This window comes from Anomaloglossus baeobatrachus, chromosome 4, assembly GCF_048569485.1.
Source record: "Anomaloglossus baeobatrachus isolate aAnoBae1 chromosome 4, aAnoBae1.hap1, whole genome shotgun sequence".
Lineage (NCBI taxonomy): Eukaryota > Metazoa > Chordata > Amphibia > Anura > Aromobatidae > Anomaloglossus > Anomaloglossus baeobatrachus.
The window spans coordinates 166169356-166241444 of NC_134356.1; the positions used below are offsets into that span (position 1 = coordinate 166169356).

The following is a 72089-nucleotide window of genomic DNA, read 5'->3' on the forward strand; positions in this document are numbered from 1 at the left end:
TTGTGTTTAATTTCAAATAAAGAATTTTTTCGGTGTTTGTGTTTATTCATTTTCACTTACAGATTAGTAAGAGGGGGTCTCATAGACACCTCCCATTACTAATACAGGACTTAGTGGCAGCTGTGGGTTGACAGTAACTCCTTATTACCCCGATTGCCACTGCACCAGCGGGCACATAACTCCAGCATATTTCAGTTGTACATAGTATGTTCAGACACACTTTCAGTTACATCTGGGTTATGTCCTTTCTTACTGGTCCTGTGAGTCCCAGCACAACTCAGCCCAGCTTTATAATCCAATTTATGATAGTCACTTTCCCTTTATACAGCTCCATGTCTAATCTCCGCATAGAGGAGGGGACAAAGGGTTTGCCAGTATGGCCAGAGTAGAGCCTTGCGCTCTCAGACACTCAGAGACTCTGCCCAGGAAACTCACAAATCAGTCCATCTCAGCCTGCTACAGTGCCTACAAGTAGTATTCAACCCCCTGCAGATTTAGCAGGTTTGATAAGATGCAAATAAGTTAGAGCCTGCAAACTTCAAACAAGAGCAGGATTTATTAACAGATGCATGAATCTTACACTTACAAACCAACAAGTTATGTTGCTCAGTTAAATTTTAATCAATTTTCAACATAAAAGTGTGGGTCAATTATTATTCAACCCCTAGGTTTAATATTTTGTGGAATAACCCTTGTTTGCAATTACAGCTAATAATCGTCTTTTATAAGACCTGATCAGGCCGGCACAGGTCTCTAGAGTTATCTTGGCCCACTCCTCCATGCAGATCTTCTCCAAGTTATCTAGGTTCTTTGGGTGTCTCATGTGGACTTTAATCTTGAGCTCCTTCCACAAGTTTTCAATTGGGTTAAGGTCAGGAGACTGACTAGGCCACTGCAACACCTTGATTTTTTCCCTCTTGAACCAGGCCTTGGTTTTCTTGGCTGTGTGCTTTGGGTCGTTGTCTTGTTGGAACATGAAATGACGACCCATCTTAAGATCCTTGATGGAGGAGCGGAGGTTCTTGGCCAAAATCTCCAGGTAGGCCGTGCTATCCATCTTCCCATGGATGCGGACCAGATGGCCAGGCCCCTTGGCTGAGAAACAGCCCCACAGCATGATGCTGCCACCACCATGCTTGACTGTAGGGATGGTATTCTTGGGGTCGTATGCAGTGCCATCCAGTCTCCAAACGTCACGTGTGTGGTTGGCACCAAAGATCTCGATCTTGGTTTCATCAGACCAGAGAACCTTGAACCAGTCTGTCTCAGAGTCCTCCAAGTGATCATGAGCAAACTGTAGACGAGCCTTGACATGACGCTTTGAAAGTAAAGGTACCTTACGGGCTCGTCTGGAACGGAGACCATTGCGGTGGAGTACGTTACTTATGGTATTGACTGAAACCAATGTCCCCACTGCCATGAGATCTTCCCGGAGCTCCTTCCTTGTTGTCCTTGGGTTAGCATTGACTCTTCGGACAAGCCTGGCCTCGGCACGGGTGGAAACTTTCAAAGGCTGTCCAGGCCGTGGAAGGCTAACAGTAGTTCCATAAGCCTTCCACTTCCGGATGGTGCTCCCAACAGTGGAGACAGGTAGGCCCAACTCCTTGGAAAGGGTTTTGTACCCCATGCCAGCCTTGTGACCCTCCACGATCTTGTCTCTGATGGCCTTGGAATGCTCCTTTGTCTTTCCCATGTTGACCAAGTATGAGTGCTGTTCACAAGTTTGGGGAGGGTCTTAATTAGTCAGAAAAGGCTGGAAAAAAAGATAATTAATCCAAACATGTGAAGCTCATTGTTCTTTGTGCCTGAAATACTTCTTAATACTTTAGGGGAACCAAACAGAATTCTTGTGGTTTGAGGGGTTGAATAATAAATGACCCTCTGAATAAACTTTTCACAATTTAAAAAAAAAAAAAGAAATAACATTCTTTTTTGCTGCAGTGAATTTCACACTTCCAGGCTGATCTACAGTCCAAATGTCACAATGCCAAGTTAATTCCGAATGTGTAAAACCTGCTAAATCTGCAGGGGGTTGAATACTACTTGTAGGCACTGTACCTTTAAGCTGTATGTAACTTGGGGCCTTGATGTTAGAGTCCTGTCATTCGGACCCTTCTGCCTGGGGGCCACTCTGTTGGATAGTCAGTCTCTACAGTGTTCCACGCGTTGTGTCACAGACACCACTTAAAATCACTCTCTCAGCTCTGATCTCCTTTCTCTCTCTTTTGCCACAAATCACCCACTACATGTGGCCTTAACAACCTTCAGAGAGTACGTCTCCTTTACTCACACACTGGGCCCTATCTCAACTTCTAACAGAAAATTGTCTCTTTCCCTATTTATTAACTCCTCCCCTATGGACTAGTCCCAACTGTTAACTCTAACTGTCCCAGTGTCATGACCTGACGGGGTTTAAGCAATGACTAGGAACACCCCCAGCAGGTGCCATGACACACAGGGAACACAGGAAAACAGTACAAGGATAGGTCCTGGCTCTAGTAAGAGGGGAGCAGGGACACCTCCTGACCTCACCTGAGGCTGATCCCTGCACTCCCTAATGTCCATATACAGGTTCTGTCAACCTATCATGAAGCAGGATACCTTGAACCCTAGCTAGCCATGTACTGACCCTTGCTAGTGAGCAGGCTGGCGAGAGCGCTAGTCACACTACTACAAATAATACAACATAGGGGTAAATAGACAAACAGTAGAACAATGACAAAAACACAGAATTGAATACTGCAACAACACAGCTTAAAAAAGGGCTGGATGATTTCCTCAGTACACAAAACATTGTTGGTTATAAATGTGACCAAATGTAGAACTGGTGGAGGAAGGTTGAACTAGATGGACCTAGGTCTTTTTTCAACCTAAGTAACTATGTAACAACTGGATACTGACAGCCGTAATCCAGCAGCTCCTAGAAACATGTGGCCTCCTGGCTGGTCAGAATAGAAAAAAAAATGTATTTCTGGCAAAACCAGAAAGATAGAGAGACTACTTAAAGGACAGGGGATGGGTCACAAACCGGCTGCACATGAGGTAATAGAGCTAGAAGTTGGTAGCAGGAAAAACTGACATTAACTCATACAGTGCTAACAGAAAGCAAATACAATTAATATGGTTAGCCACACAGGAATGTGTAAAGCTCAGATCAAAAAACCGTCATAAATTTTTCAACTGTGAGAGACACTCGTGACACCCTGTTGACTACATGAGGCTGGCAGAACACAGCTTCCTCACATGACAGTACAAGTTATACAGTAAACAGTATGATCCACATCACACATCATAATAACACAGGACATTTTACACATTACATCACAGTTCCTAATAATAAATATAATAATTCCTTAATATGATTGGTGTCTTCAGGGGAAATTGTGCACCACAAGTCCACCTCCTTACATTCCATCCTTCTTTTACCATGGTTGTCCTTGACTATTCGACGAACTTGAAGACACCAGTACACCACACATAACAGTAGTAACAAGTGTCCCTTTACTTCTCTTTTCTTCTCCTTCATAGGGATGATGTTTTCTTCCTTTCAGGACAGTACAGACACGGTTTTACTAGGTTAGGACCTGGAAGCAAAGAATTCAAGTTAATTTAAAGAAAAGCCCTTAGGCCAACATAACAGCAGCCTTTCATATTTAAAGGCGTAGCCCATTGTACAGGCACGGATGCAGTCCAAATCTCCCATCTGACCGTAAGATGGGCACATTTATTAAAGTAATATCCATAAAAATGGAGACACAGTCCTTCTATTTACACTTTCTCTTCAATCTCAAACAGAATATCAGGTCATCCATCCCCGTTTCCCCCAATATTAGTCCATAAGGCCAGAACACAGTCCTTAAGGGGCAAAGTCCATAGCAAGATTTGGCAAGTCCATGACCAGCCCTCTTGCAGCTCAAATTCGGTCAATCCTGCAGGGGGTGCATGCAGCCAACACCTCACAGTATTTGTAAGTAAACATCGCCATCGCTTTTTGGATAGATCATGCGAGAATTGAGGCAAGAGTTTGAAGGGGACACCAGTTCAGGTGACAGCTGTGGTGCAGTTACAAATTATGTAAGGCCGGGACGACAAAGGAAGGGAAGAGATGATTCTAAGACTTGGAAGGAAGCAGACATGTTAACAGCAAACCTGTCCAGGCAAGCTTTCCTCTGCTGCTGGTTATACCCAGCTCTTGCCTGGTCATGTCAGGGGTTAATTTCCCTTGCCTCGTTCTGGATCCCAGGACGCTATATATTGCCTCTCTACCTATGGCTCAGTGCCAGTGATATTTCTGCCTTGCAGCTTGTATACTGGTTCTGGTGAGTGTTCCCGACCTGTCTTGCCTCCCTGCTACGGTGTCCTGATTTGTACCCTCCCCCATTCTTCTGCCAGTTTCGGTCCCTGACTTCCCGCTCCTGTCTGCTGTTTGTGTTTCCCTCTACATACCTATTCTCCCGCCTTCCGACTCAGTTCTGTTTTCTGACTTGATATTGAGCCTCCCTTTGCAGTGACTCGACTTTCCTGGCTAGACCCTGACTGTTTGACTACTCTATTGCCCCCTGGTGGCTTGCCTGTTAACTGCTTGCTGAAGTTACTCTGCTGTACTTCAGCTGCTTTTCCATTACAGTGTTTCTTTGTCTCTCCTTCACTACTCTGCTGCCACCTAATGGAGAATACACTGTACTACGTCTTACTAGTCTTTGAACAGCGTGACAGAACCGAGGCTATAGTTGCCCTTGCCGTACAAGTACCCATGAGTGGTGAGATCTCCGAGAAGGCCTGTGTCATACTAGCCCCTGAACCTGAATACTGAAGGATGAATACATTGACTCCTAAAGGAAACCGACGATCGATCACTGAATATTGAATACCAACTCCAGAAAGAACCTGAACACTGAATAAAGCTACCAGAAGAAGATCCAAGTGAGCCAAGCCATGGTTTCCTATCCAGATGTACAGTACTCAGTAAGAGAAGTTACCTACTAAAATTGGACTTGCAGCCTAGTGTGGCGCCCTGGACTAGCCAGGTAGCCACAGACAAAACACACACACACACCCACCCCCCAGACAGTTACATTAGTCAGACAAAAGCCCTTGTTGCCTCCCTCCAGGGTCTGATGTCCACACCAGGTGGGGCGGAGCCAGGCGGTTGGCCCCACCCACTGAGGAGTTCACAGGCCTGGAGGCGGGAAAGGCAGTAGTTCAGGAGGTTACAGTGAGAGGTCACGTACTGCAGGTGTCTGGGTAGGAGCCCAGGCACTGACAGCAAGGTTGGCAGACGGTGGTGGCCGTCTGCAGGAGTTGTTGGAACTCCGCAGAGCCGTAAGGACTGGGGCTGGGCGGTGGCCCACCGGTACCGGACCAGGGAATGGAGTGAAGCTAAGCACACAGGCAGGGCCATCAGACCCCGACCAGGCTTGGAGCCGCCGTCAATAGTTAAACCCGAATGTGACAGGAACCCCCGGGGTTCCCTAACAACCAAGTCCCGACTGAAGGCAACCTCTCACACTGTGAGGATACACAGCCACCGCCACCGGCTAGAAATCCAAGGGCCAGCGCCTGCGGGCAAAACGGGCTCCTCCGTTATCTATACACCAGGGAGCGGACTACTGGTGGGAAGCCATTGGAGTCAACTCAGTACACAAAGGTGCAGGGAGAGACAGCCACCATCACCTGTCCGGGGAGAGACACTGCAGCCGGCTGCGGGACCCGTCCATCCAGCCGTTTGGTTTACCGGAGACTTTGTGCATCTTTTGCTGAGTGAGTACACCCGTGCCATCTGGCACCGCGCCGCACTGTCCCTGCAACCCTGCACCTTACCGACCCTGCCTCCCCGTCACACTACCGGGCCCCGGGACCACCAACCCCTACCCACGGAGGGGGAAAACAACATCCCAGCTGCTCCCTACCATCGCTCCCGGAATCCCCGTCACCAGCAGCGATGGTGCCCACCTTCACCACAACCCGTGGGTGGCGTCACGGACTAAATCCCCAAACAAACCACCCCCTTTTCACTCACGGGCGAGGAGCGCCGCTCGAGTCCCCGGACCCGGCCCACCGTTCGAGCCACCAAGCAGCCGCAGCAGCGCCGGACCCGAGCGTTAGCAAGCGCAGCGCCCCGCCGCCCGCGATACTTAGCAGGTTGTACTACAGTCCATTAAAGCCAATGTGTTGATAGATTGAATTAGTTAGACAAGTGGGATTGTGAAACTACATCAGATGAAATACATCACCTTCATCTATCCAATATCTTAGCCTCCTGATGAACCCACGAGGAGGAACTGCAATGGGGCTGAACGCAAAGATGTCTGCACTTACAAAGTGTTATGGTCAATGGGCGAGCAAGGATTTTAGCGCATCTACTGGGCCATAGGAAACAGAAAACCCAGAGGGGCTTAGGGTGGCATTGCACGTGCGATGTCGATGGGGTCAAATCAAAAGTGACGCACATCCGGCGTCGCAGTCGATATCGCAACGTGTAAAACCTTTTTGATACGATGAACGAGCGCAAAAGCGTCGTTATCGTATCATCGCTGCAGCCTCCGACATTTCCATAATGCCGATGCCGCGACAGGTACGATGCTGTTCCTCGTTACTGCGGCAGCACACATCGCTGTGTGTAAAGCCGCAGGCGTGAGGAACTTCACCTTACCTGCCGCCGGCTGCAATGAGAAGGACGGAGGTGGGCGGGATGTTTACATCCTGCTCATCTCCGCCCCTCCGCTTCAATTGGCCGCCTGCCGTGTGACGTCGCTGTGACGCCGCACGACCCGCCCCCTAAGGAAGGAGGCGGGTCGTCGGCCAGAGGGACGTCGCACGGCAGGTATGTGCGTGTAAAGCTGCCGTAGCGATAATAATCGCTACGGCAGCTTTCACTAGATATCGCACGTGCGACGGGGGCGGGATTATCGCTGCAGCATGTCGCAACGTGCAAAACCTGCCTAAGTTAAGGAACAACACCTGGTTTTCACCAGAAGCTCTGATGGTGAGGGTGTTACGCAGCAGGTGTGAGACCGGGTGCCACTCGGGAAGACTAGTGCTGTGATGGCTGACCCCAGTGGTACAGGAGTGATAGTTTCTGGGATAAACAACAGCAGCAGCAGGTGTCGAGGTCCAAATCAGGATGGATGGATACAGCAGGATCAGCTGGTGATCATACTTCATGGCAGCGGGTATCATGGTTGGTGGCCTGTGGCGTGCAGCAGCAGGTTAGGGATAACAGCAGCAGTATACTGAAATATAAACATATGTCAGCAACGGAACTAGCAGAATACAACAGAAGCAGCAGCACAGCGCTAGGGGACTTGAGAACTAGCAACGTATTAGACTTGTTACTCAAGCACTTTCTAAATTGAGAAAGTACCTTAAATAGCTGCAGGCTCTCATCTGACCTGAGAGGCACTTCCGGGTTAAGAGTACGCTGGACCTTTAAGAAAGGGGGCGTGGCCACATCCAAGTCCCTAAGGCAGAACCAAGAAGCCTGCTGTAAGTACACAGCCTCCAGGAAACAGCAGCAAGGAATGGGAACAGAGCTCCCACCGCAGGAAAGCCAGACAGGTGAGGGGCCAAACGTCCCTGCTTGGGGAGGGGGGCAGAACAATGCAGGGATGCTGGTGTGGGCGTTACACCAAGCTAAGTATCCTGTATTAGCCTATCTCGTATCTACCTGTCATATCAATGTGGCATCCCTGAGGCTTCAATCACCACAGGGTACAGCACCTCGGCTGAGGTGCGGTATTCATCCCAGGTACCTCCTCCGAGGTCATTGTCGGTAACCACCACAATCCACACAACACACAGTCAGTTGCCCTCCCACTGGGACTGGGTTAGGGTAGGGTGCTGGTTGTGGCAATCACAAGGTATGGGACCTCCTGCCCACTAGTTCACACTAGTTCACCCAGGGGGATGGAGCAAGGTGACAGACACAGGGGACGAGTGAGGAGTGGAGAGAAGACGGTCGCTGAGGAGAGAGCTGTGCCATAGATCCCTCAGGACCGAGCATAGAGATCAGGGTGTGGAGCCCTAGGCTGCATTGGTACTGCAAGTTCCACCAGCAGAATCTGCAGGGCAGGAGATTGCAAGCCTCCTGGCCCACACAGTGCATGGGACACAGCAGCATATTAGAGCCAGGAGCCATGACAAAAGATTGGCACCAGTAAAGGACTCGTGCTGCCTGCCATACGCGCAATAGCCGGAGCCAAACAAGACAGAGGGTCTCAGTGTAGCTTCAAGCCGCAGGGACCCACGCATCACAGCACACGTAGGAAGGACTCAACGAGAGACGCACCGGCTCTGACCTCCGAACTATCCGGGATCGGCTGGAGCCCATGATGGCAGGACCCGGCACTCCAGAGGCGGTGTGATACTTCAGTGAGTAAACAACTTTTACTGCAACCCCTGTGTCGTCTAATCCTTCCTGCGCACCTACCCTCGGCTTAGCTGCAAAGCAGCAGGAGACTACTACTCCTAGCATCCCTGGGGCCTGAGCTCTACCTGTGGAGAGCTGCACTAACTGAGCTTGGCTAAAATCTGCCCCAGAGGATACCTCCCGCAGCGGCAACTCCTATGTTAGCCACAAACCACAGGTGGCTTAACGAATTTGTGTTACAAGTGGGATTGCAACTAAAGCTGGGGTGACACTGACGCTTCCCTGACAGAGGGACTTTGACTAATTTAACCTTAGAATATTTAGTGTTATAAGAAACCAAATATTGCATTTAGAATGTGTATATCCTTTGCGGTGTATTAATCTGTCCCTTTGTAATTACATTTGCTGTTCCCTGATCATACCTTACCACCGCTATACCGTTGTTTCTGTTTAAGGCCTGAAACACACATCCGTGAAACACGTGCGTGTTTGGTCCGTTTCCGTGTATACTGGAGACACGGCCAAACGTGCACCAATGTTATTGTATGATAAAAGCTCCACGTGCGTTTTTGATGCATGTCCGTGTGTCCGTGTCCGTGATCCGTACCTGTGTGCGTTTTGCACGGCAGCATGTCCGTTTCCTGTACGCAACACGCAGCATGGACCCAATGAAAGTCAATGGGTCTGTGCGCACGTCCGAGTGACACGGATGCATCTCTGTTTGCTCCCTGTACGTTTTGTGCTTTTTTCATGTGATGTCGGTCTCTTTTCTTTTTCTGTTTCGTTCTCTCCCTCAGTCCGTCGGTCGGTCTCTATGTCTGTCGGTCGGTCTCTCTGTCTTATCTGTCCCTCTAGCTGTCTGTCGGTCAGTTCCCCCCCTCTCTCATACTTACCGTTCCCCGAACTCCGGCGCGGCGCTGCACTGCTGTTATAAAAACTTCGGCGGCTTTTACTATTTTGAAAAAGCCGGCCGCCCATTAATCAATCTCGTATTCCCTGCTTTACCCGCCCACCGGCGCCTGTGATTGGTTGCAGTCAGACACCCCCCCACGCTGAGTGACAGCTGTCTCACTGCACCCAATCACAGCAGCCGGTGGGCGTGTTTATACTGTGCAGTAAAATAAATAAATAAATAATTTAAAAAAACTTCGTGCGGTCCCCCCCAATTTTAATACCAGCCAGATAAAGCCATACGGCTGAAGGCTGGTATTCTCAGGATGGGGAGCTCTACGTTATGGGGAGCCCCCCAGCCTAACAATATCAGTCAGCAGCCGCCCAGAATTGCCGCATACATTATATGCGACAATTCTGGGACTGTACCCGGCTCTTCCCGATTTGCCCTGGTGCGTTGGCAATCGGGGTAATAAGGAGTTATTGGCAGCCCATAGCTGCCAATAAGTCCTAGATTAATCATGTCAGGCGTCTCCCGGAGATTCCTTCCATGATTAATCTGTAAGTGACATTTAAAAAACACACACACACCCGAAAAAATAATTTATTAGAAATAAAAAACACTAACAAAGTCCCTCATCACCAATTTATTAACCCCAACAAAGCCCTCCATGTCCGGCGTAATCCACGGACCTCCAGCGTCGCTTCCAGCTCTGCTACATGCAGGTGACAGGAGCTGCAGAATACACTGCCGCTCCTGTCAGCTTCACACAGCAACTGAAGACAGCCGCGCGATCAGCTGAGTTGTCACTGAGGTTACCTGGATCCAGCGGTGGATGCAGCGGTGGCCGCGGGTAACCTCAGTGACAGCTCAGCTGATCGCGCTACTCACCGCCGCTCCTGTCAGCTCCACGCAACAAATGAGGTGAGTACTGCGATCAGCTGCTGTCAGTCAGGTAACTCGCGGCCACCGCTGGCCGCGGGCAACCTCAGTGACAGCTCAGCTGATCGCGCTATTGCCTTCATTAGCTGCGTGGAGGTGACAGGAGCGGCGGTGTACTCTGCAGCTCCTGTCACCTGCATGTAGCAGAGATGGATGCGACGCTGGAGGTACGTGGATTACGCCGGACATGGAGGGCTTTGTCGGGGTTAATAAATTGGTGATGAGGGACTTTGTTAGTGTTTTTTTATTTCTAATAAAGGATTTTTCGGGTGTGTGTGTTTTTTAACTGTAATTTACAGATTAATCATGGAAGGTATCTCGGGGAGACGCCTGACATGATTAATCTAGGACTTATTGGCAGCTATGGGCTGCCAATAACTCCTTATTACCCCAATTTGCCAACGCACCAGGGCAAATCGGGAAGAGCCGAGTACTGTCCCAGAACAGTCGCATCTAATGTATGCGGCAATTCTGGGCGGCTGCTGACTGATATTGTTAGGCTGGGGGGCTCCCCATAACGTGGAGCTCCCCATCCTGAGAATACCAGCCTTCAGCCGTATGGCTTTATCTGGCTGGTATTAAAATTGGGGGGAACCGCACGCCGTTTTTTTAAATTATTTATTTATTTCTATACTCCATAGTGACACGCCCACCGGCTGCTGTGATTGGGTGCAGTGAGACACCTGTCACTCAGCGTGGGGGCGTGTCTCACTGCAACCAATGATAGGCACCAGTGGGTGGGGAAAGCAGGGAATACGAGATTGTTTAATGAGCGGCCGGCATATTCAAATTAGAAAAAGCCGCCGGAGCAGTGTGAACGCCGTGCAGCGCCGGTGATCGGGGATCGGTGAGTATGAGAGAGGGGGGGACACTTCAGTCACTCGGGGGATTAGCGGTCACCGGTGAATCCTTCACAGGTGACCGCTAATCAGTACACGGCACAGACAGAGCCGCGGCATGACAATGAAGTCGGGTGAAGTTCACCCGAGTTCATTCTCATCCCGCTACTCTGTCTGCTGTCTGCCGACATGTAGTAAACGACATTTTGCATCACACATGGATATTCCACACGGACAACACAAACACGTCAGTTAAGTTTCACACGCACACACGGACATTTCACACGCACATACGGCTAGCATACGGGATACATACGCAGGCCACACATACCATAAAAACGGACCTAAAAAACGGAAAACGGACCCGAAAAACGGCCCGTTTTACACGGACGTGGTTTTCACGGATGAGTGTTGGAGCCCTAATAAATGTTGTTGTGAGTCACCGCTGAGTCATTTTTACTGCATTGTTGCATCTTTGAGACATCTTCACTAGTGTTGAGCGAGTATGCTTGTCACTACTCGGTACTCGCACGAGTATCACTGTACTCGGGCTACTCGGCGGGGACCGAGTAATCTCGCGATACTCGTGCTGTACTCGTGGTCTTCAACCCAGCATGTTGGCGCTCTTTTGAAAGCCAGCCCTCATGCAGGGATTGGCTGGCAGACCACTGCAATGCCACAGCCCTGTTAGTTGTGGAATTGCAGTGATTGGCCGGCCTGCACAGCGTGACCGAGCCTTTATACCGGCGGGCGCGCTGTGCTCTGCACACAGCCATCCAGACAGTCAGTGCAGGGAGAGTGTTGCTGCTTCAGGGAAAGGTTTTCGGCCCTTCATAGTTATTTCCGTAGCAGGGCTGCAAACAGTGTGACCAGAAGTCCTTCTCAGGACTATTGTATTTGTATACAGGCAGGCAGGGTATAGCCAGGTCGGAGTACAGGAGCAGAGTCCTTCTCAGGACTATTGTTGCTGTATACAGGCAGGGCAGGCAGGGTATAGCCAGGTCGGAATACAGGCTAGTGACCAGAAGAGTCCTTCTCAGGACTATTGTAGCTGTATACAGGCAGGCAGGCAGGGTATATAGCCATTCCTAGTGGTGACCGTATACCAGCCTTCATTATATCTGGGGCTGGTGTACACAGTCTAAAACAGTCCTGATAGTGTCAGACTTCTCAGTAGTTGTCGCTCCTAAAAACCTGTTAGGTTCTTAGTGCGTCCGTGCTTGCATTTAAAAACCGCACGTGTGTGCCTGTCAGTGGCAGCGTACAGTTGCACTTGTGTGCGTTTTGCACAAACTTGGATATAACACACAAGTCTAGTGAATACACGTCAGCACAGCATTGCAAAATGCGCAAGGGTGTTGGCAACGAACAAGGAAGTGGACGTGATGGTGGTGCAGGCAGAGGCCGAGGTCGTGGGCAAGCTCTAATTTCGCCACAACAAAGGGCCACATCTACTCGCTCGCACGTCCTGTCCCAAATTCTTGGGGACCGCAGCAGTACACCGCTCTTGAACCAAGACCAGTGTCAACAGGTTGTTAGTTGGATAGCGGATAATGCTTCCAGTCAGATTGGCACCACCACAAACACTCTGTCTTCCACACGGTCAAGTGTCAGTAGCCGTGATACTGCACCGCACATTTCAGAACCTGATCCTCCTTCCTACCACAAGGCTGAGTACACGTCCACGGACATTACTGATCCCACACTTGGACACTCGGAAGAGCTGTTCACGTTTCCATTCACACATTCTGGCCTCTCGCAAGCTCCCGTTGAAGTGGGTCATGAGGAGATCGTATGTACAGATGCCCAAATATTTGAGCAGCCACGTTCTCACGAAGTTGGCAATGTGTCTCAACAAGGGGTGGACGATGATGAGACACAATTGTCAGGAAGTCAGGAGGAGGAGCAGGGTGCGGAAGAGGAAGACTACGTGGTGGATGATCCAGTAACTGACCCAACCTGGCAGGAGGATATGCAGAACGAGGACAGCAGTGCACAGGGGGAGGGAGGCGTAGCATCCCAACAGGCAGTAAGAAGCAGGGTGGTGGCCCCAGGCAGAAGTCAGGCAACCGTTCCCCAGAACAACAACACGACACAAGGTGCCTGTACAAATGTTAGGTCTTCCCGAGTCTGGCAGTTTTTTAAGTTGGCTCCAGATGATTCTAAAAAGGCCATTTGCAACACCTGCCGTGCCAGCATCAGCAGGGGTACCAAAACTAGCAGCCTGACCACCACCAGCATGATCAGGCACATGTCAGCCAAGCACCCGACTTTGTGGGAGGTACAACAGAGTCGAGGAGCAGTGCTTGCTGATGTCACTGCTACGTCTTCGCTTGTTGTGCATGCGAGCCAATCCCCTGTCCATGCTGCCTGCGAACAAGCCTCCTCCGGCCCTGCACCTGCAGTTGCCTACACAGAAATAACACCATCATCAAGCACGTCCTTGTCCCAGCGCAGCTTTCAGTTATCCATTCAGCAAACCTTTGAACGCAGGCGCAAATACACTGCCAACGCCCCACATGCCACAGTTCTAAATGCTAACATTTCACGACTGCTTGCGCTGGAAATGTTGCCTTTTAGGCTGGTGGAGACAGAAGCATTCCGCGACCTGATGGCGGCAGCTGTCCCACGTTACTCGGTCCCCAGCCACCACTATTTCTCCCGGTGTGCCGTCCCCGCATTGCATAACCACGTGTCACAAAACATCACACGTGCCCTGAACAACGCTGTTTCAGCCAAAGTCCACCTAACCACAGACACGTGGACAAGTGCTTGTTGGCAAGGCCGCTACATCTCGTTGACAGCACACTGGGTTTATATTGTGGAAGCTGGGACCCAGTCTGAGCGAGGGACGGAACACGTCTTTCCCACACCAAGGTTTGCAGGCCCTACCTCAGTCAGGGTTTCACCCACACTCTACAGCTCCGGAATGTCATGCTCCTCAGCCTCATCCTCCTCCTGCGCATCCTCATCCACTTTACCCTCCACACCAGTCCCAAGCTGGAAGCAGTGCAGCACTGCCTCGGCGAAGCGGCAACAGGCTGTGCTGAAGCTAATCTGCATAGGTGACAAACCCCACAATGCAGAAGAGGTGTGGACAGCTCTGAAACAGCAGGCAGATCACTGGCTCACACCTCTGAACCTAAAGCCAGGAAAGGTCGTGTGTGTCAATGGCCGGAACCTGGTGGCGGCTTTGAGGTGAGGCCAGCTGACACATGTTCCATGCGTGGCCCATGTGCTCAACCTCGTGGTTCAGCGGTTTCTAAAGTCATACCCAGAGCTGTCTGATCTGCTGGTAAAAGTTCGCCGCCTGTCTGCACATTTTCGAAAGTCACCTACTGCTTCAGCCGGCCTTGCCGGCTTTCAGCGCCGTTTGCATCTTCCGGCTCACAGACTGGTGTGTGATGTCCCCACGCGTTGGAATTCAACTCTGCACATGTTGGTCAGGATATGTGAGCAGAAGAGGGCAGTTGTTGAGTACCTGCATCACCTAAGCCGTCGGGAAATGGGTCAAACTCCACACATAACACCTGAGGAGTGGAGATGGATGTCCGACCTATGTACCATCCTCCAAAACTTTGAGGACTCCACCAAGATGGTGAGTGGTGATGACGCCATTATTAGCGTCACCATACCGCTTCTCTGCCTTCTAAAACGGTCTCTGCTCAAAAACAAACATGATGCATTGCAGGCGGAGCGCGATGAGTTGGAGCAAGAAACAGTAGTGGGTGTGGGTGATAACACACAGCCGAGCCTCGTCTCATCACAACATGCAGTGGAGGACTATGACGAGGAGGAGGATGAAGACATGGAGCAACTCTCCGGCCAAATTGAGGATATGACATGCACACCAGTCATATCCTTGGTTCAGCGTGGCTGGCCAGAGGACAGGGTAGATGAGGAAGAGGAGGAGTAGGACAGCATGTTCAGTCATCGTGTTGGTCAGGATACTGAAGTACTGGCTGTTAAGAGTCTGGCGCACATGGCTGACTTTATGGTAAGCTGCCTGTCTCGTGACCCTCGCGTTAAGAACATCTTGGCCGACAATCATTACTGGTTGGTAACACTGTTAGACCCACGCTACAAGGAGAACTTTATGTCTCTTATTCCCGAGGCGGAGAGGTCAGCCACAATGCAGCAGTTCCGGAAGGCCATAGTCACGGAAGTAGGCAAAGCATTCCCCTCACAAAATGCTAGCGGCATAGGTCAGGAATCAGTGGACAACCAAGGCGTACAGCCGAGAGGGGCACAAGTCCAATCCGCCAGAGGTAGGGGAACAGTCTTTAAGATGTGGGACAGTTTTCTCAGCCCCTCACGTACCACAGCCCCTGAGGTGCGGGGTAGTGCCACAAGAAATCCTAAGTTTGCCCAGATGCTCAAGGAGTACCTTGCAGATCGAACAACTCTACTCCGACATTCCTCTGTGCCTTACAATTATTGGGTATCCAAGGTGGACACGTGGCATGAATTGGCTCTCTACGCCTTGGAAGTCCTGGCCTGCCCTGCCGCTAGCGTTTTGTCAGAGCGTGTTTTTAGTGCCGCAGGTGGAATCATTACAGATAAACGCACCCGCCTGTCAACTGAAAATGCTGACAGGCTGACTCTGATCAAGATGAACAAGGGTTGGATTGGGCCAGACTTCACCACACCACCAGCAAATGAGAGCGGAATTTAAAGTTTGTAACGGGAATTTGCCATTTACCTCCACTCACCCATGGGTACACACTTCTGGACTTTGGATAATCGCTGGACTGCTCCTCCTTCTCCTCATGCGCCACCATGATGACCGTTACAATAGTTAGGCCGTTGTTTCAGGTATACCCCCAGTGGTAAATTTTTTCGCCCATTCTTTCAGAATGGACATTACAACGACAGGAGACCCGCTCCTTTGCAATGGGAACAATGTTTTGAGGCCCTCATGCACATCTCTATCCAGGGACAATATGGAGCCTCCCAATTTTTGGCTGTCCTGCCAAAGGGCTATACTACAATAGACCCACTTCCTTACAATGGGCACTTCTAGTTTACAGGCCATCATGCACGTCTCTATCCAGGGACAATGTGGAGCCTCCCAATTTTTGGCTGTATTGCCAAAGGGCTATACTACAATAGACCCACTTCCTTACAATGGGCACTTCTGGTTTACAGGCCATCATGCACGTCTCTATCCATTGGCAATGTGGAGCCTCCCAATTTTTGGCTGTATTGCCAAAGGGCTATACTACAATAGACCCACTTCCTTACAATGGGCACTTCTGGTTTACAGGCCATCATGCACGTCTCTATCCAGGGACAATGTGGAGCCTCCCAATTTTTGGCTGTCCTGCCAAAGGGCTATACTACAATAGACCCACTTCCTTACAATGGGCACTTCAGGTTTACAGGCCCTCATGCACGTCTCTATCCAGGGACAATGTGGAGCCTCCCAATTTTTAGCTGTATTGCCAAAGGGCTATACTACAATAGACCCACTTCCTTACAATGGGCACTTCTGGTTTACAGGCCATCATGCACGTCTCTATCCAGGGACAATGTGGAGCCTCCCAATTTTTGGCTGTCCTGCCAAAGGGCTATACTACAATAGACCCACTTCCTTACAATGGGCACTTCAGGTTTACAGGCCCTCATGCACGTCTCTATCCAGGGACAATGTGGAGCCTCCCAATTTTTGGCTGTATTGCCAAAGGGCTATACTACAATAGACCCACTTCCTTACAATGGGCACTTCAGGTTTACAGGCCCTCATGCACATCTGTATGCAGGGGCATTGGTGAACCTCACAATTTTGGACTGCCCTGGCAAAGGAAAATACTACAAAGACTCACTTCCTCAAAATGGGCACATTAGACTCAAGAGGCCTTCATGTACGTCTCTTCTCAGGGACATCGGAGTGCCACACAATGTTTTCACGTAAAATCTTTCATGTAATCTCCAAAAGTAACATACACCAGCTCTATCTCACTATTGCCCTTAACATTTCCGCCATGAAAATTCATTTTGGTGTCATTTTTGAAGGTTTTCTTGTGAGTCCGTAAAAATGGCGTAAAACGCGGACAAAATTGTTCACAGCTGTGACTTTTGAGTGATAAATGCTTCAAGGGGTCTTCCCCATGTCATTTGAGCACTCTTCTGAGACTTTTGTGACATTTTTAGGGTTTCTACATGCTGCCGGGGGGTCATTTCATAAAAATTCTCGGGTCTCCCATAGGATAACATTGGGCTCGGTGCTCGGGCCGAGTACACGAGTATCTTGGGATGCTCGGCCCGAGCCTCGAGCACCCGAGCTTTTTAGTACTCGCTCATCACTAATCTTCATGCTTGGCATGCTCGGCAGGATGCAACATTCCAGCGCAGCGATGGCAGACTAGTCAGGTACTGAATCCGCCAGGGTCAACCTCAGGGTGGATTTAATTTAAATCTAACTGATTTAAATCACGATTTAAATCACGATTTAAATCACTAGTCAGTAAGGCTTGATTTAAATCAGTGATTTAAATCAAAGTTTCTACCTAAACTAGTTCTTGCTACTTTAACATGCAAGTAGATGAAGATTTTTAGAATCACTTTTTATATTACTTTTTTCTCCCCAGTTTAATGGGTTAATCATTCATATTTGGACACCACTGTTCTGTTGTACTTAGGAAGGAGAAAAATAATCCTGACCTTAATAACAATTTAAATAGATTTATTCAACTCAAACACTAACAACATTACAGCATAAGTTATTTGCTTAAACAAACATCCATGTTTGTTAACTAATTTGGCTAAACAAAATATATATATATATTTTAAGAAACTTAGACTGTCAGCCCAGCCGACACATGAAAAACTTAAATACTACTGTCCCTGCTGTCCTGTGTAGCTCACTTGTCGTCATCTTCATCATCATCTTCTTCTTTGTTCCTATTCATAATCTGGAAAAGAAAAACAAGCTTTCCTGCTTTATTGGGTCCCAACCGATTTCTCAATTTAGAATGAATGAGTCCAAAGGAAGAGAATATTCTTTCAACGCCTGCAGAAGAAGCTACTGCTGTTAAAAGTGAAATCATTACTTGAACAGTCTCTAAATCCAAGCGCTTAAGTGACTTCCACCAGTTTACTGGTGTGACCTTCCTTAAAATATCTTCAGCAAACATATTTCTTGAATGGTTCCCCCCTTAGCTCTGAAGTTTATTATAGTTGGCATTAAAGATGGATGATTGCTGGATACCCATGCTAACTCCTCTTCCTCAGCACTTAGGTTTTGACCCTGATATTGGATATTGACAATATTTGCCAAAAAATGAGCTGGAGTCAGTGCTTGTCCCATTCGTTTGTTTACTGCTTGTAATTTAATTCTGTCCATGTGTAGTTCTGTTTTTAAGTGTTCACTCAGTTCCTTCCAAATTTCAACAGCATCTGCAATAAAACAGCTATTTTTCTGTATTTTGTTTAAAGCTTGAGAGATGGGTTTCAGGAAGCTCAGCATATGTTCAACATTTCTCTTAAGCCCAATGTTGAGGATTTTGGCCGTGACAGTGCCATCTATTTTATCTCAATTTTCTTCACAAAGTGTCATCAGTATAGGCCAGTTTTTGATATACTGCTCAAAACAGTCCACCACAGAGTTCCATCTAACATCTTGTGGGAGCGTTAGCTTGGTTCCACCCATCCTTTTCAGAGCTGCTGCAGCAAAATGATTATTACGGAAGTATTTAGCAATTTCAACAACATTAGCCTTTATTTCTGGAACACTTAAGTCTTTGGCTAAGAGGTGCAGCAAATGAGCACTGCAACCATATGTTATTAGCAGCTTTGTATTCCCTCCCTGCTCTTCTAAATCTCTTCTCATCTTGGATACGTTTGCAGCATTGTCAGTGACCAAACTGCGTACTAGACATTTGAATTTTTGTTCACATGTCGTTATAGCTTTTACTGCCACTTCTTGTAAGTATTCTGCTGTGTGTGCATTTCCTGTTGTATCAGTTGTTTGTGCAAGGAAGACTTTACCTTCTTCTGTTGTTATACAAGCACATACAATAGGATCATTGTGGACATTACTCCACCCATCAATACTTAGGTTAACAATTTTACCCTCCAGAGCTGTTGCACATTGCTCCATTTCTCTGTCATACACTTGATCCAGCAGTTTCCCTGAAACATCAGCTCTGCTGGGTGGACTGTATCCTGGTCTCAGTGACTGAACCATATTACTGAAAAGTGGGTTCTCAGTCAGACGGAAAGAAGAGTTCGTTGCATAAATAAACTGGGCAATTTTTTCATCAATCAACTCTTTTTCTAATCTGCTAGTTCTTATCACAAACCTATCTATGGTGGTTCCAGGAGGTAAAGGTTTTTTCCTCCTTTTGGGTGATGGTGATATGTGGCTGTGGGTGTCTGATGATGATGCTGCTGCTAATGAAGCACTATCCTGGATGGATAACTCTGAAACTGTAGAACAGGATGATGGTGATCTTGGAGGTGGATAGTTTCCAGAATCCATGAATTCCCCTAAACAAAAAAAGTCAATGCTGTTATTTTATTGTTTATTATACAATTTCTGCTTATTGTACACAACACATCACTGCCCCTGCCCCAAAAGGAATATTTGTTTTCTTCATAACTGTACCAAATGACAGTAACATGCAGTAATAATAAGAAATATAATTTTTCTCACACATGACAGTTCAGTCTTTAGAAATAGGATTCAATAAAAATGTTTACCAACCTGAAGATCCTGCCTGTTCAGAAGTGTTTCTTTGGTCATCTTCATCACCGCACTTCTCATGATGTTGCTTCATTCGCGCCACCAGGCCTTGCATCTCTTTGTTGCATCGTTTGCATTTTGCACGCATGCCTGCCTTACCGATAGGCGAAGGAGCTTCATTAAAATATTCCCAAACTGGGTCTCTTTTAGGGCCTGCTGCCATTATAAGGAAAGAATGTAATAAACCTCAGATCGTACACACAAACAGATCCAGACTTGTCTGTCTGTGGCTATGCTGCAGTATTGTGCTCAAAGTTTCACTTTCATTTTCTTGTCTGCTTGCCTTTCCTCCTCCTCACACTTAGATTCACATTCTTCTTGTGTTGTGCAGATCTATTCCACTCCAAACAATCAGAAACATATTGTCTAACTTCTTGGACTTGGCACTGAAGGGGTTGATTCTGTATTCATAGGTTTGTAGAACAATAGGATTAAGGTCTTTTTCTTAACTCTGTTCATGTTGTAATATTTTTGCCGTGAAGAAGAGGCTGCGACCTCTGCGGAGTCAAATTCAGTTTTGAGAACTGCGTAAGTAAAGCGAGCGTCTGTGATAATATAGGAGAGAAACTGCCCACTAATCCTACAGAAACCTCTGGAAGAGCATGGCATTGTGAATGTTACACATATACAGCCTTTATTCTACTGAGTTAAACAACTCAGCTTTATCTCATGATGGAAGAACCTTTGGATGGTAAAATATTTTCCTCAAAAAGCAGTTTATTGAAAAAAATCCGATTTAAATAAAAAAAATCCGATTTAAATAAAAAAAAATCCGATTTTTTTGATTTTTTAAAAAAAAACATTGATTTTTATCCACCCTGGTCAACCTTCCCTGAGGACCATGCTTAGCAACTTGCCAAAGTTTCTGGGGGACAATGTTTTGTTATGGAATAGGATAAAGAGTTGCACACAAGTCACAATGTATATGGGAATGATGAAAAGCAAAACTGCTATGGGAATACTAGACTGAAAAATACAATGAACTATCTGAAAAAGTGAAAAACATGAAAAATGAAATATGCATTGTATAGTTCATTGTATTTTTCAGTCTAGTATTCCCATAGCAGTTTTGCTTTTCATCATTCCCATATACATTGTGACTTGTGCGCAACTCTTTATCCTATTGTATAGTTATGTTTTTGAGTCTTGCACCATGTTCACACCATTGATGTTCCAGACATACATTCTTTAGTTAATGTTTTGTTATGGGACTGAGTAGAATGACTGAAAAGCATGTTATGCATGCACTCTATGACATCCACTTTACAGGCAGACATGGCCCTGCTAACTTTAGATGGAGAGAACCTACAGAGGATTATGCTCAAAGAAACACAAAACCATGATACAACAGATAAGTTAATTAAAATCTTAGAGGACATGCATGGCGATTCGATCAATTTGGGTAATTTGCACATCTGCTTATTCCGTCAGGTTCAGAGGGAAGGCGAAACAGTGGCCCAATACGTAAATACTCTGCAGGAGATTATGTCCCCCGTGATTAAGAAAACTGATGAAGAGGGTTTGGAACTGTTGAACAAAATGTTAAAGGACAAGCTAATTGCGGGTTTAAGGGATCCCTACCTGAGACAGGCTCTGAAGAAATATTTATGTTACAACCCCAATATGAGCTTTCTGGAGTTTGGAACAGAAGCTAGAGAATGAGAAAGAGGCACCAGCTATGATGTTGTAACCCAGACTAGGGACCAGACGGTGAAGTCAACAGCTAGGACTATCTGTCTGGAATTTATCCATGTGTATTGATGCCCAAAGAAGATCCCCTCTGACAAGGGAACCTGCATGCAGGGGAAAATTATGGAGGAATTGCATCAACTCTATGATATTGACAAATCTTAAATAATGCCTTACCAAGCTCAAGGGAATGGGGACTGTGATAACATCAATGGGACATTGTTGCAGATGCTAAGAACACTGGAGGAAGACTGGCAGATGAGGTGAGACGAATTTGTCTCAGAAATAGTGTGGTTGTACAACACCAAGTCCATGCCACCACCGGATTCACATTCTACATCAAAATTCTACATGTTGTTTGGTCAGAACGGCCGAAAAATCACTGAACTGGAACTTGACCCACAGCAGATGGCACTAAAATCATCTCAAGCACCTGAGTGCAGGAACATTGGCATTGGCTGCAGACTTTGAGATGTCTAGTAGAACAGAAATTTCTGGAGCTGTATCATCTAGATACAACTCCAATGTAAGAAGTGCCCCTCCAAATGGGAGTTCGGGTACTGGTAAGAGCTAAGCGTCGCAAGAACAAGTTGGATTATCAATGGGAGGTGATTCCCCACCGACTGATAAGAAGGCTTCTCCCTGATAACCTGGTGTATGAAGGCTGGCTGAAGGGAGCGGAAAACGCTCCCGGTAGGGTATTGCATCACAACATGCTCACCCCTTTTGTGTGTCTGAAGGAGAAAGCAAAAGACCAAACCCGAAAGGAACAATGACATACTGTGTTGGGAGGGATTGCTGATGATGAGGACAAATAGTTTTTGGTTCCTACTGAACCCCGAGAAGTGGTGCTACCATCTCCAGCTGACTCAGAAAATGGGCCTTTAACTGAATCCCTGCAGGAAATACCTGAAGTCCCTGTTGAACCACCTCAAAAGGAGCTTTGTAGAATTGAACACCCAACGCTGGTATTTCACCTATGAGGTATACACAGGATGAGTTCATATCATACAAAAGACTGAGGAGTTGGCTTAGTTCCTGGTGACGTTAGGATCACCACAGAAGAGCATCAAGGTGTGCAAAGACTCCTGTGAAACAAGTACTGGTGAGTTAAAAGAATGGAGCAATGTAAGGGAATTTGAAGGGAACGCCAGGTCAGGTGACAGCTGTGGCACAGTTACAAAATATTAAAGGCTGGGACGACAAAGGAAGTGGATGAGTTGTGACACCAAGACTTGGAAGGAAACAGACGTGAGAGCAGCGGAGCGAGCCTATAGCCGCCATTGCTCTAGAAGTACCCATGTACTCATGAGTGATCAGATCTTCCAATAGGCCTGAGTCATACTAGCCCTATAAGGAACCCGAAGACCGAATACTGAACACCAACAAATACCGAACACCGACTTCTAATGACCGAACAATACTGCCAGAAGAAGAACGGAGTGAACCAGGCAGTTGCTTCCCGTCCAGACCTACTGTGCTCAGAAAGGGGAGTTACCCACTAAAATTGGACTTCTGGCTTAGCGGGTTGTACTATAGTCCTGTTAGAGCCAGTGTATTTATAGATTTAATTATTTATATAAGTGGGATTGTGACTAAACCTATAGCTGGGGCTAAATTAAGCCTAGTAATATCAGTTATTTAGTATTATAAGAAAACAAGTATACTAATATTTCATTTAGAACTATATAACAAGTATATCTCTTCTTATGTATTAATCTGCCTTTTTGTAATCACTTTTGCTTTTACCTGATCATACCGTACCACCGCTACTCCTTTGTTTGTTCAAAATACATTTCTTCTGTGAGTCGCCTTTACTGCGCCATTTCATCCTCGAGACCTGTTCACACAAATATCATTAAATAGGGTGTTAGGCAGATAAGGTGTACCTTATATCTTTTAACAGTAAATCCTGCTGACAGGTTCTCTTTAAAAAGCTAATATCTAGGACTTATCATATTGATGGTTAACTCATTAATACATATCAATATGATATCAGCGGGGTCCAACACCTGGCACACCCACTGATCAGCCAATATCTGCTCCAGCAGCAATTGGGTATAAGCAATGCACCCCAGCTCCGTGCATTGTTCAGTGGCCACTACTGAATCCAGCAGTTTATCTTCCACGCACTTGAATGGCAGATGAAGCGCAGTACTCTTCTATCTGAGCAGATATCAGCTGATCAGTGGGGTGCTGGGTGTCAGACTATTTTATGGACATCACTATGTAAGGTATTTGCATATGTATTCAGCTAATTTAATAGGATTCTGTATTTTGACTTCTTTCAGGATGAGCACAATGAGGCATTATATAAAGAATTTCTGACCAAGCTGAACACTGCCCTTGTAAGTATTGCTATTTATACCATGTGGTATCATAGTTTTACTTTTTAGTTGTAGGTTTAAAACTAAGTTTCAGTATACTTTTCCTGACCTTAGAAACAAAATTCATTAAAAACTTGTTTCAAAAATTCTTTCATATGAAGAGCTATGTTGCATCTTATTTACTTATTTTTCCTTTTTTGGAGGGTGGTTTAGAGGATTGTAGTTAAAATGTGTCAGCAACATTTAAAGGAATTCTGTCGCCACTAGTGATGGGGAGACTCACAGAGAACCGGAACCAGGGCAAGTCTAACCGGGTTAAAAAAACACAACTTGTTTACAGCCCGGGATTGATTCCGGTTATTTAACCAGATGCATATAAGTCTGTTGGGACCAGAATCTGGCGATTAAAAATGGTGATAGAAGAGAGAGGGGATGGGAGCAAGCTCTTCATAATTACCAAGTCTCAAGCGCGGCTGTGACTGCTTTCAGTCCGCTCAGTCACCTCCAGGGCTGCTCATTTACCTTCATGCATATGCCTGCTTTCCCTGTCCACCAGCATCTGTGTTTAGCTGCAGTCAAAAGCGATCCCACCCTGAGTGTCGGCATGGCAGCTGACTGCTTCCAATCACAGATGCTATGTGTGTCTATCGTGGTATAAAAATAAATCAATAAAATAAAATATTTGGAGTAGGGTCCCCCCATATTATGATTTCCAGCACAGATAAAGCATATGGCTACAGGCTGCAGCCCCCCGTCGTGCGCTTATCTTGGCTATGTATCAAAATAAGAAGAACCACATTCGGCTTCTTTTTTTTTCTTTTTTTTTTTTTAATAATTATTTAAATAAATAATTTTAAAAAACCATCGTACACTCCCCCCATTCTAAGGCGGGCTTTGCACACTACGACATCGCAGCCCGATGCTGCGATGCCGAGTGCGATAGTGCCCGCCCCCGTCGCAGCAGCGATATGTGGTGATAGCTGGCGTAGCGAAAGTTATCGCTACGCCAGCTTCACACACACACTCACCTGCCGTGCGACGTCCCTGTGGCCGGCGACCCGCCTCCTTGTTAAGGGGGCGGGTCGTGCGGCGTCACTGCGACGTCACACGGCAGGCGGCCAATCAGAGCGGAGGGGCGGAGATGAGCAGGATGTAAACATCCTGCCCACCTCCTTCCTTCCGCATATCCTACGGAAGCCGCAGTGAGGCCGGTAGGAGACGTTCCTCGCTCCTGCGACTTCACACACAGCGATGTGTGCAGCCGCAGGAGCGAGGAACAACATCGGACCGTCGCGTCAGCGTAATCATGGATTACGCCGACGCTGCACCGATGATACGATAACGACGCTTTTGCGCTCGTTAATCGTATCATCCAGCCTTTACACACTGCGATGTCGCATGCGATGCCGGAAGTGCGTCATTTTCAATTTGACCCCACCGACATCGCACCTGCGATGTCGCAGTGTGCAAAGTGCCCCTTAGGCTGGGGAGGCCCATGCATTTTGGAGCCCCCCCCAGTCTAAGAAATAGCAGCCTGCAGCCACCTGTAATTGCTGCATTCACTAGATGTGAGAAGCCCAGTGCTTTACTCATTGGCCTGGTGCAGTGGAAATCGGGGTAATAAGGGGTTAATGTCAGCTCACAGTTGTCACCAAGCCCTAAATTAGTAATGAGAAGCATCTGAGAGACCTCCCCATTACTAATCTGTAAGTGAAAGTAAACACAAACACCAAAAAAATCCTTTATTTTAAATTAAATACAAAAAAGCACTATCTTGCAATAATGAGCGGCCCCGGAAGAAGAATAAGCAATTACAATTGCGCCGGAGGCTCGGTAGGTATGAAGTGCTTGCTTCATTCTTATTTTCTTTCTTTTTCCTTTATTTATTTTTTATTTCCCGAGTGCCAGATCCGGATCATTAGCCGGAATTCAGTGAGAATTCTGGACCTGGGCCTGGCACTTGGGTAATTTTGAAATTGTGTGGATCCAAACTTTTACAGTCCGGATCTGCCAATCACTAATCACCATGTTTTTGCCACTTCAACTGAGAACAGCATAATGTAGAGTCCTTGATTTCAACGGTAAGTCACTTACTGGGCTGCTTGCTGTAGTTATCTTTTGGAGGTAATCAGTAGAGGTCTAGTAAACCTGCTGCATGTAGTCCTCAATATTCATTAGCGCTGTATAACTTACCACCACTAATTGGCAGCTTTCTGCCTATGCACAGTGTATACAGAAAGCTGTCAGTCAGTAATCTGGGTGACATTATACAGACCCCAACATTCAAAAGTAGATCTGCAGCAGCTAGAACAGTGATTTAATCAAAACTGCAGGAAGTCCAGTATGTGATGATGCTCGCAGAGAGGGGAGCACATACGTGGTAACATGTTCCCTTTAATGTTATCACCGAACCAAAACCTGTGGAATAACTTTGTATCACTGGGAGTTCCAATTTTTGGACCACATTGTTACATAACTTTAAATGTTGAGAATGAAGGCCACTTTACACACTGCGATCTTACTAGCGAGCGTACCCGCCCCCGTCGTTTGTGCATCACGGGCAAATCGCTGCCAGTGGCGCACAATATTGTTAGGCCCCGTCACACATACTTCCCGTCCCTGCGACGTCGCTGTGGCCAGCGAACTGCCTCCTTTCTAAGGGGGCGGTTCGTTCGGTGTCACAGCGACGTCACTAAGCTGCCGCCCAATAGAAGCGGAGGGGCGGAGATGAGCGGGACGAACCTCCCGCCCACCTTCTTCCTTCCTCATTGCGGGCGGCCGCAGGTACGTTGATGTTCCTCGTTCCTGCGGTGTCTCACATAGCAACGTGTGCTACCGCAGGAACGACGAACAACCTGCGTCCTGCAACAGCAACGATAATTGGGAATAGAACGACTCGTCAACGATCAAAGGTAAGTAATTTTGATCGTTAACGGTCGTTCCTGTGTTTCACACGCAACAACGTCGCTAACGAGGCCGGATGTGCATCACGAATTCCGTGACCCCAACGACATCTCGTTAGGAATGTCGTTGCGTGTAAAGTGGCCTTAACTCTTTAATATTAAAGAAAAAATGTAGAAAGTCAGATTGCACTCACCATCCATAAAACACATCTTTATTCAGAGTACATTAAAAGTCCTGGCAGAACTGCATGGCAAGGACGCAGAGCGCACAGACACCAGCCTTTTCGCGTACGCGTATGAATATAGCCTAAGATGTGACATGTTTTCTTTTCAGCACCCCATTTCGCACTTTAAGGGGATATTTTGTGGCAGCAATTACATTTATATTTGTACTATTATAGCATGACATTATTTTACTTTAATATCTGTGTGAGCACTAAATGTCTATTGACAGCAGGTGGTGTAGGTCCTCAGTCTACAACATTGTTTTTTTTAGCATTGCTGAGGGGTATAGTCTGTTACTGCTGTATCTCAGCCCACTTTGTAGTTCATCCACAGCTCTACAGTCAGAACAGGAGTTTTCCAAAACCGCAGAAACCCTTTGCAGTCAGCATTCAGGACCTAGATATGACCTCAGGTCTGTCTGCTCAGTTATCTGGCTCTTAAGGCTGTTAAGTTATGTTATAACAGCAGCCTTTGACACAAGGTACATTGAAAAAAAAATCGACAAATTTACTTTCATTGTTATGTAACCCGAAAACAGATTTCACTCACATAACGCAAGTTCCCAGTCAGCGAAAAGCCATTCACATAAATGAAAACTAACAAATTTACGGGTGTTGAAATACAAGACATACCAGCAGCTCTGTAAATGAGTCGATAAGTCTTATTTGTTTTATTTGATTGTTTTTTATTTACTTATTTGATTGATTTTTAATCTTTCCAGAGAGATGTTGGCTGCTCACTCGATGAGGTTCTAGGAACAAAGAATATTCTGGTATGAGGTACACCTGATTATGTATTTTCTTTTGTGCAAGACTAATATTTGAAGTTTTCATATATTTTTGCTCAGCTCCAGTCATCCACTAAAAAGTCCTAGAAGTAATTTTTGGCAAATGTGAAATTAGAGCATGTGAATTTTTTTTTGCCAAGGACAATTAATTACAGATTGACAGCTACACAAGTACATACACTGTCTAATAACACTTAGCCTGCACCAGGAGCGGGCACAGATGGAAGAACAAAATAATTGCCTTTTGCAGTCCAATTTTCTTCCTAATGCACAATTCCACCTGCTTTGGAAATGTAAGTGAGCCTCCTTACCTCATGGTCAACTAAGCAGCTGCACAGGTTGTGCCAATGGTATCTCTGTTCCTGGCATGAACCAGGGACCCCCATCTAAGTTTTGAACACAAATGCTAGGGACTGGCATGTTATAACTTATATAGGACAGGTGATAACTGGAAGGCAGTTAAACTTAAAAAATGTAGCCTTATCCAAGATACAAGAAACAGACTTCTCATGCATTGTTATTAGTACACTAAGAATCTTATGCACATGGATAATAAACATTTTAATAAAAAATTGTTAGCAGATTAATACTGTAAATCAACAATAAAATAAAATGACCAATGAAAAATTAAAAAGGAAAAATGGCAACTGTCTCGATGATTGAGGAGAGCAGGGGACAGTTGCTCCTAGACTGACCCTCAGTCTAGAGGACCGTAGCTATCCCTTATCTCAGACTTACCTCTCAAGGTGAGCATGTCTAAGCTGCCTTCCTGGCCCTGCTCCTGACCAGCCCTGATCTTATTCCCCCAACCCCTGGGGAGGGCCTGGGCAGGAGTGATACAGCCAACAAAAATAGATAAACAGGGGAACCAAAACTAATTCTCAGCACACATATTACACAGAGAGGCAATCAGAGCTTAGGAGGAAAAGAAGAGCAGGGGAAACAACAAGACAACGGGAGAACGCCATAACAATTCCAAGCATAAAGTAATACAATCACCAGCAGGACTGGGACACAACAGACACAGCAATAAACTATAGTCGGCATGGGAAGACAGATACCCCCATCTTAAAAAGGAGGGGAGTAAATGTCATAGGTTTCTAACAACATATGATACTACAGGTAACCAACAGGCTAGCAGAGGTTAACTCTTGCTAGCCTGACCATTAATGAGTACACAGCTGGTCAACCCCCAAGCCTGCATGTGTAAACAGAAACACCAGTGAAACCACAGTGTGGGGTGTTAAAATCTGTTGTGTGAACAGAATGTATAGCACCATGACACAGCGTGATTTGAGCAAAACTCTGTGTGACAGTGTAGCGCCACTTGGGGCAGGTGTTTTAACCTACTCGTTGCCGGGTCGGGGATGCAGATACTCTGTGTTGTCACGGCGTGGCCTGGCCTGCTTCCTTTGCCCCGAAGGGTACAGGAAGGAGGGTTGGAGGGTGGTAGGGAGGCAGGATGGGTGATGGGGGTGGTAGTGATGGTTAGGAAAGTCTATTAGATCATGATGCCACCTGTGGTACGCGGCCAGGGATGGGAGCCGCCGCTGTGGGTGCTGATCTCTGGGGATGGTGGTGAGGGTCGCAGCTGGGATGGTGTCGCTCCCAACAGGCGGAGTGGGATTACCCGGGGAGGATGATGGAGGACGGGGGTGGTGGTAGTCCCCGTTGGTGCCACAGCCCTGGGCGACAGCGATGGTAAAGGAGAGGCAGAGGCAGGGGTTGTGGTTCCTGCTCTTATTCACAAGTAGTTCAGGGGCTGCCCCAGAGTACCGATCTCTTCCACGATGGGCTCCTGCCGATCCAGGATAGTCGGCGGTCACTGCCGATACCCGTGAAAGTCTTTTAGTGAAGTGTCCCTCGGTTGCTATCCGAAGAGAGAGAAACACTAAAGGGTGCTTTACATGCTGCGACATCGCTAGCGATTGCTTGCGATGTCAAGCACGATACCACCCTCCCCGTCGTACGTGCGACATGTGGTGATCGCTGCCGTATCGAACATTGTCGCTACGGCAGCGTCACACGCACATACCTATCACAGCGGTGTCACTAAGCGGCTGACCAATAGAAGTGGAGGGGCGGAGATGAGCGGGACGTAACATCCCGCCCACCTTCTTCCTTCCTCATTGCCGGTGGATGCAGGTAAGGAGATGTTCGTCGCTCCTGCGGTGTCACACATAGCGATGTGTGCTGCCGCAGGAACGACGAACAACATCGCTACTCACCAGGCAATGATATTTGGTGTTTGGACAACCTCTCCAACACCAACGATTTTTACCACTTTTGCGGTGGCTGAAGGTCGCTCGTATCTGTTACACGCTGCGATGTCGCTAACGACGCCGGATGTGCGTCACAAACACCGTGACCCCGACGATAAATCGTTAGTGATATTGCAGCGTGTAAAGCACCCTTAACTCCAGTTGTCAGTGCTAGATGTTATCCCAAGCTGTGTCTGGGAAGGTCTGCTGTAAGTGTGTTGCTTACGCCTACTTCTATGCCATGTGGTGCCTGCCCCCAGTGGTTGTCCTAGTGACTGGGACTGGGAAAGTCTCATGCTTCGCGATGGCTAACTATCCTGTTTGCCCTAGTTAAACCCCCTGTGGGAAGGCACCTTACTGTTGTATGTGTGTGTTTTGTGAAGGCACAGGCAGGTTAACCACCGTGCTGACCCGGGATAGATATTACCCCTGAAAAGTGGTGTAACGGTATGACCGCACTTTGCGTTTCCACCTGTGTATCAGCTGCTTTTTAGGTCCGTTTTGAACTGCACCTTTTCATGCCAAAAGGCATGCGTTTTGATTATCCAGCAAAGTCTATGGAAAATGGAGATTTCCTGTCCGCACTTTGCGTTTCTAAACGCTGCGTTTAATTTGTGTGGCGCAGTAAGTTCAACATCCAACGCAGTTTCTCCCTCAGGCCAGCATCGGGAGTTCTGAACCTGGAGTTCCAGGGAGCATTCCTTAAGTCTGACCTGAGTTAGTGTTCAGTCTGGGGAGAGAAAGCAGAGAGAGCAGACGCAGAGTAGTGCTGTCCTGCGGACTGGGGCCTGGAGCTGGAGTAGCTTGGCCCAGTGAAGCAGGAGGAGCAGAGAGGCACAGAAGAGACTCGGACATCGGAGTCTGTGGTTGCCAGGGTGTAAAATCCTTCCCTGGTAGCCGAATCCGGAGGGCAGGAGAGCTGCAAGCCCCCTGGCCCAGAAGCAATCTGAAGGTACAGCTGCTTCCCAAGGGCCCGGTGTCGACTCCAGCAGAGAAGCACCAGAGAGGGCCTGCGCAGCCTACCACACAGAAAAAGGGACGAACCACCAGTCCAAGCAGCAAGAGGGCCATTGCCTATCCAGAGAGCAGGGTCCTATAACAGTAAGCAAAGAACAGGAGTAGGCCTCATACTCATCTGGCCAAAAAGATACCTCAGTTACTTCCAGGCCGGCCGGAGCCCTCTACCACCTGTAACGGTCTCCCAGGACTAACCGTTTGCAAAGTAAAAGAGGAGACGGTAAAGAGACTGTTGTTTGTGTCCGGTCCTTTCACCGCCTGTCGGCCCTGCACTACACCTTACACCATAGACTCTCACGAGCACCAACAGTGTCCCCGGGGCACCGCTCCACCTGTGGGGAGCAGTACCACCATTGCTGCCATTCCATCACCCCGGAGGCCTCATACAGAAGCGGAGGCTTAATAGCCGCAAACCACAGGTGGCGTCACGACAAATATAAACTTTATTCACCCCAAGTCACCAGCCATATTAATTGACCCCACCAGGGCCAAGGAGCCGGGCCCCGCCACCACTGACGACCCCCGGACTAGTCCGGTCCGGCACCGGGTGTCCCATAGCCCTGGGGTGGGTGAGTCAACTTTGGCGTCACGAACAGGATTTCGTGCCCGGTCCCACCGGGTACTGTGCGCCTGCAGAAACTGTGCTTAAAAGACTGTGTTACTGTTCGAAAACTGCCGCCGCCATTAGCCTCGCTGAGCGCAGGAAGAAGGGGGGCGTGCCCGAAAAAGAGCGCGAAGGGAGCGCGCCATCAGAGCAGAGAGCCGTTAACCTCGCGCGACCCAGAAGGGAATTTGAAAAGAAAGCGGAGCCTGGTAAGGTCCACTAAGGGGGAGGAAGATGTCCGATTCAGAGGGAGAACAGGTGGCTGTGATAGCTCAAGACGCAGCAGCACCGGCCGATGTAATCCCAGTCGCCGTCGCCCCAGCCCCCGCTGTAGCGCCGGTAATGCCGATCACAATGCCGTACGTCCCGGGAGCAGAATGGCTGCCGCAGTACTCCGGGGAGTCACATACCCTGAGCGACTTCAGAGAAAGGCTGCACAGCTTGTTTAGAGTGTATCCTCTGACTGAGAGCCAGAAGGTGGGCATATTAATGGGGCAGCTAGCCGGCGCGGACCAGCGTGAAGTGAAGTCCTGGCCTGATACAGATAAAGGGACAGCAACCCAGATACTGGCCAAGTTAAAGAGTACTTTTGACAGCCGCACCGCAGCAGAAATAAAAATGAGATTCTTCGGGTGCAAACAATGGGCCACAGACAGCATACGGGACTATGCCTTAAACCTGCAAGAGGCCCTGAGAGCAATTAAACAGGTGGACCCAGAGAGTGTACGTGAAGAAGACAAACTCCTAACTGAGCAGTTCATAGAAGGGCTCCTGTCAGATGCCCACAGGACACAGCTGCGTATCATGGTCCTGCAGAACCCTGCTCTGGACTTTGCAAAGTTTAAGGACCAGGCCATCCGGGTACTGAGAGAATCTACACCGAATGACCCAGTACCCCTCCGGCCTCTTGCTATTACGTACCATGGGGTGGTGCCTGCAACACGAGCCGCTGCGGGGGCTGAGGAGCAGTTCCTGGATAAGGATCCCACTGCAGAGCTCAGACAGCAGGTCCAGGAGCTGACCAAGACTGTAGCTGCCCTTGCCAAGACCGTGCAGTCTCTACGAATGACCCCATCGCCTGCGAGAATCGAGTTAGCCTCCAGCCCAGATGACGTCCCATGGATGCGACAGAGGAGGATTCCGCCGACCCGAGGAAAAGACACAGACCGGTATGATTCTGCTGGACAACCGATCTGCCGCCGCTGCAGCCAGGCGGGCCATATTGCAAGACACTGTCCTTTAAATGGGCCGAACCTGGGGCCAGGAGCCAACCCCCAGGTGTAAGGAAGCCCGGCTCAACCCCCAGTCGCAGCAAGTATGTGGGAGGACGCCCGGTCCTTCCTATTGTGCTGGATGGGATCCCTTTGAATGCCCTCCTGGATACGGGGTCCCAGGTAACAACCATCCCTTATAAACTGTACAAAAGATATTGGGCTGATTCAGACATTGACCATGGCCCAGATGATGATTTAACAATTGTGGCCAGTATTGGTCAGCCCTTGCCTCAAATTGGGTATAAGAAAGTAACCATTAAAGTGGGGCGGGTAGAATTGCCATGTCAGGGGATGATAATTGTAGATATTGATCGCAAAGAATCTAACCCACTGCTAACCATTGGTACAAATGTGATGGAAAATTGTATTGCCGAAGTGATAATTTTGTTGCAGCAGGCGTCTGAAACTGCCAGCTCCGGGCAGCAGCGTGCCCTACAGAGGGAAATCCGAGCCCTGATGAGGAGGCAGCAGGTAGAGCTGGCCGGAGGAGAAATTGGCAGTGTGAGGGTAAGTGACCCCCTCCCCATTGCAATACCCCCAAGAAGTGAAATGTTGATATGGTGTTGGGCAGCAATAGGCCTCAAGGGTCAAGATTACCAGGCCTTGGTAGAACCGGTGTATTCAGACAGCAGGCCTGGAGTCCTGATAGCCAGAGGGGTAGCAGACGTCCGCAAGGGAACGTCCGTGTCCTGAATTGTGGGGAGGAGGAAGCCAAATTGCCCCGGTACGCCACCGTAGCAAAACTGTACACTGTCAGTAACAATACCATCAAAGCAGTGGAACCCTTGATCCCGTCCGACCAGGCGGAAGATAATGGCTCCAAGGGACAGCTGGAGGACTGGTGCCAAAAATTACATGTGGGCACCGACTCCACCCCCTCACACCAAAAGCATGATGTTTACCGGGTGGTACAGGAATACGAGCGGGTCTTCAGCAAACACCCCCTAGATTTTGGGCAGGTAAAAGGGGTTAAACATCAAATCCCCACGGGTGACCATCATCCCATTAAAGAGAGATACCGCCCTGTACCCCCAGCACAGTATCAGCGTGCCAAAGAAATGTTACGGGAAATGAAGGAGGCTGGGGTTATCAGAGATAGTTGTAGCCCCTGGGCAGCTCCACTAGTGCTCGTAAAGAAGAAAGATGGTACAATGAGAATGTGCGTAGACTACAGACAAATTAACCGCATTACACATAAAGATGCTTATTCACTACCCAGAATAGAAGAGTCACTAACAGCCTTAAAATCAGCTAACTATTTCTCCACCCTGGATCTCACCAGTGGGTATTGGCAGGTTCCCGTGGCAGAGGCGGACAAGGAGAAGACTGCCTTCACGACACCAATGGGCCTCTGCGAGTTCAATTGTATGCCGTTCGGGCTCTGCAACGCCCCAGGGACATTTCAGAGATTGATGGAGTGCTGCTTGGGCCATCACAACTTTGAAACCGTGCTATTGTACCTGGATGACGTCATAGTCTACTCCAAGACCTACGAAGACCACCTGAGGCACTTAGCAGAAGTGTTTGAGTCCTTGTCGGAGTATGGCCTGAAGATAAAGCCATCCAAATGTCACCTCTTGAAGCCAAAGGTACAGTACTTGGGTCATATGGTCAGCGCAGAAGGTGTGGCACCTGATCCGGAGAAAGTCACAGTAATCAAGGACTGGCCAAGACCCACCACGGTAAAGGAGGTGCGGCAGTTCCTTGGGCTGGTGGGCTACTACCGAAGGTTCATTGATGGTTTCAAAAAGATAGCAGCGCCTCTTCAAGATCTCCTGGTGGGCCAGCCAAAGAAGGCTAAGAAGCAAAGCCCTCCATTTGAATGGAACAGCCAAATAGAAACATCTTTTGTCCAGCTGAAAGGGGCTCTCACGGGAGAAGAAATTCTGGCCTACCCTGACTACAGCCAGCCGTTTGTACTGTATACAGACGCCAGCAACGTGGGACTGGGAGCAGTTCTGTCCCAGGTGCAGGGAGGCAGAGAGAAGGTGATAGCTTACGCCAGTAGGAAGCTTCGTCCCACAGAAAGGAATCCAGAAAACTACAGTTCCTTCAAGCTGGAGTTCCTCGCTATTGTTTGGGCAGTGACTGAACGCTTCAAGCACTATCTGGCGTCGGCCAAGTTCACCATCTTCACGGACAACAATCCGTTGACACATCTGGCAACAGCCAAGCTAGGTGCGTTGGAGCAGCGATGGATGGCCCGACTGTCTAACTTTGACTTTACCATCAAGTACCGGGCTGGCAAGAAGAATAACAATGCTGATGCACTGTCCAGAATGTCTCACTTACCCGAGTCTGGAGAAGACCTGGATGAACTCGAAAAGATAGAGTTACCGGCTATCCATCACCAAGGTGTTTCCTAGTGTGAGCATGCTGTAGGAGAGAAGCACTCGAGCCAGCACGAGGTCTCGGTCAACCCATTACTCCACCATAATTGGGAAGAGACACAGAACGGTGACCCGGCCGTGCGATTGGTCAAAGAGAAGCTAGCACAAGCTGAGACCCATCTCGGTCCAGACGTTCCACAAGAAGCCCAGCAGCTGTGGAAGGAGAGGGGACGGCTGTTCACCTACCAAGGCAAGCTATGCAAGAGATATGTCAACTGGCGAACGAATGAACTCGTCTGGCAGATAGTGGTCCCACAGAGGGATGCTCCAATGGTCCTAGCAGCTTACCATGATAAAGCAGGACACTTCGGGTGGAAGAAGTTGGAGACCCTACTCCGTGATCGGTTTTACTGGATGCACATGAGAAAGACAGTCTAGAAGTGGTGCCGAGACTGTGGTCCGTGTAACCTGAGGCGGAAGGATGATGCCAGCCAGAGGTCTCCCCTACAGCCAATTGTCACGAAGCAGCCCCTAGAGTTGGTGGCCCTGGACCACGTGAAGTTAACACCGAGCCGGTCAGGCTACGTTTACGCCCTCACCATTGTGGACCATTACTCTCGTTTCCTGGTAGTAGTGCCTGTGAAAGACCAGACAGCCAGAACAGCAGCTAGAGCATTTCAGGCATACTTTTGTCGACCTCACGGTTACCCTGAAAGGGCACTGACTGATCAAGGTCCTGCATTCGAGGCAGAAGTGTTTCAAGAGTTCTGTAACATGTACGGCTGTAAGAAAATTAGAACAACACCGTACCACCCCCAAACCAATGGATTCCACCAATGGAACTGTCCTCCCCAACAGAAGATGACACATCAGCACTGGAATAGGAGGATCAACCCCCTGTCAGTGGTGAACCTGTCGCACCCTTGGCGACTCTCAGACCACGTAGGCAATCATCACGCATACTTATCAGGGTTAGGCCTACCCATAGCACTGAGGTAAGCAGACAGTCCAAGTAGTCAGGGACAAACACCAGGGCTACGCAGGTCCCAACGTAGCACTCGGGGACAGCCCCCTCCAAGGTATAGAGAGTAAAAAGAAAGAGTACCTATTAGAATGTAAATAGTTATTTAAAATGTCTGTAATGTTGTGTATAAAATGTTTCTTTTATTTAAATGATTGAGTAAATGGACAATTGGGCCACTGGACTATGGGTGGCCAACACTCTAATTGTACATAGTTAGCACCAGTGTGCTCAACACCCCTGAAGAAAAACCCGTCCGGCGTGCATAGAGTGGGGTCACCAATGCTCTGACGCACGCCCTGAGCATACGTTGGGGGTTTTATCGCAGCGGGTCCCCCATGGAGCCGTGCAATGGACACCCGGGAGGGAGCCACACTGGACTCTTATAGTTGTTTAAGGTTGTAACATGTTATGTCTTGTTTTGTTTTCTTCAGTCCGGGAGAACTGAGTTTAACTAAGGGGGAGTGTGGCGCCCCAGGACCTGGTCGCCACAACAGCATTGCCCCTCCAAGGGTGATGCTGAGCCTGGAGGTAATTGGGAGGTCTATTGGTCAGTAAGTTCAACATCCGACGCAGTTTCTCCCTCAGGCCAGAAGGGAGAGCTCTGAACCTGGAGTTCCAGGGAGCATTCCTTAAGTCTGACCTGAGGGAGGAGTTAGTGTTCAGTCTGGGGAGAGAAAGCAGAGAGAGCAGACGCAGAGTAGTGCTGTCCTGCGGACTGGGGCCTGGAGCTGGAGTAGCTTGGCCCAGTGAAGCAGGAGGAGCAGAGAGGCACAGAAGAGACTCGGACATCGGAGTCTGTGGTTGCCAGGGTGTAAAATCCTTCCCTGGTAGCCGAATCCGGAGGGCAGGAGAGCTGCAAGCCCCCTGGCCCAGAAGCAATCTGAAGGTACAGCTGCATCCCAAGGGCCCGGTGTCGACTCCAGCAGAGAAGCACCAGAGAGGGCCTGCGCAGCCTACCACACAGAAAAAGGGACGAACCACCGGTCCCAGCAGCAAGAGGGCCATTGCCTATCCAGAGAGCAGTTTCCTATAACAGTAAGCAAAGAACAGGAGTAGGCCTCATACTCATCTGGCCAAAAAGATACCTCAGTTACTTCCAGGCCGGCCGGAGCCCTCTACCACCTGTAACAGTCTCCCAGGACTAACCGTTTGCAAAGTAAAAGAGGAGACGGTAAAGAGACTGTTGTTTGTGTCCGGTCCTTTCACCGCCTGTCGGCCCTGCACTACACCTTACACCATAGACTCTCACGAGCACCAACAGTGTCCCTGGGGCACCGCTCCATCTGTGGGGAGCAGTACCACCATTGCTGCCATTCCATCACCCCGGAGGCCTCATACAGCAGCGGCGGCTTAATAGCCGCAAACCACAGGTGGCGTCACGACAAATATAAACTTTATTCACCCCAAGTCACCAGCCATATTAATTAACCCCACCAGGGCCACGGAGCCGGGCCCCGCCACCACTGACGACCCCCGTACTAGTCCGGTCCGGCACCGGGTGTCCCATAGCCCTGGGGTGGGCGAGTCATTTGCATATTTTGTGGCAAAAACCATGCTTTCAAAGAAGTAGCATGTCAATTGTTTTTGCTATTTGGGCTGCGTTTTGCTAACATTGAAGTCAATGAGAAGTAGCTAAAAGCAAGAAACATCAAAATTCCAGCGTTTTACCTTTTTAGCTGCAGAAACAATGCGTTTTGGACTATCAAAACGCAAGCTTTTCTGACATTAAATGAATGGAATAATATGTCAGTTTACACACACACATAGTCCGACAATTAAAAGAATTAAAAATATAATTTTAATGCTTTTTTACCGCTAAATAGTATAAAACTGCTATAATTATGAGAAATATAACTTTATTCTTTATAATTTCAATAATTATGTGTCCCTTTTTTTTCCCCTTTTTTCATTGTGTTTGACTGTTTAAACTTTATTTAGCAGTGTCTTTATGTTCAAAACGCATCTTTCCAAACGCAATGGAAAAACATGTAAAAAGCGCTAAAAACGCGGCTGATACGCGGTAAATACGCATGCGTTTTTAGCGCTATTTTGTGGTCAAAAGCAACTTTGGCAAAATCAATTACTGTCAGAGGGTGAGTTTCGAACTGCGTTTTGGATGACGCAAAGTGCGGTCATACCCTTATACTCTGTGGCGCCTGAAGCCCAGGGGCGCCATAACAGCAACTGCCAAAGTAGTAATAAACTGAGTGTGCATAATAAAAGGAGCAGAGATTAACTTTCTTACTGTAAAAACACTTACCTTGTCAGATGCCTAAATTAATTTAGAGTATATTTATTAAGATCCCTCATCACCCGGTTTTTTCACATAGCAGATTATATTAATTTGGTTAATTAATCCGACTTCAATCAGATCCACATGCTTAAAGGACACTTTGCTCTGCTCTACTGTTGACAGAGCATAAAGCATCACTGCGCAATCGTCAAGTGACATAATTCCTGTAATTTCAGGTGGCAGAGTACAATAGAGGTGGAATCATATTGCTCAATGCTAGTGCAGTGATGTTTTATACTCTGCCATCTGCAAGTGTGCCGCCTCCGTGCCAGCAGCCGGCGCTGCTCGGATCCGGGCATTCAGGGGTGGTGGCTCGAGGGTCTCCGGACCCGGGGGTCTCGCGGACACGCCGAATAAAAGGGGGGGCGTAGATGTACGGGCTAGGCCGTATTAAGTTTGTGACACCACCCATGGTGTGTGGGGAGGTGGGACACCACCGCTGCAGTTGTGGGGCACCCGGGGGAGATGTTGTGGCAGCTAGTTGTTAACTCCTCCGTGGGTTGGGATGGGGGCCTCGGGACCCGGTGTCTCAGTGCAGGGTATAGCGACCGCAGGAAGTGGTTGTGTACTCACTGTTAACAAACCACACAAGTCTCTGGTAAACCAAGGTGATGGTGGCCGGTGCCGCGGCCGGTTGCGTTCGGGTCCCCCACCCGGCTGGTGGTCTCTATCCTTTTCTCTGCACTGTTTTGTGTAAGGTGGACTTCCTAGCGTGAAACTCAGGAGTCCGCTCCCAGCTGGTTGTGGCCTAAGGAGCCGTGCCCGCAGACGCTGGCCCGTGGGATCTATGGGCCCTGGCGGTGACCTCTTATCCCTATTGGTGGGCTGTTGTGTTCTATGAGGGACTTTGGGTGGGACAGGACCGCTAGTCCTGGCCTCAATCGGTGAATTGACCAGTCCGCTTGGTTCCGGTTCTGGCTTCAGGGTCCGAGTACCCCCCTTTGTGCTACGGTTTCCGGGTCGGTTCCCCGTGTCGGTACCGGTGGGCTACAACCCTGTTCTGGTCCACCTTGGTTCTGCCGAGCCGTCTTCCCATCTCCTGCTGACGGAGACCACCGTCTGCTTCCTAGCCAGTGGCACCAGGGCTCCTACCCTGGTACCGTTCAACTTGACCTTTCCTGCTGGAGCTACACTTAGGGTCTTCACGTGCTGGAAATCTTCCGGCAACAGGTATGTCAGGTTAACGTCAATAGGAATCGTGATGCCACTCTCGGTAATTGTGGTCAGGGGGTGACCGCCACTGCAGTTTAACGAGCGTCTGGGGCTGATGGTAAATGCAGTCTGGTGTTATGGCCTCCCGAGAGTGAGGCTGGCCCCAGGGGCTCAGGTGTAAGTGTGTGAAACCACAGGTCATAGAATAACTCAAACACAGTCCGGAAAGTCTTTTAACTTGTTTACTCACTTTTAGTTGGTTGGTGAGATACCCGGGTGATGCTGAGATTATACCAGGTGGAACCAGGAATTCTTGCAGGCCGTTCTGAGGGTAGCTATTAACTCGCCTTCCTTGCACTTCTTTTGTTTCGGATAACCCCTGACTTGCAGTATCGTGGGATTCATCCAGGGAAAGTTGCTACTGCCTCTCCTTCCCTTTCTGGCACGTTTGCCGGCAGCGTGGACCAGGTGAGATGGCTTCTGGCCCTATCTCCTTATGGGTCCCCCTGTTGCTGCTGAGGCTCGAGCTCTGTGTCTTTGGGGAGGGACCTCTAGTCCCCTCCACCTGCAGGTTTAGCAGATCAGTAAATGGATGTCTGCTCTAGGGACCTGTTCCCTGTGCGTGCTTAGTCACCAGCAATCCCCGCACTCGACTGCCTCTCTTCAGATGTCTTTCAGGCTGACTTTCTGGTCACTGTACTCCCCTGCTAACAGCTACCACACCTGCAGGGTCTGGCTAGCGTGGCTGTACATCTGCTTCCTTCAGCAACTTCTGTACACTCCGCTGCAGACTGGCTTGCTCCTCCTCCTTTTTTACTGCCACTGCAACCTAGCTTCCAGTCCCTCCACTGCACCCCTTTCTGAGAATTGAAAGCTAACCTCTTCAGAGGCTTCCCAAGGGTCCCCTCTAAAGGTGTGGGAGACCTGGTTGCTATGCGTCTGTGTGTACACACCTCATTCTGGCCTTTGGAATTTCCTGGAAGCACTGTCCCAGCATGGGTGCAGTACTCTATGGTGCCTGACCAGGTCAGGGGCGCCACATCCCCCTTAGTTCTCATTCGCATGTCCTCGGGCTGCAAAGACAAGAACAAAAAGGTAAATACAACTTTTCCCACACAGGGGACATATTTACATTTACAACATACTGGGTACCATTCTTCACCACCCACCACCCACAAGTCCGTAACCCACCCAAAAACCTCCAGGAGTTAGGTCACTGGTCCCTTTGGTGACCAGGTCTGGGCCAGCTCTATCCCAGACCTTTCCCCCAATCTTCCTCTCCTGAGGAGGGTGATGTAGGGTAGGCCCCATAAACAGGCGTACCAGCTTCCGTGTGTTGAAGAGCAGGCCCCATAAACAGGCATGCTCCCTGGTGGTGCAGAGTCAGGCCCCATAAACAGGTGTGCTCTGAGGTTGGTACCAATGAGGTAACTTTTTACAATGCGAGAGTTTGTGGTTGTAGCCAGTTCATAAACTGTGGTCCATTTTTAAAGTGCACTTAACCAGGTGCAACACATTTTAGCAGGAAAGTTCTCGCAACAGTCCTTGCGAGCACAAGTTCTTAAACGTTAGTAAACTTTCAGAAAACATTTTCAAACACTTTAACGCCTTCACGACTGCGGGCAGTAAAATTACGTCCTATTTTAACGTGACTTAACGACCAGGGACGTAATTTTACTGCCTAAACTTCATTTGATTGCCGTGGCCATAGCAACGGCTTTCAAATTATGTCCCCTGCTGTTTCTTACAGCAGGGGACCTTTGCTTGACCCCAGGGGGGGCGGCATCGCCACCCCCTATCGACGATCGATGTGATTGGCTGTTCAAATCTGAACCGCCAACCACATCGATCGCACTAATTTCCGCAAAAATAATGCCCGAATTAGTGCGATCCTGTGAGATCCAGCTATGAGATGCCGCAGCTGCTGCAGCATATCATAGGTGGACCTCAAACATGCCGCCCCCAGCCCCTGCAGCACTGATTGGAGCGATCGTGCTATGACACGCAATCGCTCCAATCAGTGTGCAGTGGGGCGGTCTGATCTGCCGGTGGCCGCCGTCCCCAGGCCTGTGCTGGCCTGCGAGCCCTCCCCCAACATGTCTGCAGCGTGCAGTGGCTGGTACTTGTGGTACCACGCCACCGCCGCTGCTACTGCCGCCGCCGTAGCTCAGGTCACCACTGCTGCTGCACGTGAGTACTGTGCTCACTTTGCAGCCCGTGCGCGCTCCCGTGGTGCCCCTGCGCGCTGCCGTGATAGCCCCTGCCGTGCCCCCCCCGCGATCTGCCCCCCCCGACATCCCGATCTGCTCCCCCCAACCCCCCCCCGACATCCCGATCTGCTCCCCCCGCGATCTGACTGCCTCCCCCATTATCTCTATTCTGCTTCTGCAGCTCCCTCTCCAGTCTCCCCCTCTGCTCTCCCCCCTCCCCCTCTGCTCTCAACCCCCCCTCTGCTCTCACCCCCCCCTCTCCCCCTCTGCTCTCCCCCGACGTCCTCTTACCTGTCTTCACCGGCCTGATCACATCTGCGTCCATCGCTGGGTCCTTCCTGGGCATTCTGCTGATCTGCCTGCTGCTCCTGTAAAGCTGTCCATCTCTCTGCCATCTGTTCCTCTACAGCTCTTCTGGTCAGTGATCCTCCTGCTAGTCCTCTGGGTACTGTGAGTATAACCTTTTTTTTTTTTCCGTATCCCCTGTCCATTTTTACACCTCATACGTCCGTGCGTCCTGCCAAGCGCTGATCAGGGATGCAGATAACGGATCGGCATCCCTGCTCAATTTTTGGCGTGACTTTTTTTTCCGTATCCCCGACGCTTTTTGTATCGCATCCGTCCGTGCGTCCCGCCAAGCGCTGATCAGGGATGCAGATAACGGATCGGCATCCATGGTCAATTTTTGGCGTGACTTTTTTCCGTATTCACGACGCTTTTTGTATCGCATCCGTCCGTGCGTCCCGCCGAGCGCTGATTAGGGATGCAGATAACGGATCGGCATCCCTGCTCAATTTTTGGCGTGACGTTTTTCCGTATTTGCGACGCTTTTTGTATCGCATCCGTCCGTGCATCCCGCCAAGCGCTGATCAGGGATGCACATAACGTATCTGCATCCATGGTCAATTTTTGGCGTGACTTTTTTTTTTACGTATCCCCGACGCTTTTTTTATCGCATCTGACCGTGCGTCCTGCAGCGGCCGATCAGTGCACTGCGTCTGTGCGCTTCAAAAGTCAAATGGCGTTCCTTCTCTTCTGAGCCCCGCCATGCGCCCAAACAATTACTTTCCACCACATATGAGGTATCTGCGTACTCAGGAGAAAATGCACAATACATTTTATGGTGCATTTTTTCCTGATAGCCTTGTGAAAAAAAAAGCTACCTAGTTGAAGCAACCGTTTTGTGGTAAAAAAAATTTTTTTTCTTTTCACGGCTCAACGCTATAAACTTCTGTGAAGCCCCCAGGTGTTCAAAGTGCTCACCAAACATCTAGAAAAATTATTTGAGGGCTCTAGTTTCCAAAATGGGGTGACTTGTGGGGGAGCTCCATTGTTTAGGCACCTCAGGGGGTCTTCATACCCCACATGGCGTCCGCTAATGAGTGCAGCTAATTTTGCACTCAAAAATTCAAATGGCGCTCCTTGCCTTCCGAGCACTGCCGTGTGTCCAAAGATTTGATTTCCACCACATATGAGGTATCTGCGTATTCAGGAGAAAATGCACAATACATTTTATGGTGCATTTTTTCCTGTTACCCTTGTGAAAAAAAAGCTACCTAGTTGAAGCAACCGTTTTGTTGTAAAAAACAATTTTTTTTCTTTTCACGGCTCAACGCTATAAACTTCTGTGAAGCCCCCAGGTGTTCAAAGTGCTCACCAAACATCTAGAACAATTATTTGAGGGCTCTAGTTTCCAAAATGGGGTCACTTGTGGGGGAGCTCCATTGTTTAGGCACCTCAGGGGGTCTTCAAACCCGACATGGCGTCCGCTAACAGGTGCAGCTAATTTTGCACTCAAAAATTCAAATGGCGCTCCTTGCCTTCCGAGCACTGCTGTGTGTCCAAACATTTGATTTCCACCACATATGAGGTATCTGCGTACTCAGGAGAAAATGCACAATACATTTTATGGTGCATTTTTTCCTGTTACCCTTGTGAAAAAAAAAGCTACCTAGTTGAAGCAACCATTTTGTGGTAAAAAAAAATTTTTTTTCTTTTCACGGCTCAACGCTATAAACTTCTGTGAAGCCCCCAGGGGTTCACAGTGCTCACCAAACATCTAGAAAAATTATTTGAGGGCTCTAGTTTCCAAAATGGGGTCACTTGTGGGGGAGCTCCATTGGTTAGGCACCTCAGGGGGTCTTCAAACCCGACATGGCGTCCGCTAATGAGTGCAGCTAATTTTGCGTTCAAAAATTCAAATGGCGCTCCTTCCCTTCCGAGCTCTGCCGTGCGCCCAAACAATTGATTTTTACCACATATGGGGTATCAGCGTACTCAGGAGAACATGCACAATAAATTGTATTGTGTACTTTCTCTTTTCTCCCTTGTAAAAATGAAAATTTTTTGGCTAAAGTAACATTTTTGTGTTAAAAAGTAAAATTTTCATTTTTTCCTTCCACATTGCTTTGGTTCCTGTGAAGCACCTAAAGGGTTAATAAACTTATTTGATGTGGTTTTGAGCAGTGTGAGGGGTGTAGTTTTTAGAATGGGGTCACTTTTGGGTATTTTCTGTCACCTAGGCCTCTCAAAGTCACCTCAAATGTAATGTGGTCCCTAAAAAAAATTATTTTGTAAATTTTGTTGGAAAAATGAGAAATTGCTGATGACCTTTGACCCCTTCTAACTTCCTAACAGAAAAAAAAATTGTTTCGAAAATTGCGCTGATGTAAAGTACACAAGTGGGAAATGTTATTTAGTAACTATTTTGTGTGACATATCTCTCAGATTTATGGGCATAAATTTTCAAAGTTTGAAAATTGCGAAATTTTCAAAATTTTCGCCAAATTTCCTAAATTTTCACAAATAAACGCAAAAAATATCGGCCTAAATTTACCACTGACATGAAGTACAATATGTCACAAAAAAACAATCTCAGAATCGCCAGGATCTGTTGAAGCGTTCCAGAGTTATAACCTGTCAAAGTGACACTGGTCAGAATTGCAAAAAATGGCCCGGTCATTAGGGTGTTTTAGTGGCCGGGGGTGAAGGGGTTAAACTTAAATAAATTTACTATAAAGACATTTTAGACTGAACTTTCTCTGTACCGTAATGGGGGCTGACCAAAGTTGCTGTGGGTTGATTTTCGCAGTACTATGCTGTCATCTGTCCGATGTTGCGTCCTCCCACCCAGTGTATGTGTCTCAATGTGAATGATGGGTGTACTGAGTGCTGATACCAGTGCATGGTCTTCTGATTAAGCTATACTCGGCTCTTCTAGATTCTGAACAGGTTCTTCTGGTCCTTTAACTTCTTCTCTGGGTTGAGGGAAGGTGATTACTGGAATTACAACGGCTCCATTGTATTGACGCCAACTTGCAGGAAAATCTCCAAGCACGGTATGGATCATCTTTTCTCTTGGTTCTTCGACTGGCGAAGGGTTGGGGACTTCTTCAGGGATTCTTAGCTGTTCAGGCATCTCTTAAGGTGGTCTCTGGAAACCACAGCTGTTGTCTTTCCTCCATCTTTGCTGATGAGGCATGTCTTCTCACGGCTAGGTGTTAATGGTAACATGTTGTAGGGTTCTGCTTCCCAGTGATTGTCGAGTTTGTGATTTCTTCTCTTTCTCTTGAGAACCACTTCTCCAGGCATCAAAGGATCAACAGATGCATTTTGATTGTAGGCTTTATCTTGCCTCTCCCGCTGCTGGGTCAAGCTTCGCTCCACAGACTCTTGTACTCTCTTGTACTGGGCCTGGCGGGTGGAATCCCAATCAGCACCTTGTAGAGGGTCTTCAGGGGTCTCGATTCCCATTTCCAGATCCACTGGCAGTCTTCCAGGTCTGGCCTTCATCAGGTATGCCGGTGTGCAGTTCGTGGAACTCATGGGGACGTTGTTATACATACCCACCAGGTCAGGCAGTTTCTCTGGCCACAGGTATCTTTCTTCCAGTGGTAGAGTTTTCAGGAGGTCAAGAACAATGTGATTCATCTTCTCGCACATGCCATTGGTCTGAGGATGGTAAGGTGTGGTACGGATCTTCTTGCAGCCATAAAGGTTACAAAACTCCTTGAACTCCTCAGCTTCAAAGGCCGAGCCTTGGTCAGTGAGCACTTGGTCTGGGTAGCCATGTGTGCTACAGAAATGGGCTTGGAAAGCTCTGGCTGCAGTCTGGCCTGTCTCTGTCTTAGTCCTCGTACTAGGAACCTGGAGTAATGGTCAACCATGGTGAGAGCATAGTTGTAGCCAGCTGGGCGCCAACTTTACATGGTCCAGGGCCACTATTTCCAGGGGTCGTTTGGTTTGGATCGGCTGGAGCGGTGCTCTCTGGCTGCGATGGTCTTTTCTTCTGAGATTGCAGGGCCCGCAGTCTCAACACCACTTCTCCAGGGCACACCTCATGCCCACCCAGTAGAATCTTTCTTTAAGGAGTGCCTCGAGTTTCTTCCAACCAAAGTGACCTGCACCATTGTGATAGGCTTCCAGCACCATCCGTGTATCCTTCTGTGGAACAATTACCTGCCATACCTTCTCATGCGTCTTCGGGTCAATGATGCTCCTGTACAGTTTGTCTTGGTAGATGAATAATAGACCCCTCTCTCTCCATAGGTACTGTGCTTCAGGCGGGGCTTTGGAATCAAGGCTGGTGCCAGGTTGAGTGATCAGCTTCTTTACCAAGCTAACCGCTGGATCATTCTCCTGAGTCTCCTTCCAGTTGTAGTGAGGTAGCGGATTCAGGGTCACTTCTCGGTGGTTGGTGTGTGACTGCTGACACTGGTTGGCTCCATGGCGGTGGAACGCTGGCAGCTCAATCTCTTCAAGGTCATGTACATCTTCACCTTCGTCTGCTAGGTGAGGCATCCTTGACAGAGCATCTGCGTTGCCATTCTTGCGATCAGCTCGATACTTGACAGTAAAATCATAAATTGCTAGTCGGGCTACCCAACGTTGCGCCATGGCACCCAATTTAGCAGTATCCAAGTGGGTTAGGGGGTTGTTGTCCGTGAAGACGGTGAATTTGGTGGCTGCCAGGTAGTGCTTGAATCGCTCTTTGATAGCCCAGACTATGGCCAGGAACTCTAGCTTGAATGAACTATAGTTTTCTGGGTTTCTTTCAGTAGGCCTGAGCTTCCTGCTGGCGTAAGCGATCACACATTCCTTGTCTTTCTGTACCTGTGAAAGCACCGCTCCCAGCCCCACATTACTGGCATCTGTGTACAGTATAAAGGGTAGACTGTAATCAGGGTAGGCTAGAATTTTTTCACTTTCATTTGTCTTAAGGAGTGTTCTTCTGCTTCTCCCCAGTGAAATGGTGGGCCGGAGGTCTTTCCCTTCTTTGCTTGGCCTACCAGGAGCTCTTGCAAAGGCGCCACCATCTTCGTATAGCCCTTGATGAACCTTCTGTAGTAGCCTACCAAGCCAAGGAACTGACGTACCTCCCAGATGGTAGTGGGTGTGGGCCATTCCTGAATGACTGTGACCTTCTCTGGGTCTGGTGCTACTCCTTCTGCACTGACCATATGACATAAATATTGGACCTTCGGCTTTAGTAAATGGCACTTAGATGGCTTCAGTTTCATCCCATATCGAGAGTGCTTCAAAGACTTCAGCCAGGTGTTTCAAGTGGTCCTCATAGGTCTTAGGGGCACTTTGCACGCTGCGACATCGCAGGCCGATGCTGCGATGCCAAGCGCGATAGTCCCTGCCCCCGTCGCAGCGGCGATATCCTTGTGATAACTGCCGTAGCGAACATTATCTCTACGGCAGCTTCACATGGACTCACCTGTCCTGCGACCGTCGCTCTGGCCGGCGACCTGCCTCCTTATTAAGGGGGCGGGTCGTACGGCGTCACTGCGACGTCACACGGCAGGCGGCCAATAGGAGCGGAGGGGCGGAGATGAGCAGGATGTAAACATCCCGCCCACCTCCTTCCTTCCGCATATCCTATGGAAGCCGGGTGACGCCGGTAGGAGAGGTTCCTCGCTCCTGCGACTTCACACATAGCGATGTGTGCTGCCGCAGGAGCGAGGAACACCATCGGACCGTCGCGTCAGCGTAATCATGGATTATGCCGACGCTGCACCGATGATACGATTACGACGCATTTGCGCTCGTTAATCGTATCATCGAGCCTTTACACACTACGATGTCGCATGCGATGCCGGAAGTACGTCATTTTCAATTTGACCCCACCGACATCGCACCTGCGATGTCGTAGTGTGCAAAGCCCGCCTTCGAGTACACGATTACGTCATCTGTCGCGGGCGAGGAGGACGCCGCCGCTGCTGCGCTCTCGCTAATACTCGGGTCCGGCGCTGCTGCTCGTTGGCTCGAGCGGTGGGCCGGATCCGGGGACTCGAGCGGCGCTCCTCGCCCGTGAGTGAAAGGGGTGGTTGGTTTGGGGGATTTAGTCCGTGACACCACCCACGGGTCGTGGTGAAGATGGGCACCACCGCTGCTGGTGACGGGGATCCCGGGAGCGATGGTAGGGAGCAGCTGGGATGTTGTTTTCCCCATCCGTGGGTAGGGATCGGTGGTCCCGGGGCCCGATGATGAGACGGGGAGGCAGGGTTGGTGAGGTGCAGGGTTGCAGGGACAGCGCGGCGCGGTGCCGGATGGCACGGGTGTACTCACTCAGCAAGAGATGCACAAAGTCCTCGGTAAACCAAACGACTGGATGGACGGGTCCCACAGCCAGCTACAGTGTCTCTCCCTGGACAGGTGATGGCGGCTGTCTTTCCCTGCACCTTGATGTACTTTGTTGACTACTATGGATCCCCAACGGTAGTCCGCTCCCTGGCGTATGGGTACCGGAGGAGCCCCCTTTTGCCCGCAGGCGCTGGCCCTTGGGTCTATAGCCTTAGGCGGTAGCTGTATACCCTCACGGTGTGGGCGGTTGCCTTCAATCGGGTCTTTGGCTGTTAGGAAACCCCTGGGGTTCCCGTCACACTCGGATTTGACTATTGTCGGCGGCTCCAAGCCTGGTCGGGGTCCGATGGCCCTGCCTGTGTGTGCTGGCTTCACTTCGCTCCCCGGTCGGTACCGGCGGGCCAACGCCCGACCCCGGTCCTACGGTTCCGCGTTGCTTCACCACTCCTGCAGACGGCCACCACCGTCTGCCAACCTTGCTGTCAGTGCCTGGGCCACAAACCCAGACACCCAAGTGTTTACTCCTCACACTTCAACCTCCAAACTCTATCTCACTTTTCCCGCCTCCAGGCCTGTTAACTCCTCGGTGGGTGGAGCCAACCGCTTGGCTCTGCCCCACCTGGTGTGGACATCAGACACTGGAGGGAGGCAACAAGGGTTTTGTGTTTGGCTGGTGTCCCTGTATAATGGGGGTGGGGTGTTTGTGTGTTATCTGTGACGACCTGGCTAGGCCAGGGCGCCACACATCCAGGTAGAGCAGGATGGTTTCAAAGTTGAGGTGCCCCAGGCAGCACTCCATCAACCTCTGGAAGGTCCCGGGGGCGTTGCAAAGTCCAAATGGCATGCTGTTGAACTCACAAAGGCCCATGGGGGTGGTGAAGGCCGTCTTCTCCCGATCTGCCTCTGCTAGAGATACTTGCCAGTAGCCACTAGTGAGATCTAGGGTAGAAAAGTAGTTAGAAGCTGTTAAAGCAACGAGGGATTCCTCTATCCGTGGCAAAGGGTAGGCATCCTTGTGTGTTATCTGATTTATCCGTCTGTAGTCTACACACATCCTCATTGTGCCATCCTTCTTTTTCACCATGAGCAGGGGAACTGCCCAAGGGCTGCAACTGTGCCTGATGACTCCTGCCTCTTTCATGTCCTTCAGCATGTCCTTTGTGCGCTGGTAATGGGCTGGTGGTATAGGCCTATGTCTTTCCTTAATGGGAGGATGACTGCCTGTGGGTATGTGATGTTTCACCCCTCTGATTCTACCAAAGTCTAGTGGGTTCTTACTAAAAACCTGCTCGTATTCCTGCACGACCCGGTGAACACCGTGTTTCTGGTATGTGGATGTAGAGTCAGTCCCCACATGGAGTTTTTGGCACCAGTCCTCTAACTGCTTTTGGGAGGTCTCGTTCTCTTTTGAGTCAGCTTGTCTCAGGGGACCTACAGGTGTTATAGCGTCATTTGGGCAAGTAAACAGTTTGGCTATGGTAGCATACCTTGGTAGTCTGGCTTCCTCCTCCCCACAGTTCAGCACTCGTACAGGTACTTGTCCCTTGTGTATGTCAACTACCCCTCTGGCTGTCAGAATCATGGGCCAGTGTTCTGAATGAGTGGGCTCTACTACAGCCTGGTAATCCCGTCCTCTGAGACCTACCGCTGCTCTACACCACATCATCATTTCACTCCGTGGGGGTATCACAATGGGGTTAGCATCCATCACCCGTACATTACCAATTTAACCACCAATCTGGTTTACCTGTTGCTTCCTCAGAATGACTCGGATCTCTTTTTGCAAAGCTCTCCGTTGTCCACCATCAACACCTGCAGCAATCTGGTGAAGCAACAACAACACTTCCCCTAGGCAATTTTCTATGACATTAGTGCCTAAAATCATTTGTGGATTCCTTTCCCTTGCATCATTATCTACAACAATCAGTCCTTGTCCCTTCATTTCCTGCCTTCCCCTCTTTATGGTTACCTCTTTGACCCCAATCTGGTCTATAGGTTGTCCATTGGCTGTATAGATGATAAGGTCAGGGTCCGGTTGTCGGAGATCGTCGTCCGATCAAAACCTGCGATATACGGGATTGTCGTTACCTGGGAATCAGTGTCCAATAATGCTGGGGTTGGGATCCCGTCCATGATGATGGACAGGACCGGTCGTCCAACCACATACTGATCACGGCAGTCAGCTGGGCCTGGTTTCCTTAATCCTGGGGACTGGCCCTTGGCCCCAGGTTTGACCCGTTTAAAGGACAGGCCCGTTTGTAACAGGGGCAGGGGGCGCCTCAGGGGTTGTAGTCGCGGTCTCCAGCCCAGGGGGCGGCAGGCTGACCCCCGGCCCGGCCGTCACTGTTGAAACAGGTGTGTTGTTTGTGGGGCAGAGTGTAGGTGGCAGGAACGCTTCCATGTGGGCCATTTGCTTCTTGGTAACACCCTTTCCTCTCGGCTCACAGGCCTCTTCACCACTCCTAGTAAAGAGCCACAGACAGGCAGTTGGTGAACTAAGAAACATTTTATTGATCACAACTTCCGCTCTTCTTTACACCCTTCAGCATCAAGTCACTTCGGATTACAGCTTACACTTCTTGCTGACGGTTTCCTCTTTCCCCGGTAACTTTCCCTTGCCTGCAGGGGACATGCGTTAACCCCCTAGTAGCTGCACACTGAACCCGGATTTACTATAGGGCAGATCTAGCACAGACTACCGGCTCCGGATAAGTTCTCACCTCTCCACTTCTTTGCCGGGGAACTACTTCACTTGTTTTCTACGGGCGTTCCCATTTACCTTCACTTCTTTGTTAGGGCACTACCCTTCGCCTGCAGGGGCCACTTATTATCCCCCTGATAGCTGCACTGCACTGTAGTACACACTACCGGCTTTGGGACTAGTCTTGACTCTTCCACTTCTTCTGCCACTGCACCACCTCCACACTCTGCCCCGTCACCTCAGACTTCTTTCTCCAGTCACATCTCACTGCACACTGGACTCTGCATTCAGAACCCTTCCTTCCCCACCTAGGCTGCCCTGCCCCTTCCTTCCCTGCCACTGTTACCAGGGGAACCACTGCGCTACACTGGCACCTAGTGGGGAAACAGTTTATGACAGGTAACATTTTACCATCAACATTTACAATTTGCCACCATACTACTGTGGCGTCTTCAGGGGGGGAAAAACCGCTCCTTCACTACCAGGGGTCCGACTACCCCTTACACTTGCATAGTGGCCTGCCTCCTGGCAACGGCGGCAGATGGGTTATCCAGACAAGTCATAGCGATCGCTGCTCTTCCCTCGGAATGTGGGACCTCTTCTCCCTTGCATCCAGGGGATGTCCTCTGGGCTGTCAGCTAGCAGGATCTTATGAGGGGCTTTGGATTCTGATGGGAGTTGCATTGCTTTAAGGATCCGGGTGACGTCCTTGCTGAGCTGTTGCACTTGGGAGGATAGGGTATCTATGGCTCCGGCCGAGGTGATGAGTCCTTTTGCAGCTATCAGGGCCTGCGAGGAGTATTCCGCGCCGGCAGTCGGGGTGCTGGTAGGCCATGCTGGTGAGATGGGGTCTGTGTCCATAGGGGGTTGAAGTGCTTTCATTGCCTTGTCTTTCTACAGCCTCATCTGTTTTCTATGCTCAGGGGAGTGCAGACCCTGCAAGAATTGTTCTGTCATCATCCGGTTTCCTTCCTGATCACTGACAGGATCCACAAGCTTGAGAGCCCGTAGTGCGGCTTGCAACCTGAGGGCTTATGCTATCTTGTGGCTTCTGGTGACAGTTATAGAAGCCCTTTCTCAGCTCTGCCTCAGTGCAGTTTTTAAAAGCAGCTTTTAGTTTGGCAAAAATGGCTTCTACGAGCACCGGTCATCACTGGTCCAGGCCTCAGCCTCTAGTTCTGCTGCTCCAGTCAGTTGCCCCAGCACCACTGCAGCCCTCTGCTTACCGGTCATTGTGTACATGTCCAGCAGGGTGCTGATCTTCTTCTTGAACCCGGTCAAAGTGTCTGCTTTGCCAGCGTATTGGGGCAGCCAGGTCGCACCTGGGACGTACGGTAAGGAGATTGGCATAATCAGGGAGACTTCAGCCGGCGCAGCTGTGACCGCCGCACCGGCACTAGGCACTGCTACGTTCACCGCGGCGGAGCCAGGCATTGCCTGGGCTGCGTCGCCCTGACCGGGGTCATTAGCACTCACGGCGTCCATCTTCCCTCAGAGTCCCGCTTCTTCTCTTGAATCAGGGCGCTTCCTGGCTTCTTCTCCAGTTTACTTCCTCCTCTTCCGGGGTCAGAGCGCTCCGGGGATTCTGGGATAGCCACGCCCCTTCGTGGGCGGTTACTTCTTTATGCGTGGGCGGCTGTTGTTTCTTTGGTGCGCTTTCTGCGGTGGCAATATGGCGGCGTTTCAAACTTTTCAAACGGACCTCCAAGGTGCACGGTCACCTGTCTTAACAGGTCTAGTCCTTATCCTGTTCATGACGCCAGAATTGTGAAGCCCCCTCACCTGCAGGTCGCCTCAGGTTCTTCACGTGCTGAAAATCGTCCGGCAACAGGTATGTCGGGTTAACTTCAATAGGAATCGTGACGCCACTCTCGGTAATTGTGGTCAGGGGGTGACTGCCACTGCAGTTTAACGAGCGTCTGGGGCTGATGGTAAATGCAGTCTGGTGTTATGGCCTCCCGAGAGTGAGGCTGGCCCCAGGGGCTCAGGTGTAAGTGTGTGAAACCACAGGTCAAAGAATAACTCAAACACAGTCCGGAAAGTCTTTTAACTTGTTTACTCACTTTTAGTTGGTTGGTGAGATACCCGGGCGATGCTGAGATTATACCAGGTGAAACCAGGAATTCCTGCAGGCCGTTCTGAGGGTAGCTATTAACTCACCTTCCTTGCACTTCTTTTGTTTCGGATAACCCCTGACTTGCAGTATCGTGGGATTCATCCAGGGAAAGTTGCTACTGCCTCTCCTTCCCTTTGCCAGCAGCGTGGACCAGGTGAGATGGCTTCTGGCCCTATCTCCTTATGGGTCCCCCTGTTGCTGCTGAGGCTCGAGCTCTGTATCTTTGGGGAGGGACCTCTAGTCCCCTCCACCTGCAGGTTTAGCAGATCAGTAAATGGATGTCTGCTCTAGGGACCTGTTCCCTGTCCATGCTTAGTCACCAGCAATCCCCATACTCGACTGCCTCTCTTCACGTGTCTTTCAGGCTGACTTTCTGGTCACTGTACTCCCCCCGCTAACAGCTACCACACCTGCAGGGTCTGGTTAGCGTGGCTGTACATCTGCTTTCTTCAGCAACTTCTGTACACTCCGCTGCAGACTGGCTTGCTCCTCCTCCTTCCTTACTGCCTCTGCAACCTAGCTTCCAGCCCCAACACTGCACCCCTTGCTGAGAATTGAAAGCTACCCTCTTCAGAGGCTTCCCAAGGGTCCCCTCTAAAGGTGCGGGACACCTGGTGGCTATGTGTCTGTATGTACACACCTCATTCTGGCCTTTGGAATTTCCTGGAAGCACTGTCCCAGCATGGGTGCAGTACTCTGTGGTGCCTGACCAGGTCAGGGGCGCCACATATTCATCTTGGATGTGGAGGAGGTCATCGCTGGTAACAACCACAACCACACTCTCAAACATATAACATGTGAGTTCTGTCACTGGGAACGGGCTAGGGTAGTTGCTGGGGTGGCCATCACGAGGTATGGGACCTCATGTCAACTAGTTCAGGGACCCGAGAGGCAGGGCTTCCACAAGGGGAAGTTAGGAGCCATCCGACACACAATAGGCAGTCTGCACCGAGCAGTGTCCTTGTGAGGTTGCACTTTGGAGGAGCAGTAGACAACGAACAGTTCAGGGCCCGTGGTCTGGAGCTGGAGGCTCAACCCGGGTTCTTAGGAAAAGAAGAGGAATCCCAGGGAGTGCAGCAGACACCTGTGTCACCCAGGGCTATGGGGTACTCGGTCCCGGGCAATGTATTGCTGTGGGGATGTCACTTGGTGGCCGTTGCCCAGTTCTGTGTCCTGGGGACGCTTTTTAAAAGGTGTATATTTACAGGGGAATTTAAATGAAAGTTTATACAAGACGCTACTTGCGGTTCACGGCTATGTGGATGGAGCCACCGCTGCACAGTTCTTGCTACTGGAGCTGGTGTTGGTGGCAGCCTGGACGTTAGGCCCTCTGCAAGCAGGGCCAGTCCCTAGGATATAGGTGATGTAGATGGGTGCAGAAAGAAGGTAGGCCACACAAGGGGTTGCAGTGTAACTGGTTACTTTACTCACAGTAAGATGGAAACTAGTCACCTGAGAAAGGCTGGTCTTGACCACTGGTCCCCGTAGTCCCAGTGCCGGTATAGTGACCTGATGGCTTCTTTCCCCTGCACCTGTCTTTGGTTGGTGGTTCTCCATGGCTTGGAGCGTCTGGGGTCCCCTCCTGGTAGTCTCTCAACGGTAGTCCATATGACGGTAGCGTGAACCCGTTGCGGTCGGAGTCTCTGGTCCTCTTCCCCGATTCTCCCGTTGCTACTGAGTCCCGAATGTCAAGGTCCGTGAGGTCCTTGATGGTCCCCTCACTGTGCAGATTTTATCAGGTCTGCCTGGACCGTTTGCCTGACCTAGGATTCTGTACCCCATTGGTGCTATGGTTCCAGGAGTACTCCACCATACTCCACCGGCAACCAAACGCCTGGGCCCTCAGGTCACCGTCACACTCCTGTCAGTGCTTCCACTCGCTCCCTCCGTCACTAACTCACTCTTCACTCTGACTCTGACTGTCCACTGTCTGCCCCTCCCTCCTGGTCATCTAGTGGACTGGATCGGCTCCACCTCTAGGTGGCCAATCATTCAGTCCAACCCTAGTTAGGCACCAATCTATGGGGAATTGGGGAAAAACAGGGATTAACTGGAATGTTTTTGTTGTTACCGGCACTGGTCTTCTGGGTCCCTGGGGGTAGGCCCTGCATTTTGGTGGGGATGCAGTACCTTGAAGCTTCCTGATAGCTTCAGGGGTGTTACACATAAGTGACCTGTTTCATGGCCCAGGACTTGGGGTGGAGGGAGACCATTGAAAGGAGACTAGAGCCTGCTTTACACGAAACGATAGATTATGCAATAGCACAATCGATCGTACCCGCCCCCATCGTTTTTGCGTCACGGGCAATTAGTTGCCCGTGGCGCACAAACTCGTTGAACCCCCGTCACACGTACTTACCTTCCGGACGACCTCGCTGTGGGCGACAAACGTCCACTTCCTGGAGTGGGAGGGACGTTCGGCATCACAGCAACGTCACATGGCAGGCGGCCAATAGAAGCGGAGGGGCAGAGATGAGCGGGATGTAAACATCCCGCCTACCTCTTTCCTTCCATTAAGCCGTCGGGTGCCGCGGGAGGCAGGTAAAGCTGCTGTTCATCGTTCCCGTGGTGTCACACGGAGCAACATGTGATGCCACGGAAACGATGAACAACCGCCGCCATTTTAATTAAACAATTTTATGAAACCTAGCGACGAGTACACGACTCATGATTTGTGAGCGATACTGCGTCGCTAGGAGGTGTCACACGAGACGACTTGGTGCGGTATGCCGGATGTGCGTCACGAAAATTGTGACCCCAACGACACATCGCACAATCTATCGTCTCGTGTAAAGCCCGCTTAACAGAAGTAACTGCCGGTCACGACCTCCGAAATATCCGGGATCGCCTGGAGCCCGTCACAGCGGGGATCGACACTTTCGAATGCCTGAATGTGTAAGTGTAGCGCCCCTGAATACATCAGGGTGCTACAGGGAACTGCATCCTTTCTCCAGGGTGCAGCACCTACCCCCCATGGTTCCAAGTTCCCATAAACTATAACCTCCATCAGCACCACAAACCCCAGCCAACACCTCACATGATGACCTGTCAGACACACCAGTGAGTTGGTGTAGCTGGAACAGGGCCACTCACCTAGGGGTCAGGCAGACTAGTGGGAGGGACAAAGTCAGTCTAGTGTCAGCTCTCAAAGTGAGAGGAGCTGGAGAATGTTAGCTCCTGGGGAGCTAGGAAAATAGAGGTTGGGTCGCAGACAGTGGTCCAGGACCAGAGGAGTCGGTGACTGGGTGCAGGGACGTCGGTCTGGGGTGCGACAGAAGCGGTCTAGGAGGGACTGCAGGCACCAGAGAGGGACCGACAGAGATGACCGGTAACGAGCACGACGGGGTACAGGACCCGATTCAACGTCCTGGCAATTAACTTGCAGAGGAAGGGGGCCTTCAGGGACCTTCCCAGAGCTCAGAGACTGAGGGCATCAGCACAACGCGGAGGACAGGGTTTTCCAAACAAAGCAACCCACTGAAGTCCCAAGTGCCAGCCCTTAGGAGCAAGACTTCACTTAAAAACTAAAGAACTGGACCTTACAGCTTCAAGCTATAGGGACCCACCCAGACACAAAACAGTGCACGGAGGCAGGTTCCAAATCACTAAGTGACACCGGTGGGACCGGGTACTTGGACGGGCTCCCCGCAGTGGCAGTGGTACTCAGAGACTTTGGTTTACCTCTAGTGTGTGTGTCTACTTTCTAAACCTCATCCAACACCACGACTACCCGCAGTGAGTACCCTGAACCCTGCATTCTGTCCTCCCAAATCTACCAATCCCCTGAGTCCGGGGCCTTCCCTACCTGCGGAGGGACTGACACCTTGCTGCTCCACACCATCTGCCCCAGTACTCCCTCCAGCAGCGGCGGTACTCCCATTACCGCAACCCGCAGGTGGCATCACAAACGCCTCCCCTGTAAATAACCCCTTACTCAAGTTTTGAGTGTCCGCCGAGCCCGGGTCCGGACCCCTCGAGCCACGACCACCCCGAATCCGAGCACCCCGGTCGTCGCCGGGGCGGCACATAAGCATTGAGTAAAGACCTTGAACTGCACTGCCTGTGTCGTCCCGTTACTGTCAGCGCCCACGCCATCGCGCCCTCAGCGTTGTCAGCGTCTGAGACTACTACAACCACCATCCTCCCTGGGGCACAGCTCTGCCTGTGGAGAGCTGAACCATCCAAGCTGCGTTGTCATCCGCCCCAGCAGAGAAGTCCCGCAGCGGCGGCTTATATTGGCCACATACCACAGGTGGCGTCACAAACAACCACCCCCATCATCCCCATCCCCAGCCATTTCATTGACACCATGTCATGGACCAGGCAAGGCCATTGTGGTGTGGCGCCCCAGCATCTGGTTGCCACAACAGTGTTGCCCCTCCAAAGGGTTAATGCTGAGCCTGGAGGTAATTGGGGAAGTCTATTGGCCAGTAAGTACCAACATTCAACACCGTTTCTCCCTCAGGCCAGCAGAGGGAGCTCTAAACCTGGAGTTCCAGGGAGCACTTGCTTAAGCTCTGACCTGAGGGAGGAGTTAGGTAGTCTGTTAGAGAAGTTCAAGGAGAGAGGAGCTGAGTAGAACGGTCTTGTGAGCTGGGGTTTGGAGCTAGGCTAGCTCAACCCAGGAGAAGCAGGAGCCATAGCAAGGCACGTAGAGAAGATTCTAGGGGAGAACTGGTCAGAACCTGTTCGCCTCAGAAGAACACACCAAAAATTAGACATCGGAGTCTGTGGTTGCCAGGGTGTTAGATCCCCCAGTAACCGAATCTGAAGGGCAGGAGGGCTGTAGGTCTCCTGGCCCCCAAAACAACACGAAGGTACAGCTGCATTACCAGGGCCCAGTGTGGACCCCAGCAGGGAAGCATCAGAGAGGGCCTGCGCAGCCTATCCTACGAGAAAGGGACGTACCACCAGTCCCAGCAGCAAGAGGGCCATTGCCAAACCCAGAGTGCAGGGTCTTGTAGAAGCAAAGGAAGAACAGGGAGTAGGCCTCAATACTCGACTGGCCAAGGAGATCACCCCAGGTACTTCCAGGCCGACCGGATCCCCTTCACCACCTGTGACGGTCTCCCAGGACTGGACTGTTCCAAAGTAAAAGAAAAGATGGTAAAGAGACTGTTGTTTGTGTCGGTTCTTTTCACTGTCCTGATTAGCCCTGCACCATTTCCTAAAGCACCATAGACTTTAATAAGCACCAACGGCTGCCCCGGGGTACCGCTCCACCTGTGCGGATCAGAACCATCCTAGCTGCTAATCCATCAGCCCCGGAGGTCTCATCCAGCAGCGGCGGCTCCTTAGTCACAATCCACAGGTGGCGTCACGAATATTTCCACAAACTTTAATTAAAGTTACCACCCCCACAACTGCCATATTAGTTGACCCCACCAGGGTCACGGAGTCGGGCCCCGCCACCACTGACTACCCCCGGACTAGTCCGGCCCGACACCGGGTGTCCCAAAGCCCTGGGGTGGGCGAGTCAACCTTGGCGTCACAAACAGGATTTCATGCCCGGTCCCACCGGGTACTGTGCGCCTTACAGAACTGTGCTTTATAGACTGTTTCACTTGTGTGTAAAAACTGCCGCCGCCATTAGCCTCGCTGAGCGCAGGAAGAAGGGGGGCGTGCCCGAAAAAGAGCGCAAAGGAAGCCCGCCAGCAGAGCGGAGGTTCGTTAACCCCGCGCGACTCAGAAGAGATTTTGAAAAGGGAGCGGAGCCTGGTAAGGTCCACTAAGGGGGAAGGAAGATGTCCGACTCAGAGGGAAAACAGGGGGCTGCTATAGCCCAAGACGCAGCAGCACCGGCCAATGTAATCCCAGTCGCCGTCGCCCCAGCTCCCGCTGCAGCGCCCGTAATGCCGCTCATGATGCCATACCTCCCGGGAGCGGACTGGCTACCGCAGTATTCCGGGGAGTCACATACCCTGAGCGACTTCCGAGAAAGGCTGCAAATCTTGTTTAAAGTGTATCCTCTAACTGAGAGCCAGAAAGTGGGCATAATAATAGGACAGTTAACTGGCGCAGCCCAGCGTGAAGTAAAGTCCTGGCCTGACACTGATAAAGGGACAGCAACCCAGATACTGGCCAAGTTGAAGAGTACTTTTGACACCCGCACTGCAGCAGAAATAGAAATGAAATTCTTTGGGTGCAAACAAAGGGCTAAAGACAGCATACGGGACTATGCCTTAAACTTGCAGGAGGTACTGAAAGTGTCGCGGGCGGGGAGGAGGGTGTCAGCACACCGCGCTCGCCCCTTCTGCTCGGGTCCGGCTGCCGCTCCTGGTGGCTCGAGCTGTAGGCCGGATCCCGGGGTTTCTCGAGCGACACTCCTCGCCCGTGAGTGAAAGGGGGTGTTGTTGGGGTGATGGGGATTGTTACAGTTCGTGACGCCACCCACGGTTGTGGTGATTTCACCACCGCTGCTCAATGCGGGGGTCCCGGGGATGGTGATGCGGAGCAGCCAGGTGTTGTGTTGCCCCTCCGTGGGTAGGGGTTGGTGATCCCGGGGCCCGGTGATGGTTTGGGAGGTGTGTAGGGCCCGGTGGGCACAGGGACGCGGGGGCAGCGCTGTGCCCTGCGGCACTGTGGTACTCACTCAGCCTGAGACACGGACACAGTTTGTACGGTAAACCAAACGGCTGGTAGGACGGTCCCACAGACGGCTGCACTTGCTTTCCCGGTAGTTGACGGCGATGTCACTCTTCCCTGCACCTTATGTTCAATGATGGTAGCGGTGGATTCCCTCCGGTTACCCGCTCCCCGGCTGCAATCTGGGCCGGAGGAGCCCTACACTTTGCCCGCAGGCGCTGGCCCTGAGGAAACTGGTGCCTTGGCGGTGGCGGTGTCCCCTCGGTAATGGTTGAGCTGTTGCCTTCAATCGGGACTTGGTTGCTGGGGGTTCTACGTCCCCTTCACTGACGGATTCGGCAAATTTGGCGACTCCTAGCCTTGCCGGGGTCCGAGAGGCCCCTGCCCTGGTGCTGACTGTCCTTCGGAACACTGCTCCAGGCCACCGGGCACACAGCCAACGGGGTCCTTCCAGGAACTTCCGAACGGTCCCCCTCCAGACAGTCGCCGTCGTTGCCAACCTTGCTGGTCCCGTCTGGACACTCAGTCACAGACCACTTCAGGCTTCTCACACTCTTCCTTCCCTTCCACTACTCTTACTTTCCTCCTTTACCACTTTCTCCTTTCTACTTTCACTCTGCTGTTTACTTTAGCCCTCTCTGGCTACTCCTCACTCTTGCCCTGCCTGGGGCTATCTGCCTGGTTTCCCCCCTCCTCCAGAACTGTGACCTCCTCGGTGGGCGGAGCCAACCGCCTGGCCCACCCCCTGGTGTGCATCAGCAGTCTCTGGAAGAGGGCAACAAGGATTTGTGTTTTGGCTGTGGTGTTCCTACCTGGGATGTGGGGTGTGGTGGTGTTGTGACCTGTGTCCCCTGGCTTGCCCAGGGCGACACATTCCCCCTTAGCAAAATGCAGACCGTCCGCGGGCTGCCGTCCTACACCGGTTTTATTTTTCTGTAAAAAGGGGATAACAGGGTTAAACAACATAAATACACTTTTAATCAAAACTCTTCCCAAGACGGGAGGCACATTTACTTAAACGTTGCAACGGTTTATGGTTACGGTTTTCCGCTCTCTCCCACCCAAGTAACCTGGCCCTGATGCTGCCCCTAAAACCCAGGCAGCACCCCTTGACCCACAGTCCAGCACACGGTACCCGAGCGGGATCTGTCCTTAACCTGCCTCTCCGGAGGCGGCATTGCGGAAAACGGTAACGGTAACCAACATATTTACAAGCCACTAACGTTTGTGGTTGCCCTGCAGAGTTCACGGGCTTGTCCATGGATAGTTCCCATGCATTTTAAACGGTCCCCACGGGGACAACGGTGCCGGCTCCAGCCGGTTCAAATCACATAGCAAATCAGGTGAAAACTCGGTTCAATCAGTGTTTTTCCATTTTTCAAAACTTTTTCAACAAACTTCCAAACTTTCAAACAAACACAGTGCTGGTCCCAACGGGGACGGTGCTACGGGCATCCGCTGCCCTACTCCGATCCTTCAGCTGCGGCGGACCCATCCTCTTCCGACATGGGCTCCGTGTCAGGCCCGGAATCACTGCCTTCTGCCTCTTCGCCAGGCCGATTGCTGCCAGCGGCCGCAACCACAGAAGGATGCACGCCCGACGGGCCAGGTGCGGTGCAGCGTGCGAGCGCGTAAGACGGAGGTGCCACAGGAGCCTGGACCAGACCGGGCCCCTCAGCCGCAGCGGCCGGTCCCTCGGGGACACAGGGGCGTGGGTCATTCTCCAGCTCTTCCATCACGGCCTCCTCTCCATACACTCGTGCCACAGCAACTAGCGCCGTCACATCCGCGGTCCACTGCTCCATCAGCCCGTCGATCTTCCTCCGGTAGTGACGGCAAATCTCCGCCGTGCGGGCCCTCAGCCATGCCGCTGTCCCAGGCACCAGCCCAGCCGCTCCCACATAGCTCGACGGGGTGGACATTCCCGGCGAAGGTCGGGGGAATCGTGGGGTCTCAGTGTTTCTATTTGCACCGCCACACTCACATGCGTCCAGCCGCCATCGCGTCCCCCTTAGCTCTTTCCCGGCCCCTCCTCTCTCGGGGCGGAGTTTTGGCTTTCGCGCCTCTACTGCTCGAGAAGACGCTCGAGCGGGAACTTTTCGCGCCAAAGATGGCGGCTTCTGAAATTTTTCTGTCGGATACCTCCGGCGGTAACAAGGCGCACCTCTACCAGACGGCAGAGCGGTAGGATCCTGTTCGTGACGCCAAGTTGTCGCGGGCGGGGAGGAGGGTGTCAGCACACCGCGCTCGCCCCTTCTGCTCGGGTCCGGCTGCCGCTCCTGGTGGCTCGAGCTGTAGGCCGGATCCCGGGGTTTCTCGAGCGACACTCCTCGCCTGTGAGTGAAAGGGGGTGTTGTTTGGGTGATGGGGATTGTTACAGTTCGTGACGCCACCCACGGTTGTGGTGATTTCACCACCGCTGCTCAATGCGGGGGTCCCGGGGATGGTGATGCGGAGCAGCCAGGTGTTGTGTTGCCCCTCCGTGGGTAGGGGTTGGTGATCCCGGGGCCCGGTGATGGTTTGGGAGGTGTGTAGGGCCCGGTGGGCGCAGGGACGCGGGGGCAGCGCTGTGCCTTGCGGCACTGTGGTACTCACTCAGCCTGAGACACGGACACAGTTTGTACGGTAAACCAAACGGCTGGTAGGACGGTCCCACAGATGGCTGCACTTGCTTTCCCGGTAGTTGACGGCGATGTCACTCTTCCCTGCACCTTATGTTCAATGATGGTAGCGGTGGATTCCCTCTGGTTACCCGCTCCCCGGCTGCAATCTGGGCCGGAGGAGCCCTACACTTTGCCCGCAGGCGCTGGCCCTGAGGAAACTGGTGCCTTGGCGGTGGCGGTGTCCCCTCGGTAATGGTTGAGCTGTTGCCTTCAATCGGGACTTGGTTGCTGGGGGTTCTACGTCCCCTTCACTGACGGATTCGGCAAATTTGGCGACTCCTAGCCTTGCCGGGGTCCGAGAGGCCCCTGCCCTGGTGCTGACTGTCCTTCGGAACACTGCTCCAGGCCACCGGGCACACAGCCAACGGGGTCCTTCCAGGAACTTCCGAACGGTCCCCCTCCAGACAGTCACCGTCGTTGCCAACCTTGCTGGTCCCGTCTGGACACTCAGTCACAGACCACTTCAGGCTTCTCACACTCTTCCTTCCCTTCCACTACTCTTACTTTCCTCCTTTACCACTTTCTCCTTTCTACTTTCACTCTGCTGTTTACTTTAGCCCTCTCTGGCTACTCCTCACTCTTGCCCTGCCTGGGGCTATCTGCCTGGTTTCCCCCCTCCTCCAGAACTGTGACCTCCTCGGTGGGCGGAGCCAACCGCCTGGCCCACCCCCTGGTGTGCATCAGCAGTCTCTGGAAGAGGGCAACAAGGATTTGTGTTTTGGCTGTGGTGTTCCTACCTGGGATGTGGGGTGTGGTGGTGTTGTGACCTGTGTCCCCTGGCTTGCCCAGGGCGACACAAAAGCAGTTAAACAGGTGGACCCAGAGAGTGTACGTGATGAAGATAAACTACTGACTGAGCAGTTTATAGAGGGGCTCCTGTCAGATGCTCACAGGACACAGCTGCGTATCCTGGTCCTGTGGAACCCTGCCCTGGACTTTGCAAAGTTTAAGGACCAGGCCATCCGGGTACTGAGAGAATCTACACCAAATGACACAGTACCCTCCGGCCTCTTGCTATCACATACCCAGAGGTGGTGCCTGCAACCTGAGCCACTGCAGGGGCTGAGGCGCAGACCCTGGATAAGGATCCTGCTGCAGAGCTCAGATAACAGGTCCAAGAACTGACCAAGACTGTGGCTGCCCTTGCCAAAACCGTGCAGTCTCTACAAGTGACCCCATCGCCTGCAAGAATCGAGTTGGCCTCCAGTCCAGATGAAGTCCCGTGGATGCGACAGAGGAGAATTCCGCTGACCCGAGGAAAAGACACAGACCGGTATGATTCAGCTGGACAACCGATCTGCCGCCGCTGCAGCCAGGCGGGCCACTACACAAGGCACTGTCCTTTAAACAGGCCGAACCTGGGGTCAGGAGCCAACCCCCAGGTGTAAGAAATCCTGGCTCGACTGCCTGGCGCAACAAGTATGTGGGGGAACGACCGGTCCTTCCTGTTGTGCTGGATGGGATCCCTTTGTCTGCCCTACTGGATACAGGGTCCCAGGTAACAACCATACCTTACATACTGTACAAAAGATACTGGGCTGATTCAGACATTGCGCGGGGCCCAGATGATGATTTAACGATTGTAGCCAGTAATGGCCAGCCCGTGCCTCAAATTGGGTATAAAGAAGTAACCATTAAAGTGGGGCAGGAAGAATTGCCATCTCAGGGGATGATAATTGTGTATATTGATCGCAAAGAATCTAACCCACTGCTAACAATCGGTACAAATGTCTTGGAAAATTGTCTTGCCGCGGTGATAATTTTGTTGCAGCAGGCGGCTGAAACTGCCAGCTCCGGGCAGCAGTGTGCCCTACAGAGGGAGATCAGAGCCCTGATGAGGAGGCAGCAGGTAGAGTTGGCCAGAGGAGAAATGGGCAGTGTGAGGGTAAGTGACCCCCTCCCCATTGCAATACCCCCAAGAAGTGAAATGTTGATATGGTGTCGGGCAGCAATAGGCCTCAAGGGTCAAGATTACCAGGCCCTGGTAGAACCTGTGTATTCAGACAGTAGGCCTGGAGTCCTGATAGCCAGAGGGGTAGCAGACGTCCGCAAGGGAAGAGTACCCGTCCACGTCCTGAATTGTGGGGAGGAGGAAACCAAATTGCCCCAGTACGCCACAGTAGCTAAGCTGTACACTGTCAGTAATAATACCGTAAGAACCATGGAACCCTTGATCCCGTCCGACCAGGCGGAAGACAATGGCTCCAAGGGACAGCTGGAGGACTGGTGCCAAAGATTACATGTGGGCACCGACTCCACCCCTTCACACCAAAAGCATGGAGTTTACCGAGTGATACAGGAATACAAGCGGGTCTTCAGCAAACAGCCTCTAGACTTTGGGCAGGTAAAAGGGGTTAAACATCAAATCCCTACTGGTGACCATCATCCCATTAAAGAGAGATACCGCCCTGTACCACCAGCTCCATATCAGCGTGCCAAAGAGATGTTACGGGAAATGAAGGAGGCTGGGGTGATCAGAGATAGTTGTAGCCCCTGGGCAGCTCCACTAGTGCTCGTAAAGAAAAAAGATGGCACAATGAGAATGTGCGTTGATTACAAGCAAATTAACCGCATTACACATAAAGATGCTTATCCACTACCCAGAATAGAAGAGTCATTAGCAGCTTTAAAATCAGCTAACTATTTCTCCACCTTGGATCTCACCAGTGGGTATTGGCAGGTTCCCGTGGCAGAGGCAGACAAGGAGAAGACTGCATTCATGACACCAATGGGCCTCTGCGAGTTCAACTGTATGCCATTTGGGCTCTGCAACGCCCCAGGAACATTCCAAAGATTGATGGAGTGCTGCTTGGGCCATTACAACTTTGAAACCGTGCTATTGTACCTGGATGACATTATAGTTTACTCGAAGACCTATGAAGACTACCTGAGGCACTTGGCAGAAGTGTTTGAGTCCTTGTCCGAGTATGGCCTGAAGATAAAGCCGTCCAAATGTCACCTCTTGAAGCCAAAGGTACAATACCTGGGTCATGTAGTCAGCGCAGAAGGTGTGGCACCTGATCCAGAGAAAGTCACAGTAATCAAGGACTGGCCAAGACCCACCACGGTGAAGGAGGTGCGGCAGTTCCTTGGGCTGTTGGGCTACTACCGAAGGTTCATTGACGGTTTCACGAAAATAGCAGCGCCTCTTCAAGATCTCCTGGTGGGTCAGCCAAAGAAGGCTAAGAAGCAAAGTCCTCCATTCGAGTGGAACAGCCAAGTAGAAACATCCTTTGTCCGGTTAAAGATGGCTCTCACTGGAGAAGAAATTCTGGCCTACCCTGACTACGGACAACCGTTTGTACTGTACACGGATGCCAGCAACGTGGGATTGGGCACAGTTCTGTCCCAGGTACAAGAAGGCAGAGAAAAAGTGATAGCCTACGCCAGTAGAAAGCTTCGTCCAACAGAAAGCTATCTAGAAAACTACAGTTCCTTCAAGCTGGAGTTCCTCGCTATTATCTGGGCAGTGACTGAACGCTTCAAGCACTATCTGGCATCGGCCAAGTTTACCATCTTCACGGACAACAATCCGTTGACACACCTGGCAACAGCCAAGCTAGGTGCGCTAGAACAGCGATGGATGGCTCGACTGTCCAACTTTGACTTTACCATCAAGTACCGGGCTGGCCGAAAGAATAACAATGCTGATGCGCTGTCCAGAATGCCTCACTTACCCGAGTCTGGAGAAGACCTGGATGAACTCGAAGAGATAGAGTTACCGGCTTTCCATCACCAAGATGTCTCCCAGTGTGAGCATGCTGTAAGAGGGAAGCGCTCGAGCCAGCACGAGGTCTCTGTCAACCCATTACTCCACCATAAATGGGAGAGACATAGAACAGTGACCCGGCCGTCCGATTAGTCCAAAAAAAAGCTAGCACAAGCTGAAACCCATCTTGGTCCAGATGCTCCACAAGAAGCCCAACAGCTGTGGAAGGAGAGGGGACGACTGTTTCTCTACAAAGGCAAATTATGCAAGAGATATGTTAACTGGCGAACCAATGAACTCGTCTGGCAAATAGTGGTTCCACAGAGGTATGCCCCTATGGTCCTAGCCACTTACCACGATAAAGCAGGACACTTCGGGTGGAAGAAGTTGTAGGTTTTACTCCGTGATCGGTTCTACTGGGTGCACATGAGAAAGGCCATCGAGAAGTGGTGCCGAGACTGTGGTCCGTGTAACCTGAGGCGAAAAGATGATACTAGCCAAAAGTCGCCCCTGCAGCCAATCATCACGAAGCAGCCCCTTGAGTTGGTGGCCATGGACCACGTAAAACTAACACCAAGCCGGTCAGGCTATGTCTATGCCCTTACCATAGTGGACCATTACTCTTGTTTCCTGGTAGTAGTGCCTGTGAAAGACCAAACAGCCAGAACAGCAGCTAGGGCATTTCAAGCATACTTTTGTCGACCGCACGGTTATCCTGAGCGGGTACTGGCTGATCAAGGCCCTGCATTTGAAGCAGAAGTGTTCCAAGAATTCTGTAACATGTACGGCTGTAAGAAAATACAAACAACGCCGTACCACCCTCAAACCAATGGATTGTGCGAGAAGATGAACCATGTGGTTATTGATTTGCTCAAGACTCTACCTCTAGAAGAAAGAAACCAATGGCCAGAGAAGTTGCCAGATCTAGTGGACTTGTACAATCATATACCAGTAAATTCCACCAACTGCAGCCCCGCTTACTTGATGCGAGCAAGACCTGGCAAGTTACCTGTAGACTTTAAAATGGGAACTGTGTCACCTGAAGCGGTTCAACAGATAGAAGATTGGGATACAGAGCGACAACAACAATACCGCCAAGTTCAAGAATGTGTGGAAAAGAACCTGTCCCAAGCCAGAATGAGACAAGAAAAGAACTACAATCAAACAGCCCCCGCAACTCCCTTAGCACCTGGAGAGCAGGTCCTCAAGAAAAGCGGAGAATGCACAAATTAGATGACCAGTGGGAGAGCGAGCCCTACACAATTATTCCCTCAAATTTTGACAATAATAAAGTGTGTCTCATAAGTAAAGACGGAGGCTGTACTTATCAAGCAGTTTCAAGAGACCGTCTGAAGATATGCCCTGAATGATGTAAAATCCAAGAAAAAGTTCCAGAAAGTCCCCAACTTCAAGAAAAAGAGGAAGATAGGATCCAAACAATACTCGGAAAATTCCCCAAGAAATTCCCCAAGACCCAAATAAATAAGGCTATAGTGGTACCAGTATTGACATTCCCGCAAGTAGTCGTGCCAGCAGCAGAAGAAGTTCCAGATCCACCTGAAGAACTATTAGTCCCAACACAAGATGTCACGCCAGCAATGGAACAGGAGAATCAACCCCCTGCCAGTGGTGAACCTGTCGTACCCTTGGCGAATCTCAGACCCCGTAGGCAACAATCACGCATACCTATAAGGGTTAGGCCTACCAATAACACTGAGGTAGCAGACACTCCAAGTAGTCAGGAACAAACACCGGTACTACGCATGTCCCAACGTAGCACCCAGGGACAGCTCCCTCCAAAGTACAGAAAATAGAAGTACCTATTAGAGTGTATATAGTTATTTGAAATGTCTTGTATAAAATGCTTTTTATTTTAAGTGATTGAGTATATGGACAATTGGGCCACTGGACTATGGGTGGGCAAAACTTTAATTGTATATAGTTAGCACCCAGTGTGCTCACCACCCCAGAAAAAAAACCCCGTCCGGCGTGCATAGAATGGGGGCATCGATGCTCTGACACACGCCCAGAGTCTACGTTGGGAGTTTTATCGCGGCGGGTCCCCCATGGAGCAGTATAATTGACACCCGGCAGGGAGCCACACTGGACTCATAATAGTTGTCATTTAAGTTTGTAATGTTTAAGAAAGGTGCCTCCCATAAAGGGATGAAATGTTCTAATATGCTTTGTTTATGTTTCTTCAGTCCGGGAGTACTGATTTTAACTAAGGGGGAGTGTGGCGCCCCAACATCTGGTTGCCACAACAGTGTTGCCCCTCCAAAGGGTTAATGCTGAGCCTGGAGGTAATTGGGGAAGTCTATTGGCCAGTAAGTACCAACATTCAACACCGTTTCTTCCTCAGGCCAGCAGAGGGAGCTCTAAACCTGGAGTTCCAGGGAGCACTTCCTTAAGCTCTGACCTGAGGGAGGAGTTAGGAAGCCTGTTAGAGAAGTTCAAAGAGAGAGGAGCTGAGTAGAACGGTCTTGTGAGCTGGGGTTTGGAGCTAGGCTAGCTCAACCCAGGAGAAGCAGGAGCTGTAGCGAGGCACGTAGAGAAGATTCTAGGGGAGAACTGGTCAGAACCTGTTCGCCTCAGAAGAACACACCAAAAATTAGACATCGGAGTCTGTGTTAGATCCCCCAGTAACCGAATCCGAATGGCAGGAGGACTGTAGGTCTCCTGGCCCCCAAAACAACCTCATCAAAGCATCACCAGGGCCCGGTGTGGACCCCAGCAGGGAAGCATCAGAGAGGGCCTGCGCAGCCTATCCTATGAGAAAGGGACGTATCACCAGTCCCAGCAGCAAGAGGGCCATTGCTAAACCCAGAATGCAGGGTCTTGTAGAAGCAAAGGAAGAACAGGGAGTAGGCCTCAATACTCGACTGGCCAAGGAGATCACCCCAGGTACTTTCAGGCCGACCGGATCCCCTTCACCACCTGTGACGGTCTCCCAGGACTGGACTGTTACAAAGTAAAAGAAAAGAAGGTAAAGAGACTGTTATTTGTGTCGGTTCTTTTCACTGTCCTGATTAGCCCTGCACCATTTCCCAAAGCACCATAGACTTTAATAAGCACCAACGGCTGCCCCAGGGTACCGCTCCACCTGTGGGGAGCAGAACCATCCTAGCTGCTAATCCATCATCCCCGGAGATCTCATCCAGCAGCGGCGGCTCCTTAGTCGCAATCCACAGGTGGCGTCACGAATATTTCCACAAACTTTAATTAAAGTTACCATCCCCACAACTGCCATATTAGTTGACCCCGCCAGGGTCACGGAGTCAGGCCCCGCCACCACTGACTACCCCCGGACTAGTCCGGCCCGACACCGGGTGTTCCAAAGCCCTGGGGTGGGCGAGTCAGCGGCCTCCCAGGAGAAGCACCGCGGCCCGGCGACGAGTAACCCCCAACCCCGTGGGCGCCTCACATATATCTATATGTAGAGATGATTGAATCGCTACATGAAGAAAAAAATTCAAGTGAAGTTTCCTGAAATTTGCAGGTCCTTGGAGCTTGAACGGTTTGCGATTCAATTCCTGCAGATCGGCCAAAAAAGCTGCTGAAAAGTATCTGAATATGATAATGACATCAGGCATGGCCAAGCAGGCATTCCCTAAAATGTCCACCACTTACCATATCACATAGTCTTCCTTGATTGACAGTTGTAGACAATCACAGCCAGTATAAGGCGGGCTTTGCACAGTACGACATCGCAGGTGCGATGTCGGTGGGGTCAAATTGAAAGTGACGCACATCCGGCATCGCATGCGACATCGTAGTGTGTAAAGCCTAGATGATACGATTAACGAGCGCAAAATCGTCGTAATCGTATTATCGGTGCAGCGTCGGCGTAATCCATAATTACGCTGACGCGACGGTCCGATGTTGTTCCTCTCTCCTGCGGCAGCACACATCGCTGTGTGTGAAGTCGCAGGAGCGAGGAACATCTCCTACCGGCGTCACCGCGGCTTCCGTAGGATATGCGGAAGGAAGGAGGTGGGCGGGATGTTTACATCCTGCTCATCTCCGCCCCTCCACCGCTATTGGCTGCCTGCCGTGTGACGTCACTATGACGCCGCACGACCCGCCCCCTTAGGAAGGAGGTGGGTCGCCGGCCACAGCGACGGTCGCAGGGCAGGTGAGTGCGTGTGAAGCTGGCGTAGCGATAATTTTCGCTACGCCAACTATCACACAATATCGTACCTGCGACGGGGGCGGGGACTATCGCGTGCGACATCGCAGCATCGGCTTGCGATGTCGCAGCGTGCAAAGCCCGCCTAAAAGGTGCGGACCAAGCAGTGCCATTTTATATTTTACAGTACAAGGGTATGAGGTCAGAGCACACAGTCCATTCCATATAGGGACAGAAAAGGACAAAATTGTATTCTGATGTACTACTGCATTAGTGAAGCTGATTGAAAATGAAAGTTGCATTCATTCTGTGACTAATGACTTAAGCCTGCTTTACATGTAACGATTCTGCATACGATATCGTATGCGATTGTAACCGCCCCCATCGCATGTGCGTCAGATTCAATTTTGTTGAATGTGCCGCACAAATGATTAACCTCTGTCACACATACTTACCCATCCATACGACCTCGATGTGGGCGGCGAACATCCACTTCCTGGAGTGGGAGGGACGTTCGGCGTCACATCGACGTCACGCGGCAGCCAGCCAATAGAAGCGAGGGGCGGAGATGAGTGGGACGTAAACATCCCGACCACCTCCTTCCTTCCGCATTGCTGGCCAGGAGCCGCAGGACGCAGGTAAGATCTGTTCATCGTTCCCGGGGTGTCACACACTACGATGTGTGCTACCCCGGGTACAATGAACAACCTGACGTTCAATTCATGAGGAATGAACAACGTGCGTGCGATGAACCTTTTACCGTTCATTCGCAATCGCATGTAGCTGTTACACACTACAATGTAGCTTACGATGCCGGATGTGCGTCACTTACGATGTGACCCCGCCGACACATCGTAAAATATATGGAAGTGTGTAAAGCGGGCTTTAAAGATTCAATTGAGATAGGGAGGGGCTGCACCTGCATAGTTAGTACCTTAATAACCTTAATTTTAGTCTTCACATACTGCAATTGCAAATCTGGAGAGCAGTTTAATACCCTTTGTCCTAATTTTGCTATGAAAGAAGAATCCTGAAACCTAGTCTTGTGTGTCAAAAGCAGGAAAGACATCAATTTTTTTTATTTTAGTTTTTCCAAGAATCTAGAAATTTAACATCAACTGTCTACCTTACAAGCTGTATATGTTGTTATAATGATTTCTTTTCGTTACATACGTCATTGTTGTAGTTGTCCAATATTATACCAGTGCAAATCACCCAAATACAGCGGCTTGCTGTTACCTGCCAGCTACTCGCTTTTAAGATGCAAAACTAAGAAGTTTTTCTTGTCCGGTTCCATTTTTAGAAAGTACGGGGGATACTTTTTTTTAAATCTTTTACATTAGATATTTTTATTTATTGATTACCTGTTTTAATAGTTTATTAACCAAATTCGCGACGACCATACTGTACGCCATTGTCATAGTTTGGTTTCTAGGTATAAACCTACTTTGGGCTATGATGTAGTTTTATTTAAGGGTGGAAAACTTAAACTCTCCCTCCGGCGTCTGCAACTTTTTTCAGCATCCCTCCGGTCCAGAGGAGCCATCTTGATCTTGTGACTGCAACTTCTTATTGTCCTGAAGTCATAAGTTACATCACAAGCTCTTAATGCAAATCTATGAGAGCCAGAATGAGCTTATCACAAAGTTGTATTGAGTTGTGATCTCCGGTACACTCTAGCAAACATTGAAGCAACCAGGTGGACGGTCACAAAC

At 50.2% G+C, this 72089-nt stretch overlaps 1 long non-coding RNA gene across 1 annotated transcript; it reads right to left on the bottom strand.

Moving 5' to 3' along the window:
• Positions 1 to 1907: 1907 nt before the first annotated feature.
• On the bottom strand, positions 1908 to 40715 carry LOC142301329 (uncharacterized). The gene is made up of 3 exons (XR_012752770.1): positions 40627 to 40715; positions 23226 to 23316; positions 1908 to 3584 (listed from the first exon to the last, which is right to left on the bottom strand). It is a non-coding gene; the product is annotated as an uncharacterized LOC142301329 (long non-coding RNA).
• Between the last annotated feature and the right edge of the window lie 31374 nt (positions 40716 to 72089).